Source organism: Meles meles, chromosome 13 (assembly GCF_922984935.1).
Source record: "Meles meles chromosome 13, mMelMel3.1 paternal haplotype, whole genome shotgun sequence".
In the NCBI taxonomy this organism is placed as follows: Eukaryota; Metazoa; Chordata; class Mammalia; order Carnivora; family Mustelidae; genus Meles; species Meles meles.
Window position 1 is genome coordinate 1,933,613 of NC_060078.1, and position 70,168 is coordinate 2,003,780.

General features: G+C 51.9%; 1 protein-coding gene across 2 annotated transcripts; it reads left to right on the plus strand.

Moving 5' to 3' along the window:
- The first annotated feature begins 351 nt into the window (after positions 1-351).
- Positions 352-40,571, plus strand: CAPN9 (calpain 9). 2 transcript variants are annotated; one of them, XM_046028015.1, is made up of 21 exons: positions 352-673; positions 6,324-6,393; positions 9,662-9,780; positions 12,082-12,215; positions 15,271-15,439; positions 16,419-16,502; positions 19,327-19,412; positions 21,406-21,483; positions 22,812-22,972; positions 23,957-24,114; positions 24,289-24,497; positions 26,036-26,059; positions 26,201-26,237; positions 27,263-27,343; positions 28,985-29,042; positions 30,610-30,674; positions 31,153-31,221; positions 31,528-31,606; positions 33,470-33,586; positions 35,845-35,909; positions 38,339-40,571. In XM_046028015.1, the coding sequence occupies exons 1-21, from the start codon at positions 461-463 to the stop codon at positions 38,363-38,365; spliced, it is 2,103 nt and encodes a 700-aa protein (XP_045883971.1). In that variant the 5' UTR covers positions 352-460; the 3' UTR covers positions 38,366-40,571. The 2 variants fall into 2 exon arrangements, with proteins under 2 accessions (XP_045883971.1, XP_045883973.1); XM_046028017.1 differs by lacking the exon at positions 26,036-26,059.
- Positions 40,572-70,168: the final 29,597 nt, after the last annotated feature.

The window sequence follows — 70,168 nt, forward strand, 5'->3', positions numbered from 1 at the left end:
ACCGTTCCCTAAGCTCCCTTCTGACTACAAACCCTGCAGCTCTCTGACCTCGGATGGGATTCAAGACCACACAGTACACTCTCCTCCCGCAAAGCAAACGCTGCCTTCCACCTCCCAGACCGATTTGGTTTCTCGCTCTCTTTTCCCATAAAGCAATCCTCTCTCTCCCGCGGACTCTCCCCAGTGCATTAGGAAGAGTTTGCCGCCCCTGCCTGGAATCAGCCAGGCTGACTGCTCCCTCTGGGTCTGCAGGCGCCCGGGAGGGCAGAGCTCTCTCTACGTTTGCCATCAGGGCGCGCCTCATCTCAGCCTTCACAGGGAGGTTCCCAGGCAAACAGGAAGAGGCCAAGGGCCACCGAGAGCCCTGGTTTCCCTGAGCCGGCTCCTTCCCGACTGGCACGTTCACATCTTGCTTCTTCCCACCTATTGTCGACCAGAGCCCACCAGCAGGGGAAGAGCCATGCCTTACCTCTATCGGGCCCCAGGGTCCCAGAAGCACCCAGTTCCCGAGGACGCCCGCATCACCCACTCCTCCGGCCAGAGCTTCGAGCAACTGAGGCAGGCGTGCGTGCAGAGGGGCGTCCTCTTCGAGGATGCAGACTTCCCAGCCAGCAACTCCTCTCTCTTCTACAGCGAGAGGCCCCAGATCCCCTTCGTGTGGAAACGGCCGGGGGTGAGTGCAAGAGGAAGTGGTGGGGGGGTGCCAGGCAGGGGTGTGGGCTCAGCAACATGGCAGAGGGGAGCAAGGAAAGGAGGGGCCAGGCAGGGGGCTACCACAGACACATCTGTCACGCACATCTGCCAGGTCTGTCGAGATGCTGTGCCATTTGCAGAGAGAATGGCATGCAGGGGGCATCAACCAGCAAGCCAGGGATGCTCTGGGGCCGTGCCCAGGGCGTCTGGCTACACCCCACCCACAGCTCTCTGCCTCCCTCTGACATGAGCCCAGGACTGGGGCCCAGAGCCAGAGAGGGGTTTGTCATTAAGCGGTGAGTGGGATGCAAGTCTCAGGGGACACATTCCAGGGGAACCCAAAGGCAAACACGCTGGGCGGGCGGGGAGGCAGTCCTGCCCCGTGTGCTGAGGCTGCTGGGATATACGTGGGGCGTCCCGTGGCTTCTGCCTGCAGCCCGGATGCTCGGCGAGGAGGGACAGTCATGCAGAAAATGCTCAGGACCCATGGGATGGATGGAACACTCGGGAAGCAGGGCCTCTCTCCCCAAACCACGCATCCCCCTTCCCAGAAGGGAGCCAGCGTCCAAGCTGCCCCACCCCCACCCGTCTGGAGGTGACGGTCCTCGGGCATCAGCTGGAGTCAATATTTGCTGTGCTGGATTAGTCAGGCCTTGACCTCCACCCACCCCAGGCGCCACGGGCTGTCATTCCTTCCAGGTGGGGACACCTTCTGGGCGGGCTCCTAGGGCAGGTTGCTGTGGACAAGGAGAGTACAAAGAGGGCTGGACGGAAGGTGAGACCCTGAGTGCTGTCCCACCCTGCCACTGATTTTTCCCTCGACGGTGGTCCAGGCGCTTCACTTCTCTGAGCCTCAGTCCCCTCCCCGGTGAAGCGGGAACAGGAGCGACCAGTGTAGACCCAGTGTCCAGGAGCCGTCTGCAGCAGGTGGCAGCTGATGGCATGATAGCTATGACAGGTGTCACCCCAGAACAATGCCACCAACGGCTACATGGCCTCCTCTCCGGAGCCCACACAAACAGTGCCCGGAAGGACGTGTATCCGCTCAGCACGGACGCTGTCAGCATCAACTCCTGCAGCCGGACGGGGAGCAGGAGTGGGGTGAGGAGGCTCGGGGCTGTCCTAAACGGTCCCGTAAAGCCCTCAGCCAGCTGCCCGGGTGCTCTGGAGCTGGGATGGACGCTCAGAGTCATCTCCTGTTGGGCTGACAGCAAACCTGTGTCAGTGCCCCTCACGGATGAGTCCCAGGACGCAGTACCCCTGAAGGCCACGACCTTGGGAGAGGTAGCGCTTTCAGCACCCCCAACAGAGGGAATGCGCCGAGCCCTTCCCCGCTGCTGGGGGCTCTGAGCCACGCGCCTCCCACAGCCTCACGTTCCTCTTCCACAAAACGGGGGTCATAGTGCCGCCTCCCTGCAGGGCTGTTGCAAGGATTACTGTGTTAACGTGTAGAGCAGGCAGAGAGGAGCCTGTAAGTGAGTGTCCCTGACCGTGTTGCTACTACGCTAATGGTAACCAGACACCGACCCCTCCCGGGTGGAGGAGGCGCCTGCCTTGCGGTCTGCACTGCCACCCCCTGGTTCACGCGTCACTCCGCCGCTGCGCGCCACTCCCCTTCTTGCCAAAGCTGGAATTTCTCCTACAGAAAAGCTGTGTGCACACAGGCCAGCGTGAACAATGCCGCCGTTCCCACTCGTGCAGTGGAGCGAGGGCCCCAGGGCCTCCGAGGGAGTCCAGAGTCCCAGACCTCAGCTCTAGGAGGTGGTCCTCCCCGCTACTGATCTCTCTCGGGGTCGCCCCAAAGGACGGGTGAGGCCACCATCCACTTGGGCCCCTCCACCCGCGGCCAAGGGCAAAATGGTTTCCTTATTTACCTTAACTCAGGTCTGCCGTTGCTGTCCTTCCTACGGATTCATTCTCAGAACCGTCCTGCCTGTCACTTTGTGTGCCCCTGAGACGGTCCCTTCTGTCCTCATTCCCAGAAGCACCCCTATCTGTTTGCAATCTGAGGGCTAGGCGCTCTGCAGACTTCTTACAGACATGTGCAAAATCGGGAGCGGGAGGCTGGTGGGGGTCAGGATTGAGATTCTCCTGCAGGACGGGGTCTGGGGCCCCTGGTAGGCGGGTAGGCAGGCCGCAGGAAGGAAAGGGTACAAGTTGCCAGTGTCCCTCCAGAAGGCCTCTGGGGCTTGGATGCTGTTTGCTTATCTTCTCGGCACCAGGGTTTGCCTGTTTGGGCAGCAAGTGTGGAGTTGCCCAGTGGGACCCTGGGGTGGGGTGCCCTCCCGCAGCACCACCTTCTTGTCAAACACAGCTGTCTCCCGGGCAGGGGAGTGAGCACCGGAGCAGCCGGATCAGAAAAGTCAAGGGGACAGCAGAGGGCACCGGCCGACCGGGCTCACCCTCCAGGAAGCCCAGGGCAAGGTGTGCACTGAGGGGCCTGCAGTGGGGGTGGGGCAGCAGGTTCTGCTGGGAGAGAAGGTGAACTGCCCTCCAGCAGGCCTCAGGGAAAGAGCTGTGTGTCGGAGTGGGGAGGGGCAGATCTGGGGTCCAGACAGCCACGGTGCAGTCCAGCCAGGGGCCTGGCTTCCTGGACCCACAACCTGACTTCCTCTGCTAAGAGCTTCCTTGAGCCTTCTTCTCTTCAACTCCCCGCCTGCCTTCATCCTTCTACTTTCTTCTAGGCAATTCCCTCCCTAAATTCTCAGCCTAAACCTGGGAGAGCTCCTTGCTAGCCCAGGCTGATGGCCCCCTGGCAGCCTGTGCACACAGCGGCCTGTGGCTGAGATGACCCTGCACCTCGTCTCTGTGTGAGACGACCCTGCTACTCCCCCTGTGCCTCCAGAGACACCCCTAGGTCCCCACACGCCTTCACAGCCCGCCCAGTCTCTCCCAACTTGTTAGAAAGGCCCCAAGAGGGAACATTCCAGGCCGCCTAGTCCTTGGCCTGGATTCACTCTAGGTTTGTCAAGACGCCTCTGATCTTCCCATCACAGGACCGAAGCAGGGAACCCTCATCCTCGAGCCCCCAAACAGCATTTCGTAAGAACAAACGTACCTCCGGGCCCCCCACACATGCAGGACGGCCCCGGCACCCACGCAATGCACCCAGAATCCACGCGGAACCACTCCGCGCGCAAGACGGACGTGGGGACCGTACAGGTGCTGGCCTACAGGAGTCACACGCTCCCTGGGCGGGAGACCCACGTCTGTCGGCCGGCACGGCCGCACGCGCACACGTTCACAGAACCCGGCAACCGGACGCGGGTTTGCTCACTCCCAGGCGCACCGGACAGACCCCTGTGTCCACCACGCCTCGGGCCGTTCCCCCACTGAGCCCCCATAGCCAGTTCCTGCTCACTTGATGACAGCCTCCGGGTTTTCTGCTTTTGCACTCTTCTCCATCCGTCCGCAGCCTGAGGCAATGGGAGGAAACTCTTCTGGGCCAGAGCAGCCAGCTGCCAGGCGGAGCCGAGAGGCGGTGGCAGCTGCGGGCACAGTTGGTGCCGTTGGCGGGCTGGGCCAGCTGAAGGCAGGGGAGGGATGGGGGGCAGCGGGGGGGGGTCTCCTCGCCCACAGTCCATCTGGCCTCCGGGAGGCCCGGCGTCTGTCACAGCCTGCTGGGCAGGATCTGCCAGCCTCCAGAGTCCATCTTCTGTCCGCAACAGGGATGGGGGCCATGGGGGTGGGAGTCTGGCTGGCTAGGGCCCTCTGCTGATAGGGGCTGGCTGCTGCGAGAGCTCCTGGGGGCCCTTGGGGGCAGGGGCTCCAATGCACACTGTGCACCTGGCTCTGAATGTCCAAGGCAGAGGAAGGTGGCCTGTGCCTCATGTGACAGATGGAAACCAAGCCTGGAGAAGCTAGATGGCAAGCCCAGAGCCCTCTGCGGATCAGGGAGGGCTCCTGTAGGGAGCGCATTTTCCTGGTTTGCACCTTCCCACTGGCCTGGCTCGGAGCCACCTGCAAACACCTGGGGGACGGGCCTCCAGGGACTGGGAGAGAGCCATGTGGAAGGGTCTGCGCGCGCCGGGAGCCTGGCACAGAGGAGCCGCCACGTCACCATCCACAGCCCTGCCTGCCATTCTGGAGACAAGGGTCATCCAGAGACACAGCTCCTGGACACCTGGTGCTAAGGGCAGGGTTGGAGGAACCGGCACTCAGGGTGTTGGTCGGATCTTTGTCACGTCTGGGTTTATGGGGAGCCGATGGCAGGGTCACAGATCCTCCTGGCCCAGTTTGCTGCAATACTAGAAGCACAAATAAGCCCCCGCAGTGCTCTCCGGGTAGACGATCGGGACGGCCGTCACGCCACAAGGCCGTCCCCACCCCGGGGGCTGCAGAGAGAACCCCATCATCTTACCCTGTAGCTCTACGTCTTCAGACAACATTTCTTCCTGCGAAGAAATAGCCATCCTCCTGCTGATACCTTGGGACAGAGACCAGAGGAGAAGTAGGGTCCCAGGGAGCTTGAGGAAGACCATTCAGGGCAGAGTAGTCCCCTGGGGCACCACCCAGGTGCTGGTAAGGATTTCTGCCTCCAGTCTTGTTTCTGGAAAGAGGTGGGAAAGGCCTCTCACTCAGCCTGTGTTCGGAGCCTGTTACATGACCAAGCAGCCGCTGTTTGCCAGAACTTCCCTCCATGCCTGATGGTTTGTTGTTTCCTCTCCCCGGACGCTCTCAGGACTCCCTACTCAACTGTCCACGTCCCCGAGAGGCCCTCCCTGATGGCTCCAGCTCATCCAGCCCCCGTCCCACACCGTCACTTTCCATCCTGGTACTTGCCGCTGTGGGACCCATGTCCGGACATGTGTCTATGGTCTGGTCCCCCAATCACTCGGCAGCTTGGGAGGGCAGGGACTCTCTCTCGCTCTTAGTCCCTGCCAGGAACAGAGACTCATGCCTCAGCGAAATGCAAAGAACATATGAATTTTACATAATCGCTTTCAAACGCTTTTTTGTTAATGCTTTATGCATGTCTCTCTGTAAGTATATGTAAGTAATTGTGTACACATAGTATAATTATGGGCAATATCGAATGAAATATGTATAATGCACTGAGGTTAAGTTGCACGAGACACATGCGTGTATCTCCTGCTATGTAATGTGTATGTCTATGTCTGTGTATAAACACACGTGTATGTACGTATACATACGATGCATAATTTAAAAACGAACGGAGTCGGGAGGATGACCATGAGTTTGTGTTTGGTCCCGGGCACTGCTCTGTGGTGTGTGTATTACCTCATTTTAAGATGAAGAATTTGAAGCCCACAGAGGGTACAGAGCCCGCAGTGGAAAGTCAGGATTCGAACTCACGCCCCGAACCGCCGCACCGCCCCCCGCCCCGAATGCTAGCCCAGGGCCTGAGCGGCAGTGGGAATCTTCAGTTCATGGTCCTGCTTTACAACCTGCATGGCAGGAGATGGTTGTTTGGTGTGGAGGGGCTGCCCAGGAGGCAGGATCTCTCCCTCGAGGGGGGGATCGGCCAGAGCCAGGCCCAGGTCTGGGGTACCCCCTCCATGGGAAAAGAATCAGATACAGGAAAAAGCCCTCTGCTCCCAGAACGGAGAGAGACCCTAAGCCCGCTCCAATCACATACTCCAATCACAGGAACGCCTTTGTTCTTCCAGGAAATAGTGAAAAACCCAGAATTCATTCTCGGAGGAGCCACCAGGACCGATATCTGCCAGGGGGAGCTTGGTGAGTGCAGGGGGAGGAGCACGGAGCGGGGTGGGTGGGGCAAGCACCTCTGGGGGTCAGCAGGGCAGGGTCTCAGGGTTCCCCCATGGCAAGAGCCTCATGGGACCCCCGGGAGCCCAAGGGGCACAGGGTCTGGGGGGACGTCCCCGCTACCACCTGCTGTTTCCTCCTGTCCTCCCTCCCAGTCTGCCTGTCTGCTCCCCCGGAGGGAGCCCCTGGACTCCAGGCTCCTTGCGCTCTTGGGCCCCTGGGGGCGGGCACACCTGCCGCGTGGGTCTTGGTTCACAGAGAACAGAGGGACTCCGCGGCACTGGTCCAGCTCCCCGCAGCATGACCTGGCTCATACTCGCATGTATTAACCAGGTCACCGTCCCGGTCACCCTTCCGATTTGACAGAGGAGACACCGAAGCAGAGGGAGGCTGAGTAGCGTCAGTCATGGGAGTGATAGCTTGGAGTCAGGATCTGAACCTGCTCTAAACCATTAGCCACCCTGCCCTCCAGGGGGCTCAGGCTTTGGGGGATCCCCCCCTCCGGGAGCTTCACAGTCTCCTTCCTAAAATAGGCCTTGAGAGTGTCCCCCGAATCTGTTTAAGTGGGTCTGGCATGTCAGATTTAGTCCAAAATTGGACTGAGTCTATCTTTAGTCTGTGGGAAAAAACAAACAAACCAACAAACAAACCAAAACCTAAAAACCTCCTAAAAATAAAAAACCACCAGCAGAGCGGCAAGCTTATGAGGCCCGGCCTACAGCTGAGTTTCCACTAGGGTCTAATGGTGGCAGTGGGTCCTACTGGATACCCCGAGCTCACCAACCAGCCACGCCAAACACAGAAGCCAGAGGCACTGACCAAGAGTGACGGTAGTTGATCGATCGATGGATAGATCCGTGGTACAGCTGGCCCTCAGGCAACACGGGTCCACTTATACGTGGATTTTTTTTTTTAGTTTTTGGATAACACAGCATCTGACTGTCCATGGATTTTCTCTTCTCTATGGTTGTCTCACTAACACTGTCTTTTCACTGCATGCCGATCGTAGGAATGCGGTACAGAATACAGAGAACTCACAGGATACGTGTTAATTGTATTTACGTTCTCGGTAAGGACGCTGGTCCACAGCAGGCTACTGGCTGTCGAGTTTCGGGAGAGTCAGAAGTTCTACGTGGATTTCCGACTGTGCGCTGGGTCCGGGTGTGGGCTCCGCGCCCCTCCCCCCTTGTTGCACAAGGGTCAGTTGCACAGATGATAGAATTACACATCCTAGCTATGACTTTGACCTTTTGGGAAAAAATTACATTCGGATTGGTCTTCATTTGCTGGGGGTAAGCGTGCTCTGGGAGACTCTGCCTGCCTCTTCCTCATCTCCTCTCTCATCTCTCCCTCCAGACTCCTCCTCTGCCTCCCCTCACTGCCCCCCTCCCATCCCTGTGTTGCTATTCGATAGAAAGGCGTTGTATAGGCTCTTTGCGTTTCAATGTTTTGGTTTGTGGCATGAGTGCAAATGTCCTTTTGGAATTACAACTGCATATTTTACCTGAGTTGGCATTGATTATTATTTTGTAGACAGAAGCGTGAGCAGGGGTGGGGGCAGAGGGAGAGGGAGAAGTTGACTTGCTGCTGGGCAGGGTGCCCAGTGTGGGGCTCAATCCCAGGACCCTGGGATCATGACCTGAGCCGAAGGCAGGCGCTTGACCAACTGAGCCACCCAGGGGCTCCACTTTGTAACATTTTTATTACTTCCAAATATCGTACATAACATCCATTTAAACCATGAAGGGTGACAATAAAGTGAAGGGCTGTGAGCCTGACACCCCAAGTCAGAGCTAGAACACCACCAACATGATTACCAGCCCCTCCCTGCTAGCCGTCGGCTCCCTGCACGCCCACCCAGCTGCCCACAAACTGACCTTCAGAGGGAACCCTCTTCTGGCCATAGCACTGATATGACCAAAGCCATGCACCCCACGGGCCCAGCAGAGAGATAAAGCAATACTGCTTTGTTGTTGCGTTTTTCCCCTTTGTTTTACATCGCGAGAGTAGCACCGGCTTCTGAACGCCCCCTTCAAAAGCTCAGAGCATTCCCGGCTGAATAGATCTGAGCTGCTGCACTCTAGGAAAAGAAACGCATTTTCCTACATTGGGCCAAGCTATAACTTGGAGGGCAGAGAAGACGTCAGCCCACAGCAGGCCCCCGCCCCCTGCCCAGACTCTGGCCTGCCAGGACCACCCCAGAGCTGAGAGCAGGGACCGCCCCCCCCGCCCCCCAGGAGGCACTCCGTGCAGTTTGCTGAACAAATGATCCTGGAAGGTTCTGGGTCCCTTCTCATTAGCATCTCCGTACCACTGCGCATTAGCTGAAAGCAGGGGACGCCTGAGGAACCAGTGGCATGTGTCCCGTTGCCGACACCCTAGGGAAAGCCAGAAGCAGGGTGACTGTGAGTCACTTGCCTGATGCTAGGCCCTCTGCGAGTCCCTCTTGCCTGCGCTCAACAATCAGACAGGGCTCGTGGGCTCTGTGGTATTTTCCAGAAATGGGAACCCCAAGGAAGCCTCACTGAGCGTGCCGGGTCTTGAATTCCAGTGACGGCGGGGTTATGGACTGCCAACCAAGGGATCTGGGATGAGACAGAGAGTTCCCATTGGGTAGATGGGTGCTTGCACGGGGCTCGTGGGCAGTCGTGACAAAGAGGCGCCCGTCCCAGCCTCAGGGCGGGCAAGGGGATGCGTCCCAGACGCTGGCACAGCCCAGATGAAGTGCCGTCTGATGTCTGACTTCCCTTTGGAGTTGTCCTCTCTGTGTGTCTGTGTGAGGTCACGGCTGCAGAAATCAGCAGACCTTGAAAATGAGAGGTAACCAAAGCTGCTCTCATCTCTAACCCCGCCGAGTCTGTGCTCTGGGGAGGCATCCGTCCCAGAAACGCACTCACTCCCCGACCCCACGAGGACCCCAGGTTCTCGGGCTGCAGCACCCCCGCTGATGCCAAGGTCTGCAGCCTCAGCCCTGTGACGGGGAAGCCTCTGGGACAGCACGGAGCTGATGTCGGACACCCCCGGACCACGACAGCTGTGCATGGTAAACCCGGCACGGCGAGAGCCAGCAAGGGAGGCAGAAGGGGAGGACAGACGTGTTTGCTGGTATTCCGTCCATTTTCCTAAATGTGGAAAAGATGTGGCCACCTCTGGGATGCCTCACCCCCTCCCGGCATCGAATTTTCCATTCATGGTGAATCGGCAATGAAAACCGTGACGGGTGGCTTTCCTTCTGCAGGCGACTGCTGGCTACTAGCTGCCATCGCCTCCCTGACGCTGAACGAGAAAGCTCTGGCGCGCGTCATCCCCCAGGACCAAAACTTTGGACCTGGTTACGCCGGGATATTCCACTTCCAGGTAAGAGGGAGACTCGGCCTGGGGCGTTAGCTCTCCGGGACCCAGCACGACACCAGGGCCTCTTCAGCAGCCTGGTCATCCTGGAAGGAATGACCTCTCGGTGTGAGAGCCGCACCCCAAACCAGGCTGTGTCATGGGGTCGCCTCCAAATGCATGAGAAGGATGGCCCAGATTCCTGCAGTGGCCCTGCCAGAACTGCGCAGGAAGGCCTGGAGTGCGGTGGCGGCCGGTGCCCTTGCCAAGGTGCCCTTGCCAACGGGTTTCAACTTCTGAATAGCCTGTGCTTTTAGCCTAAATGGCCTGAAACAATTCTACCTCCCTGGGGCCGGATTATTTCTCATAAACTGGGAGACCGTCCTTACAGAAGAAATACAGATTTGGAGACAGGAGTGAGTGCAAGAAGGAGAAATAGAAGCATAGAGGCGGCAGCGGCTGGGGGCCCCTGGTGGCAGGGGGGACACCCGTGGCCCCTGTGGGACCCCCGCAGAAACACCCTCAGGGCACAGCCTGGCTGGGCGCTGGTTTCTGGTTTGCTCGAGGCCCTGTTCACCATCCTGTCCTCCCCTGGAGCCCCTGCATCGGGCCTGAGCGCGCACTGACCCCAGCCCTGCCCCGTAGGTCTGCAGGTGACCTCGGGCAGATTTCACATGCTGTCTGGGAAAAGCATTCATATCTACCTTGTGGGTTCACAGACCTAAAAGGGATCCTGGGAAGGAGGCAGCGTGGGGCTGGCACGTGCTTCTGCCTCCGCACGGCCACCACGCTTGGGCCAGCCCCGTCCCCTCCGTCCCTGAGGCTGGCCGTCCGGGCGCTCACTCCAGTGCCTGTTGTGCTCCGCTGCCCTGTCCCTCCCCAGGCAGGAGCTGGCCCCATGGGGGACCCGTCAGTCACACGCTGACAACTGGGAATCGGGGCGTTGGGAGTGAGGCCCCCCTTTCCGCTTCTCTCCTGTCCTCAGCCACAGCGCAGGTGTGAGCTTGCAAGGAAGTCAGCTCAGCCGGCAGGGCCATCTCTAAGATCCCTTGAGCCGGCTCGCCCCAGAAGGCCAGCCCCAACTCTGCACCTGCTCCGGGAAGCCCTGAGGCCACGAGCGCCTGCCCCAGCAGTGTGTGTGCGGGACCCGAAGTCCCAAATGCCCCCAAGAAAGCCTGAAGTGACACTTACTGGGAGGGTGATGCTCTCACAGGGGAGCCCAGCTGGGGCCGGTGGTAGTGCCCCTTGCCGTGCGGCCTCCCAGCATAACCCTTAGGGCCCGTTGCTGGGAGCCCAAGAAATATTCCTTCAAACGCGCACAACCTAGGCCAGACGCTCGGTGGTCTGGTCTGACTGGGGCTCAGAATGTTCCCCCCAAGCTGGAAACCAGCAGCTCCCGGAACCCCTGCGTCTGGTCTCCAATTCCTACTTTCTCTTTCTCCTTACCTCAGTGCCTTACTGTCGGGCCAACTGAACGAGAAGGAACGTGCACACACACGCACACAGACACACGCACACACTCATACACACGTGCCCGCATGCATGCGAATATGTGCACATGCGTGTGTGAACACATGCACACAGGGACGTGGACACATACGCGCACACACATCTATGCACGCACACTCACCTCGTGTCTGCATGCCTGGCACAAGTGTTCTCCTGCCCGTCACAGCCTCTCTCTCTCTCTCTCTCTGTGCGAATGGCCAAAACAAGTCAGTGGTAGAGTTTCCAACCCCCGTCAAGGAGGGAACTGAAGGGGGAGCGCCTGGGTGGCTCAGTGGGTTGAGCCTCTGCCTTCGGCTCAGGTCATGATCTCAGGGTCCTGGGATCGAGTCCCGCATCGGGCTCTCTGCTCAGTGGGGAGCCTGCTTCCTCCTCTCTCTCTTCCTACTTGTGCTCTCTCTCTGTCAAATAAATAAATAAAATCTTTAAAAAAAAAAAAAAAGGAGGGAATGGAAGATGAAGGGACAGCTAAGACCCTGGCCGCTGGTTGACGGGAGGGTGTAGAGAACCACGCTGTTCCAAGCGCAGAACAAGCCCACGGCCCGCCCCTCCCTCAGGAGAGGAAAGTGCTAACGAGCCCACCCTGCAGTGTCCACGTGGGACCCTGTCCCGCCGGCCCATGGCACTGGTGGGTTGACACAGGGTCTTCAAGCCTGTGTCCGTGGCGGGCGGGAGGCTCCGCCTGTGGCTCGGTGGCCACAGTGTGGGTGACCCCATCATGGAAGCCGCATGACATTTACCTCCAGAAGAAAGGGACAAGGGACAAGCCTTTACAGGCGGGCTGGCCTCCCCTGGGACTCAGCCCCGTGATTTGGCCGACAGTTCTGGCAGCACAGCGAGTGGCTGGACGTGGTCGTCGATGACCGGCTGCCCACCTTCAGGGACCGCCTGGTCTTCCTCCACTCTGCCGACCACCGGGAGTTCTGGAGCGCCTTGCTGGAGAAAGCCTACGCCAAGTGAGTCCTCCCGCACAGGCAGGTCCTGTCCAGGAAGCAGGTCTCCACTCCCGGGGCCTTTTCAGGGAGCTGCAGGAGCGGGGACACAGTAGACAGGTGTGGCCCAGGGGGACCCGTCTGCCTGAGGCTTGGTCAGGATCGGAGGTAGAAAAGGAGCAGCCTGGACAGTTTTCTTGTCATGGCCTCGCCGGGCCCGTCTTTGGGCACAGTGGTGACACACGTCCCTCCTGTGCCTGGCCTTCCAAAGAGCTGGGAGGGTAGGCGGAGGAAAATCTGGGTGGGTTAACCGAGCTTGGCTCTCCCAGTTTCCCACCAAGCACCGTCGAAGCTCGAACATCTGGGCTGTAGTAAAAGTTACCATTTTGATCATTTGTAAGCATACAGCTCGGTGACGTTAAGTCCTGCGACCGTCACCAGCGCCCACCTCTAGAACTTGCAAAACTGAAACTCTGCACCCACCCAACTCCTGCTCTCCCTCCCCCACACCCCGCCCTTGGCAACCATCCTGCTGATCTCCGTCTCTGTGGATCTGACCAGCTGAGGAAGCTCCAGGTAAGTAGAATCCAAACAGTCATCTTCAATCACCTCCCGGATGACCTTGGATCCCTCCAGCACCCTTGATTTCCAGCCCATCAGTTTGTCAGCAGAAGGCCACAGCAGTCCCAGTTCCGAGCTCAGCTGACAGCAGAGTTCCCCTGAGAGTTCCTCTTGGGTTGATCCTGGATCTTCAGGCCATGGGAAACCTGTCTTCAGAGACAGGAACTGGAAGAGTAGTTGTACTTTGGATAAAAACTTACGTGTACACAAAAACCTGCACACGGATGTTGATTGTGTATTATTCATTATGGCCAAAAGCTGGAAACAACCCAGATGTCCTTCAAGATGAATGGATAAGCGAATAGTGGTACCTCCAGGCAATGGGACATTATTTAGTGATTTTAAAAAAATGAGCCATCAAGCCCTGAAAAGATATGGATGAATCTTAAATGTGTATTGTTAAGTGAAAGAAGCCAGTCTGGAAAGGCTATGGGGATACCATATGATACCAGTCATACGACGTTCTGGAGAAGGCAAAACTATGGAGACAGTAGAAAGATCAGTGGTTGCCAGGGGTTCAGGAGGAGAGAAGGACAGAGATAGGGGTGAAAATGTGGAGCACAAGGGATCTTTTTTAGGGTGGCAAAGCTATTCCGTACAATACTGTAATCGTGAATGCACATTCATCTATCAAACCCATGAAGCTTTTCTACCGCACAAAGAAGGAAGCTTTAATACATGAAGATTTTTTTTTTTGACAGACAGAAATCACAAGTAGGCAGAGAGGCAGGTAGAGAGAGGGGGATGCAGGCTCCCCGCTGAGCAGAGAGCCTGATGCAGGGCTCGATCCCAGGACCCCAAGACCATGAGCTGAGCTGGAGGCACAGGCTTTAACCCACTGAGCCACACAGGTGCCCCAATACATGAGGTTTTAAAGATCATCGAGGGGGCGCCTGGGTGGCTCAGTGGGTTAAAGCCTCTGCCTTCAGCTCAGGTCATGATCCCAGGGTCCTGGGATCGAGCCCCATATCGGGCTCTCTGCTCAGCAAGGAGCCTGCTTCTCCCTTTCTCTCTCTCTCTGCCTGCCTCTTTGCCTGCTTGTGATCTCAGTCTGTCAGATAAATAAATAAAATCTTTAAAAAAATAAAAAAAAATAAAAGATCATCGAGAAGGATGAGGAATCCAGGATTGGGAATGAAATGCAGACCATGCCTTTCATCTAACTGCACTGCAAATTTATGCAACCAGCTCATTGCAGGGGTAGGAGAAAAAGGAGCTGACCTGAATAACGTGGGTATGAATGGGGTCTGTAAGACTAAAAGCAAAATGAATCATACTCGAGCTTTTTACTCAGTCTGATTACGTTGCTTCTCAAAGGGGCAAGGACGACGATTCTGATACCATTATATGGATATAACAAGTAAAGAGACGGAGGGCACGTGGTGGAGCTAGGTATCTTGCTGTTGAAAAGGAAGTTACAGAGAAGCAAGGAGAGGAGGCTAGAATGAGGCCTACGGTCGTGGGTCCGGGCTGGAGACTCAGGCTGTACTCACGCTTTGTTTAATAGAGATGGTTCCAGATGGATCCGTGTATATATCCTGGGTCAGGTACACACATCATCTCCCCACTTTGTCAGCAGAGAGGCCCAGAAAGAATAGCAACCCCACAGGAACAAGCACCCCTACTTCGCAGGTCTTGGTCTCTAATACCGCTGTTCCAATAAAGGGAATTCAGTAAAGGGATCCTCGGAGATCACACACACACTGAGAGGTTATGTCAAAGGGACGCAGGAGCAAGCTGAAGGACAAAACTAGCCAAAGCTGGAACAGTAATTGGCAATAACATGAACAAAGTTTAGCACTGGATTCCAAACCGAAGTACAAAGTAGTTATCCAGGGGTCCATACTGATATAAATGACTGAATATATAAATGGCGGAAAAGAATAAACCTTCCACGTAGAAGAATTGCAAGTAATTAAATGTGGAGAAAAACCTCTTGCTCCTTAAGGGAGGACTGAACATAATGGTGTCCTGCCAAAGAGGACAGCGTGGACGGGGGAAGGAGCGTAACTACAGAGAAGCCTAATGGACATGACCTCCCCCAGGTGGTCAAGGCACCATCGACAGGATGTCATGACGACAGTATGGACCCTGGATGTGACCTGATGAGAGGCACACGCTACTCCTCTGGTCCTCCTCCCCTACACCCTTAACCCCAGTCTAACTGATAGAAAAACAGCCAACAGATTCCAGTCCAGAGACATTCTACAAAACACCCGACAGTATTCCTCAAAATTGCCGAGGTCATGGAAAAGACAAGTCTGAGTTGGGCTGTCTGCTCGGCGGGGAGCCTGCTTCCCTTCCTGCCTCTCTGCCTACTTGTGGTCTCTGTCAAATAAATAAATAAAATCTTAAAAAAAAAAAAAAAAGAAGTTAGAAAAACTCTGGCCAAGGGGCGCCACCTGGTGGCCTCCCTTGTTCCCTGCAGCACTGTCCCTGCTTCCTCGCCACCCGACAGGCTGAACGGCAGCTATGAGGCCCTGAAGGGGGGCAGCACCATCGAGGCCATGGAAGACTTCACCGGGGGTGTAGCAGAGACCTTTGCAACGAAAGAGGCTCCAGAGAACTTCTATGAGATTCTCGAGAAGGCCTTGAAGAGGGGCTCTCTGGTGGGCTGCTCCATTGACGTAAGTCCTTCCTTTGCTTCTTCCCATTGTCGGCTTGGGGTCCTCGGGCTGCGGACCAGCAGGTGCCCTCGTCCTGGCGAGAGGAGGACCATGACTTCCAGGGAGTGGGGGTGGGGATGTGTCAGTGTTCATTTATTGTCCTTAAAACGAAAGTTGTAATTTAATGTTCTCCAAATTACAAAGTTAGGGCACACTTACCGTATCAGGCAGAACAATCCTGCCCAAGTCCCAGCCCTGGAACACCCAGTGTGTGCCCGTCACACCCCACCTCCTTACTAGGACAAACAGGCATGCGCCTAACTACACAACCACAGGAGAAGTTTGAGCCGACTAAATGGACTCTTACTCTATACTCTTATGAAACTTGTTTTGTTTTTTTTAACTACTTCCTATAACATTAAATCATTCGTATCAGCAGAGAGGGATCTAACAGAATTTTCCTAATGTCTTTATGCAGGCCAACACACACACGTATAATGTCATTCTATCCAGTTTTTAGAACCCATTCGAGTTCTGTTTCCTCTTGGGTTAACTTGGGAATGTCTTCCTTGCTACTAAGTTATCTCTTTCCTCTGTGTTTCCTCTGTGTTTCCAAGTTCGTGATAGAGCTGTGTGTTTAACACTGTTAAACGGTTCTTATCCTCTCTTTGGTGTATGGGTTGTACTTCTATCTTGTGTTGGACTACATGATGGGGGGTGGGATCAAATTGTTGTGTTTGGGAGCAAAAATTGAACTTTTCCCTGGAGTCTGAGCCAAGAATGAGGGTCTTCCTCACCCTGGGAAGAGCATGGGAACTGCTATATGTCACTGCTAACCATCTTCGGAGTGTCCTGTGTACCTACCTGATACATGTCAGGCACATGGCTCTCAACTGGGGGAGGGGAAGGGGCAGAGCCAGGCACAGGGCTGGGTCTGGGCAGGTAGGGAAGGCTTGACTTACCCAAAGGGCCCAACACTGCTTTTTTTTTCACATTTTAGATCAGAAATTCTGCAGAATCTGAAGCCCGGACGCCTTTTGGCCTCATTAAGGGCCATGCGTACAGTGTGACAGGAATTGACCAGGTAGGCGATGTGAATGCCTGGGGATAGGGTACAGGAACAGACTTGGCGGTGCTGGTCCCTCATACTGACTTAGGGCATCACAGTTTACACGTTCAGACGTTTTAGAGAAGGTCTCATCTAAAGGAGGCAGGCTGGAAACCAAAAGAGCAAAATAGGAGAGAGAGAGAAGCACAGAGTACCCACATGGCTTAGCTCATGTGAAAGCCTGGGCTTTGTTTTTTCTTTTCTTTTCTTTTTTTTCTTCCCTAATTCTGTATCAGTGCTGTAGTAGTCAGAGTTCTCTAGAGAAACAGAACCAGTACCAAGATATCAATAGACGATAGATGATAGACGGTAGACGATAGATGGTAGATGATAGACGATAGATGATAGATGATAGATGATAGACAATGGACGATAGATGATAGATGATAGATGACAAAAAGGGAATGAGGAATTGGCTGCCATGATTATGGAGTCTGAGAAAGCCTACGATCTGCCATCTGGCGGGGGTCTTCCTGTCCAAGTCCAAAAGCCTGAGAACCAGGAAAGCCAATGATACAATTCCCAGTCTGAGAGAAGAAGAGGACCAAAGTCCCAGCTCAGCAGTCAGACACAGAGAATGAATTCTCCCTTTGTTCACCTTCTCTAGCCCTATTCAGGTCTTCAACTGATAAGATGAGGCCCCATAGGCCCACCTGCATGGGGGAGGGCCCTCTGCTTTACTCAGTCTCCCAATCCAAAGGCTAATCTCATCTGGAAATGCCCTCACAGACACACCCAAAATGGTGTATAACCAAATGTCTGGGCGCCAGTGGCCAAGTTAAATTAGCATAAAAATAACCATCAAGTACTCTATGTTGGCTAACTGAACATAATAAAAAAATCATAATAATAACCACCAAAAATCCCATTTTCTGCAGCTGTAGCCCAGGGTGGAACTGATTCCCAGGGGTTCCTAGACCCCGCACAGCACCCCTCTGACTTCTAGGGGGTGCTTAGTTAGGGCAAGAGCTCCTGAAGGGACATGTGGGAAAGAGAAGGGGAAGAGATGTCAAGGAAGAGAAGGATAAGAAGCCATGGGCCATGGTGTTTCGGGGTCAAGTTCAGCAAAGTCTAAAGACCTACTTCGTGCTTCTGTTGGACAAGTCTCAGACCCGGTCTGTAGAGGGCCCAGCCCCTCTGGTCTCTCCTGTTGCTGCCCACATTTTGATTCACACAGTGCAGAGGAATGGGGAGCAGGGAGTGCAGGAGGAAACCTATCCTGCCTCCCTGTCAGGAGCGTCTGAGCAGAGCCTTCAGGGCGGCAGAGGAAGTGGGATTCTCTAGAATCGAACCCTCAGCACAGGCTCCTTCCCCTCCTTCCCTGTCCATAATGCCTTGCCAACCACTTGCTTGAGTAGGCATGTGAGTTTTTCACTTTTAAAAATTTTATTTATTTATTTATTTTTCAAAGACTTATTTATTTATTTATTTATTTATTTAAGAGAGGTCGAGAGAGAGCACAAGTTGGCAGAGCAGCAGGCAGAGGGAGAGGGAGGAAACCAGACACGGGGCTCGATCCCAGGACCCTGGGATCCCGACCTCAGCCGAAGGCAGCTGCTTAACCGATTGAGTCACCCAGGTGTCCCAGCATGTGATTTTTTTAAAGTTTATTTATTTATTTATTTGAGAGAGAGTGAGCGAGCAAGAGAGAGAACATGAGCAGGAGGTGGGGGGGGGGAGGGAGAAGCAGGCTTCCTACTGAGCAGGGAGCCCGATACAGGACTCGATCCCAGGACCCCAAGATCATGACCTGAGCCAAAGGCAGATGTTTAACCGACGGAGCCACCCAAGCGCCCAGGAGGCATGTGACTTTTCCTGGCACGTCTTCCAAGTATTATTCCCAGTAGTAGAGACTTTCCATCACATCCGTGCAGTTGCTTTTCCTTGCTCTCCCCGTCTAACGCGCTGACCTTCCCCGTGCACTTCACTTAATGAACCTCTTAAACAATGGGCTACAAGCTACTTCCTAGACTCTGGAGAGGTCACACTAACTTGATTTTCACACATCAAAAATACGCTTTGTGCCCAGGGCATGAGGATAAAATGTTTTGAGCTAAAATTTCTGGTTTTGATGAGTTAAAGTCTTTTCTACTCCCCTTTCTCCACCATCTTGCTAACGTGCACTGGCCCTTTCCCCTGGTCCGGGGCAGGGCACGAAGGTCATGGCCGAGCATCTCTCTTTACTGGCTCAAGGGTGCTCCATATGGACAGAAAAAGCCTCCCCGACCTCTGAAAGGGGGGAATATTGGAGTCAGAAGACTTAGAAGTGGTTTTGTTTATCTTTGCTTAAATTCTCAGTGTGGGCCTATACGATTTTCGTTCATCTGTGAGTAAGGTATTAAGGATGAAGAAAACTCACTCTTAGGTCCCTGAGCCCTTTGGACAAACAACTCTTTACCTCTCGCCGTGCTCGATGCCGACGACGCACTGAGAAATAAGACCCCGCCCCTGCCCTTAGGGCGATTCCAGTCCAGAGAGAAAACGCATTCATTTGAAGATTCACATGGACTCTTTTCTTGTTCTTTATAATTCTACTTTACTGCCCAGGTACAGTGTATCCCTTCTGGCATAATGTAACAGAGTTGGAGAGGCTAGCGCTGTACTCACTAGGAGTTAGAAAGTTCCAAGGGCTAGTTGAGAGTTGATGAGTTCTGACGTGTGTTTGGCGTGTCAGAGTCAAGAGGCTTTGGGGAAAGCCAGCTGTGACAGAGGGGAAGTAGCCCGGAGCTCACCATTCCACATTGCCCTGATTCTTTTGGATTTTACCATTCCACGTTTCCCTGATGTTTTTCTCCTCCAGGTAAACTTCCGAGGCCAGAAAACGGAGCTCATCCGAGTCCGGAACCCGTGGGGCCAGGCTGAGTGGAATGGGTCCTGGAGTGACAGGTCAGTCCCTGCTTCCTTGCCTTCCCAGGGCACAGGGGCCTGGGGCTGTCTTCTGCAGGCAGACGAGGAAGGGCCACTGTGTCTCCAGTTCCCTCCGGGCTCTCTCTCAGGGGACTGTCCTGTGGTTGGGGTGGCCTTACTTCCTCCCTCTTCAGCCCTCTGGCCCACCATGCAGTCAAAAGGGAACACCCTTACAAGGGCTTTTTCCCCTTTCCAGTTACTGTATTTACATCAGTGGGTCTGTTTTGTCCCGTGGGGACATGACGTCATCTCCCCCTGATGTTGTGAGGGGCTTCATCTCCAGCGATGAGTGGTTCCAATATGCAGTGTGTTTGTGTGTGCGAGTGTACATGGGGGGGTCGGGTGGGGTGGCCGTGAGGGTTTGAGGTGTGAGAATCCCTGAAATATTCCCAAGCAGGTCCCCATGGGGTTCTCTCTGATTGGTCCCTGGCCATTGGCGAGAGGCTGGCCGCCCAGTAGAGAGACAGGAATTGGAACAAGAAATGCACCCCTTATATAGCATTCAACTAGCAACATTTCTTTGGCCCCCATTATAAAGAAAGTTCTCCCCTGTAGGTGTGTGTCCCCTCCTCGTCCCCTGGTAAGCGGCCCAGGTAGCTAGGATCTGGGAACATTCAGATGTGATTGGGCAGGACCCACCCTGAGCTGCCCCCGCCCTCAGCCAGGATTTTGCCATCTTGGGGTCCCGCTGTCCCACCCCGACCCGCTCACAGCTTGTGGGACTCTGGGGAGAACTCCGGCAAGTCTAGAGCCTGAGTAAAAGAACTTGAGCTGTGTTTGTCCTCAGATCACAAAGAGGCCACCATGTCACCAGCCATCACTGTGTCTGTGTCTCTGTTAACCTGACTCCAACGTGACAGCACAGCGCACACCCCTGGGGGCTGATCCCATCATGGCTCTTGTCCCACCACCTCCCGGCCCCATTTGGCTTCTGCCTTCTCAGAGCCCGCCGCCTCGGGCAGAGATGGATTCACACCAGCATCACGGGAGGGAAGAGATCAGACTCCTATCCTGGCAGAAATGGAAAGAACGGAAATATTGAAATCGAAGATAATGAGACGCTTCGTATCACACATGGACGATCACAGTGTCCTTCCATTTAGAGAACTCAGCCCGTAAAAGGGCCACGGGTGCCTTCTCTGGGAAACACACGGAGGGAGAAACAAGGGAAGCGCATTTCCTGGGGTCAAGGCTGGAAGGCGAGCCTGCCTCCCACTCCCGCTCAGCCTCCAGGTGACGGAGGGCAGGTCCCCATCCTGATCCCTGCTCCTGACCGTGCCTGTTAGGAGGGAAGTCCTAAAAGCGCTTTAGCTGGGCAGCTGGTGATGGGACGGGAGCCACTCGGAAGGTCCTGGCTCTGGGTACGGCACTCAGGACCTGGAGAGGGGCTTCTCCTGGGTCCTTCGTGGGACGAGCTCCATAGGGCGTGGACGAGGCAGCCACGTCGGCTGGGTACCACGTGCTGGTTACTCAGCAGGAACCACTCGGAGGTGGCTGTGTGGGTCACAGAGACACAGTGACCTTGGAGGTTTCCTAGCGAGCTCATCTACAGAAAGTGTTTAGTCTATGAAATGTCAAGTCCAAGCAAACATAAGATTTCTTACCACATTTCGAAACGTCACATACAAATGAAGAGGAGAGATCAGGAGATGCTCCAGGGCGCAGGTCAGACCCGTTCTGGCTTCCAGTTGGAAGTTTCTGCTGCTTTGCTGGTGTTCCACGTCCGGGGATGATCCTATGATAATCCCCTACGGAGGGGCTTCCCAGGACCCCGAGGACCTCTTACCATGGGCAGCTCTTGGACGCCCACTTCCCAACCAGCCTCTAGATCCCCGAGGGCATTTCTGGGGCCTAGGGAGTAGGCACTGACCAGAATCGGTCCCCACACAGCCCCACGCTGGCTCCTGGGGAGGGACGCTCCGGCCCCGCCCAAGTCAGTATCCTTTCCGCTGACTTTGCTTATTCCTCCCAGTTCCTCTGAGTGGCGTTCCGTGGGCCCAGCTGAGCAACAGCGCCTGTGTCCCATGGCTCTGGACGACGGGGAGTTCTGGTACGGTGCTCGTCGCTGTTCTCCTATCTGTATTAGCTACACAACGGGTATGAGCGCAGTCCCCTAGAGCCCTTGGCTCACTTGCTTGCCTTCTGTCTGTCTTTGTTCCATTTCTATGGTAAATCAAACCCATTTGTCTCAAGCCCCTTGTGCTCATCCACGATGGAAGAGAATTTGGTAGGAACATGGGGCTGAGCCTGTGTCTCCAGCCCAGCATCCCTCCTCCGAACCATCCATCATCCAAGTTTTCACGGTGTGTTTGAAGACAGACAGGCTGCCCCACTTCTCCCGGGGGCTGCTCCCTTGCCCAGCTGATGACAAGGGACCCCGATGGCAGTGACCTTGAGAGCATCCAAAAATAGAGACCTAAGTGGGCAGGAAGCGTTCCTAATCTGGACTTTCTGTGGGGTGGAATAGCTTTGCCTAACTGGGAGTTTTTAATGGGCCTTCATCTCTAGAAGCTTCTTTTGATCTTATTTCTTCCTGAGGGGTCCAGAAAAGACTTGGCTCGTCTAACCCTGCAAGACCACACAGTTCTGACGCCCAGCTTTCTTCCCGGAGGAGCAAACCAGTCAATTTTGAACGGAGCTCCCTTTTTTCTTAAAGGCCTTATTAAACACAGCAAGCAAAAGCCAGCACATACTAATAACCTAGCTTTTTCCCTCCTCTTCCCCTCGAGCACAGCCTCTGTCTTCCATATTTTTACAGTTTTAACCAACAGATTGCCATTTGTAATGTGGATATCTATTTTCCAGCTCTAACATTTCCTTGAAGCCTGTCCAAGTGCTAAGCTGGCGTCACCTAGTTTAGCATTCCATCACGGTGGCCTCCCGCTTCAAGGCACCAGGGACTTAGGGTAACACCAGCTGCTGTAACAAGTAGACTCAGAATGTATGAAGACACAAATGCAATAGAGTTTATTGCTCACTCATTGTACCCGTCCAACAGGACATCCCTGTTCTGTGGGTGGCTCTCTCCGTGCTGATTCAGGGACCCAGGCCCCTTCCTCGGTATGGCTTCACCATCCTCCGGGGTCCCCTGGCCATCTGCAGGAAGCCAGCGGAAGTGGAGAGACAGGAAAGATTGGAGGAGACCCCCCACCCCGCTCCCTAAGAGCCTCGACCCACACATCACCGCTCGCGTCCCACTCTAGCTGCAGGAGCGAGCTGCAGTCCCTGAACCCAGGTTCTCCTTAGCTTTGCTGGTGTCTTTTCTGTCTGCCACACCTGGGTTCTCCCCGTCCTCACCAGCCGGTTAGATGATTAAGCGAATGAATGGATCATGTCACCATCGCTTCCTATGCCTGGTGTCTCTCTGCCTTGTTGCAGGATGGCGTTTAGGGACTTCAAGACCCACTTTGACAAAGTGGAGATCTGCAACCTCACCCCTGACGCCCTGGAGGAGAACGCGCTTCACAAGTGGGAGGTGACGGTCCATCAAGGAAGCTGGGTGCGGGGCTCCACGGCCGGCGGCTGCCGCAATTTCCTGGGTTGGTAGTCTACCTGTCATGCTCTCTGTCATCGCCAAGGGTCCAGTCCAGCCTGGCGGACGTCAGCGGGCCAGCACCAGGTCCTTAGAGAAAGCCTGAGTGAGGAGTTAGCAGGATTTCTGGGATGGCCAGTGAGGGCTACAGAGACGTAGCAGAAAGTCAGATAAGATTGTTTAGGGGAAAATCTTATTTGGCCTCTTAGGTTATTTCCCATGACAAGTAATAAAAAACACAACTCATGCTAGTTTAGCAATAAAAAGGATTTTTTCCTTGCATGGCTGAAAAGTTCAGAGGAGAAGCAGGATGGGCTTCAGGCACAGTTCCCTCAAGCCATTGGTCTGGGGTTCTCTGCTCTGCCCTCTCTCCTCTGCTGACTTCTTCCTCCGTCTGGATTTCTCTATAGTCACAGGAGGGCTGCCAGCACCATCCAAGGCCTGTTGAGCCCTCACTTGTGCACAGGGTCAGCCAACGAAAGTCCTCAACTTGGGGACAATCCCTCTAACTGGGAATTCCTTGAACCCATATTGCCTGGGAAATGCTGCAGGCTGATTGGCTTTGTTCCAACTCTCTGCAGCAAGAGGGACTAGGATGAGCCAATCGGCGTTCACCCTTGGAGCTGGGGCTGGGGTGGGTTCTCCTCGCGTTGCACAAACACAGGGGCACAGTCCTCTCCTCTGAAATACCACATGAGAGAAATAAGATGGAGCACACCATAGACCCAGAGGAATGTCTTTAAAAAGCTACATGGGAAATGGCTCGAGAGAAGGTAGAGATGAAAGGGAAGCACTTGGCCTTCTCACCGGGGTTATGGGAAGCAAGGCACGAGGGGCATCAGAAGAGGGAGGGAAGAAATGAATGACTTTCTCAGGTTTGGGAAGATGTAGTGGGGGTGGATGGAGTGTGCGTGTGTGTGTGCGCACGAGAGCTTGTCCTTTGTGCTTTTTTTAAAGAAAGATGAAATAATTCACCTCTTTCAAATGGCAGATACCTTCTGGACCAATCCACAGATAAAACTGTCCCTGACTGAGAAAGATGAGGGGCAAGAGGACTGCACTTTCCTCATAGCCCTGATGCAGAAAGATCGAAGGAAACTCAAGAGGTTTGGAGCCGATATGCTGACCATTGGCTACGCCATTTACCAGGTGGGTAGGAAACAAGACGCTCTTCAGAGCCCCACCCCGGGTGCTGGATCCTCAGCATCTCCTTGTCCATGTGCCCCACTCAATGGCCAGTCCCCCAACTGTGTCCAAGTAGCCAAGACCAGCGGTCCTCCTCATAGAACCAACCCCTCCCAACACTCTTCATGCCCACTGCAGAGCCCCGGCAGAGACGAGCACCTGAACAAAGACTTCTTCAGGTACCACGCTTCCCAGGCCAGAAGCAAAACATTCATCAACCTGAGAGAAGTCTCTGATCGCTTCAAGCTGCCCCCAGGGGAGTACGTCCTGATTCCCAGCACTTTTGAGCCCCATCAGGAAGCCGATTTCTGCCTGAGGATCTTTTCGGAGAAGAAAGCCGTCACCCAGTGAGTAACAGGCTCGAGAATTCCTCTTCGGTTAGTGGCTCAGTCCCCGGGAAGTCACGGAGGACCGTTGGAGCCATGACCCCTTTCTTCCCTTCGGACGATCCACCTGAGAAGGCAGGCGGGAGGGTCTCCTATCCCAATTGCAAAGCAGGATAATTTGCATTTTAGTTCTGCTCCTTACGCCCCTCGAACAAGCCTCTGAGAGGTTGCTGTCTGCAAGCCCTCCCAGAACCACGCTCACCCGGCCATGAATACCACCAGAGTGATGCTCAGGTGGGCCCTCCACTTCCCAGATCCTAGTGTCAAGAAACGTCTGGAGTGAGACCCATTGAGAAGTGCTAGACTCACTTTTGAATACAGTGAAGGGGGTGACCGTTACCGGTTTCCAGAATGACCCATTCTTTCAGCTTCAGTTTAAATAAATGTTGCCAAATTGTCTGGTGTTGGTCTCGGCCCGTGGACAGCGATGCCATCAGCCAGGACAGCCTGGCGGCACTCACCTGGGCAGGTGCTGCCTGGGGTGGGCCCCCAGAGACGTTTCCCGAACCGGAGCCAACGCTGAGGCCAGATTGACCCTTGTGGGTCTTTTAATGATTGCAAGATGCACCTCAACAACCCAAGGAACTCTGGAAAGACAAGGTTTATTACGTACAGGTCCTGGAGAGCACACGGCAATCCTGAGGCCCCACCGCGATGTCCTGCGGAGAGAGAGAGAGAGAGAGAGAGCGTGCGCACACAGGCCTGGGGTTCTGCCTTTATTGGGGTCGAGGGTAGGGGCTAGGGTTTCAAAACAGGTTCACTCTTGGTGAACTTCAAACATAAAAGCAGGAATTAAAGTGCTCGAAGGAAAAGCAAGGAGTGGGCCAAATGGTCTACCAGAGCTTTCTAAAAAAAGAGAGAACTTCGTGGGTGAGGTGGCTGGGTTTTGTGTCTAGCTGTGAAGCTGGCAATGTGTTGATTGGAGATGGATATCTTTGAAACGGATGCCTGAACCGCCAAAAACTTAATGCCAGACACTTATGTTACCATCAAAAAAGCTAATTGTCAAGGGCTTATACAGCACAAATCGGCCTTCTATCTAATATACCCAACTTTCCACCACCTCCCCCTTCGCAGTGTCTTAGCAAAATTATTTTGTGTTGGACACTTCTATGAAAAGTTTCCCATTATTACCCTTTTGCCATCGGTTGCTCTGTGGCAGAGGGAGAAAATGGTTCAAGATACAAGCGTCCACTCCTTTTCCCAGTAGAGACATTCTAGAGGTGGCGGAGAAGGGCCATGTTGGCTAATGCTGCATTTGAGCTAGATGAAGCCCCAGCTAGGGACCGCCCTTAGATACCGAGATGGAGCCCGCTGTGAGTTGGTAGCCTCCCGTTCTATCTTTTGTTCAGAGGGGTAGATGGCAGGCACTGAGAATATCCCCAGCTGTCCAGTCTGGTTGGAGTTCCCAAGCTGATTACAAAAGATGTGATTCCTTCTTCTCCACTAAATAGAAGAAATTAAAGATCTTCCTTTAATTTTTGAAAATTCTGCTGGAGAGTTGTTCTCCAGTCTTCTTCCAGGTACCGGTACAAGCTGAGGATGAATTCCCCAGGATCTGTTCACACAAAAGCGCCCACACGAGAGGCATGCAGACTGGCAGCTCTTGTGGGCGTCAAGAACGAGAGAGGAAGTTAATCTACAATGTGTTTTCTCCCCTCCAGGGACATGGATGGGGATGTGGCCATTGACCTTCCGGAGGTATGGCTTCGCATGATACTCTGGAGGGTGGGAGTCAGTGACGGTCCCGAAAGTTCCCTTCGATCACAGTGTCATTCAGGGCTTTGAAGTTCAGGGAATGGTTTATCTGTGATCGGGTGAGTACCTTGATTCCAATCTCATGGAGGACAACCTTGTACCTCCTAAGTCTCTCATGTCCTACCACGACCGGGCATGGGAACGAGGTACGTGGTCTGAAGAAAGCTCCGTTTGGAGCGATGTTTCTCTGGACTACCAGCCACTCTGTTCCCTGAGAAGTGGCTGTCGCTTCCAAAGGGCATGAGATGTCTTTAAAATGCCTTCAGTTTAAGAAAAATAACGCAGAACAAAATGAGCGTGGCTAGGAGACTCCCTTGCAGAGGACTTGGAGGAACACGTGACTTCCTCCCTACGATACATGTGTTGTGGGGGCTGTAGGGGAGAGTTTTATCCTTGTCCAGGGGCTATAAGACTTTGAAGATGTGCCGAGCTATAACTGGGATAGTGTAATGTTTCCCAAATCAGCACTGATCGGCCCAAGACAAAACTAAAATACCCAACGCATTTTCTGAGCTCTTTCCATGCACCGGGCTCAGGGCTGCCTGCTAGTGACAGACTCCTGTCCTCAAAGATTTCACCACCTGTCAAGACAGATGGTGCGGCAAGTAATTACAGTCAAGAGTGGTGAGGGGTCCGTGAGAGAGGGCGCAGGGAGCCACGACCACCAGGGCTGGAACCCCAGCTCGGTCAGGACCCCAGCCTTCCTTGGCGCTCTTGTCTGCAAAAGACCCCTGATCCGTCTTTCCAGATTCTCCCTCTAAAGAGCCGTCCCTAGGGATCCGACGGCCGCTCCTAACGCTCCAGGCAGCGGCCCCTTCTGTTTCCTCCCCACAGCAGTGAGGTCCCAGCCTCTCCCAAGGGACCGCAAGGCCTCCAGGGCGCTCCTTTTTCTTGTGATTTCTTTGGGATAGCAAATGCCACATGTTCTTTCTGTAGCTCCAAAGCAAGTTCCTCTGGTTGCTTTCTAGCCTCCGAAGCCGACTCCAGCTGGCCAGGAGACGGAGGAGGAACTGCAGTTCCGGGCCCTGTTTGAACAAGTTGCCGGCGAGGTAGGGCCGCTGCGGGCTATGCTTGGCCTTGACCCCCTGGGGTGCCGAGGGGCCTGGTTTTCTCCACAGCAGTTACCAGAGGCTTGCTGGAGCTCGAGCCAACCGGAGGCCAGGCCTGATCGTCTGGGAGGGTCCAAAGCCCGCCTCCCCCACCAGACTGGGCTGCCACCATTGGTGGGACCATGGCCCCCCAAAAGCTCAGCCTGGCCCGGGGCTTTCTGTGGAAGGCTAGGGGGAGCCTTGAAGAGGAGCTTCATTGCGCTCTGCCCACAAACCGCTGCCTTTCGAACGTTCTCTCTGCTCTGGTGGAAGTTGGGGTTGTTCGGGGATGTCACCACGAAATTGCAAATGCAAACTTTGTCAGGTACCAGTAGCGGCTCGGCCAGGTTTGGCGGTTTGGGTCAGGACCAGCCACTGGGGAAGGAGGGATCTGTCCCTGGTCTCCTGCTCTCCAGCCCCTACACCATCATTGCCCCCTCGGTTGTCAGCTTGTTTGTTGGGGGTCCCGGCCTCTCTTGGGGGCCCTGGGTGTCTCTCGCCCCAGGCTCCGTTCTCCTAGAAACTGCCCCACATCGTAGCCATTAATAAAATGAGCTTGTTTGACCATTTCCTGGAGGGGCGATAATGACTACGTTCGCTTCCTTCTCCTGCCAGGGCCCCTGAATCATAAAAGAGGTATGTTTGCGGGTGGGGAGCCCCGACGGCAGGATTTCAGGCCGCGTAAGAAGCAGGAGGGCAGAGAGACTTGGGGATGGCAGTCTGGGCGGAGAGAAATGGGGACCCGTGTGGTTCTGTGTAAGGCCGCAGCAGGCCAGACGGCCACCGGGCAGGCAGAGCAGGGCCGGGGCAGGGGCGGTGGGAGGGGGTGGGGGCGCACATCAGCCATTCCTCCTCCAGGGCTGACCACCCCAAACCCCATTCCCCAGGCCCCGGGAGCTCCAGGCAGGCCCGTATGACATAATTTCACAGGTGACTATTCCGCTCCAGTAGCTCAAAACCCTGGACCAACGGAGCCTTGAGTCCACGCTGCTGCTCAGTCGCGCACGTAACACTTGCTGCGGCTTCCTGGAAAATGCAGATCCTCTCGCCTGGAGGTCTGGGGCAGGGCCTGAAACTCCACATTTCTGACAAGCTTCTAAGGGCCATGGGTGCTGAGCTCTCGTGGGCTTAGCAGACGGCCCCAGATCAGTGGCTCTGAATTCACCCTAGAGGTTTTGAAAATAACCCGTGAGACAGCCTCCCAGTCTTCTGAATTGAAATGGTCCCTGGAGGGAGCCGCCAGCGTGGGGCGAGCCCGCAGTGTGGCCATTGTCCATACTCTGCAGGGGGTTCTGCTGTGCAGGGGCTTGGGGACCCAGATGCGAGGGTCCTCGAACACAAGTGCCACGTGGGGAGCTTTGGGGGGGTGGGACGCTTGCCTCGTCTGGCTCAGCTTTTCCATCCTCTCTGGGCGGGGCATGGGCATCCCTGAGAAGTTAGGCAGGTTGCAGTCTCGGGAGACCGGCACATGGGCTCCCAGCAGGGTCCCTGAGGGCCAGCAACGTGTGACACTGTGGCTTGAGCCAGATCAAAATCAGGACTGGAAGCAAGTGACAAAGAAGGCCCTAAGGGCCATCAAAGCAGTCGCCTCTCCTCCCACAGGACCTGGAGGTAACCGCAGAGGAGCTGGAATACGTCTTAAATGCTGTGCTTCAGAAGAGTAAGTGCTCATCCCCCACCCATCGGGGGCCCCAGGGCTCCTCTGGAGGGGATGCATGACCTGTGACCTGGAGCTGCCTCTCCTCCGGCTCCCCCTGCTCTCCAGGGCTGACTCCAGCTAGACTTGCCAAATAGCTTTCATTGCTTATTTCCTGATTACAGAAATGATGCCAGTTATGGCAGAAAATTCTGTAAAAATGCAGAAAAGCCTAAAGACAGAGACGAAAGCCTCCAATGACCGAACCACCCATGGATAAGCCCCGTTAAGATGTGCGTGTGTGTCTTCGCCTGTGTGTGTGTGTATCGTGTGTCGTCAGTGTGTGTCTCTCAGTGTGTATACATTTACACACACGGAATTGTCATCAAATTATAGATACAGTTTTATTTGTTAATGCAGCAGCTTTAACATAGAATTCTCATGCTGAACAATCCAGGAGCCCCGAGTCAGGCTCTCTGCTCAGCAGGGAGCCTGCTTCCTCCTCTCTCTCCGCCTGCCTCTCTGTCTACTTGTGATCTCTGTCTGTCAAAAAATAAATAAAATCTTTAAAAAAAAAAAAAGATTTATCCTTGTTGGGATGCCTGGGTGGCTCAGTTGGCTAGGCTGCTGCCTTCAGCTCAGGTCGTGATCCCAGGGTCCTGGAATCGAGTCCCACATCGGGCTCCTTGCTCAGCGGGGAGCCTGCTTCTCTCTCTGCCTGCCTCTCTGCCTGCTTGTGCTCTTTGTCTCTCTCTCTCTCTTTCTGACAAATAAATAAATAAATAAATAAAATCTTAAAAAAAAAAAAAAGATTTATCCTTGTTGTAGTATTTGCAAAGACTTCTTCGATCCATTCTGTGGCTGGATAGTATTTCTCTGTAGGAATATACCAGGTTTCGTTCCCCTATTCCTCACAGAGGGCGGTGAGGGTTGTTGCCACTCTCTGGCTCTCGTGACGAATGTTGCTGTGAACGTTAGTGAACAAGTCATTTGTGTGGACGTTTCTCCTGGGCACAAATCTCAGGCAGCTGCTGCCTTACAGGGCAACTCTGTCCTTCCTGTTTTAAGGAACCCTCCGACCGTTTTCCAAAGCGGCTCTTAAGAACGGCGTGTGAGTGTTCAAACTTCTTCAGTAACTTCAGTCCTGCCTTTTAAACCGACTTTTTCTGAGCATTTCCCCCGGTCATTACATGTGTTCCCAAAACGTTGCTCGTAAGGACCGTGTAACAATCCATCCAATGCACGTCACCTTTTCTGCTCCGACCCTTCTGTTGGTCATTTGTGTCCTTTCTAAATTGTTGCCATTATATGTAACCAAACGATAAAGGTCTTAATTTGTCATTCTTTGCTTGGGATTCTTGAAACTGGGATAAATGAATGGAAAGATCTTCCCGTTTTTTCATATTGTGCAGTTTCGTCCCCCCCACCCACCCAAAGGCCATGTCAGTTTCTACTGTCACCAGCAGCCTGAGAGTGAGCACATGTCCCCCTCCCCAGCCCCGGATCTGGCCCCTCCCTTGCACTCCCAGCAGCCGGGGATACGCTAATCTTATCACGTGTCAGTGACTTCTGCTTTCATGTGTGATTTCAGAAAAGGACCTCCAGTTCAAGAAGCTCAGCCTGATGTCCTGTAAAAACATCATCTCTCTAATGGATGTATCCTTCCAAATCCATGGGCTGTGTTTTCCCGTTGTGCAGAACTTTCTACAATGTGGCACCCGTAGCCGATGGGATAGTCTCCTTGGAGAATACGCAAAGACCGGGCAGCACCTAGAACTGGAACAGAATCGGAGGCACAGGCCGTCCAGTAGGGGGACTGCTTCTGAAGGGACTGGGGCCTCTGGCTGCCACTTTGGGGTCCCAGCTAAAGGGATAATAAGGGAATGTTTTCATTGCACTTTCTCGAACCTGCTGGCGCAATGCCCATCTCAAGCCTGCCCATCTCACCCCTGCCACTTCCCCTCTTCAAAGAAGCGTGGTTTGCTAATTAAGCTACCTCCCTAGGAGCCCTGACTCTGTGTCACGGGCCCCCCGGGCCAGCCGGTTTCCCCTCCATCCCTGAAGTCTCACAAGGCACCTGGGGTCGAAACCCTGATCATCTTCCTTCCTTTCTTCCTTAACGCGCTCGGCACAGACCAGTGGCAACGGGAAGCTAGAGTTTGGGGAGTTCACAGTGTTCTGGGACAGGCTGAAGAAGTGGACAGTAGGTGACCCTGCCGGGCACGACCTCTGGGGATTGAGCCAGCCTGGAGCAGGAGGGCGTTTTCCGTGGCCAAGGGAGAGGGCCGGAGGGAAGGAATCCCCAGGTCCCTTCTCGTGCTTCCAGTGCTTCCAGGAGGGAAGGAAGCTCGATGGAATCCCCAGGTCCCTTCTCATGCTTCCAGTGCTTCCAGAAGGATCCATGCTTGCCCTTAGAATGAAAGTGAAAGCGAGAGGTCGAGGAGTCTCTCCTCGTGTGCAGGCCGTGGTGCCCTCCCTCTGGTTCTCAATGCCTCTGTCCTCCCCGTAGAACCTTTTCCTCCAGTTCGACGCTGACAAGTCGGGCACCATGTCCTCCTACGAGCTGCGCATGGCCCTGAAAGCCGCAGGTAAAGCGAGCCTGAAAGGTCAGGTGTGGGCTGCCCAAGGCCGGGGACTGTCTGTGGACGGCCCCTTGCTTCTCGTGCCCTAGGAGGTGGCTGGTCTTGGGCCCGAGGTCGTCCTTCTTAAGGGCACAGCTCTGGGAGTGCCAGAGCCAGGCCTCAGGCTCAGGACTCGCTCGCTCACGCCGGGGCCCGTGTTTTGAGCCACTTTGCAATATTGGCAGAAATCTTTAAAATGGGTCCACTGAGAGCGAACTTAGTGTGACCCCACCTCCGACCTCTGGCCAAGTTTTCTGGCCAAGCTGAAGTCATGTGACCCTTTGGTGGCGGGCCACACGTGGTGCCCCCAGACCTCTAACTGCTGCTTTCGGATGGTGATGGCTGGGAATGATCATGGACGGGGCAGGGCGTGCCGGGTCCCAGGATTCAGGGACAGGGAGGAGTCCTGGGGTTCCTCTGCCATGGGCAGCTCTGTCCCTGGCTTTGTCCCCAGACTCCAGACTGGGTGGTTCCATCACAGTTCACATCAGCTCTGCACACGAAGGACAGGACCCAGAAAATGCCACAGATGAGGAGGGTCTGACCCTCTTAGGGGCTGCTGACCCTGTTTCTAGGGGAGGAGGATGGAGCAGAGAGGAGAGGTGTGCCCGAGTCTTTCCGAGACTGATGTGGGGGGCAGGAGGATGCCCTCGCTCTCCCCTCCTCCAGCCCCTGGGGAGCAGACACCAGCATCTGGGGCGTCGCCAGCAACCCACAGCACTGGCAGCTCCAGAAACCTCTCTCGATGTCTGACTGGCCTTCTCCTCTGTCTGGGATTGGGACTGAGAGCAGGGAAGACCGGGTAGATTTCCAAGCAGAGTATTGAACATTCTCTGGAAATCGAGCACGTAGACTGAAGTCCGGGGGAGGGGGGAAGTCCCAGGATGTGGGTTAATACTGAAGCATTAAACGTTGGATCTAAAGTGACTTTACCTCCCTCAAGCCCTCGTTCAACCAATAAGGACATGAATCCCAGAGAAGTGAAGCAGCCGGCCCCTGGCTCAGCCTGGGTGTGTGAATGAGCCCCTGCCCCAGGGCGTCACTCACTGGGGGCTTCAGCATCCTTCTAGAAACATGATCCCTGGGATGCCTGGGTGGCTCAGTGGGTTAAGCTCCTGCCTTCGGCTCAGGTCATGATCCCAGCATCCTGGGATCAAGTCCCACATCAGTCTCCTTACTCCGCAGGGAGCCTGCTTCTCCCTCTGCCTCTGCCTGCAACTCTCTGCCTGTGCTCACTCTCTCTCTGACAAATAAGTAAGTAAAATCTTTTAAAAAAAGAAAGAAAAGAAAAGAAACATGATTCCTAGAGCCCTCAGTACCTTTGGGTTTAAAGTGCTCTCCTGGGGCACCTGGGTGGCTCAATGGGTTAAAGACTCTGCCTTCGGCTTGGGTCATGATCTCAGGGTCCTGGGCTCGAGCCCTGCATCATGCTCTCTGCTCAGCAGGGAGCCTGCTTCCCCCGCTCTCCCTCTCTGCCTGCCTCTCTGCCTACTTGTGATCTCTGTAAAATAAATGAATAAAATCTTAAAAAAAAAAAAAAAAGTGCTCTCCAGAAATGGAGGCGGGAGGGGGATGGGAGTGCGGCTCAGACACCATCCAGCTTTAAGGTCCCCCCAAGTGAGGCTTCCTGAAGAGTCCGCAAGATACAAGGGGTAAGTGAATGTTAAAGCCAGGAGCGTGAGCTCCGGAGCCCACCGGCAATCCCCCTGGCAGAGACGTGCAAGGTCACGCCGCATCCAGGCTGAGGACGGGGAGCCCACCTGCTGGCGGGGTGTGCCCCGAAGGTGCCCCCACGGGCCCAGGCAGGACACGTCTCCTCCCTCCCCACAGGCTTCCAGCTGAGCCATCATCTTCTGCAGCTGATCGTCCTCAGGTACGCGGACGAGGGCCTCCAGCTCGACTTCGACGACTTCCTCAACTGCCTGGTCCGGCTGGAGAACGCGAGCCGTGAGTGGCTGGTGGCGCCGGGCCTCCTGGGACCCGGTGGGCGAGGGGTGGGGGGTGTCCCGAGCGGGTCCAGCCAGCCAGCCAAGAGTCCTGGTGACGACAGGCTCTGCCGTGTGATCTCTGGGCAGTGTGCGTGGTCCGCTGCGGGGTGGGGTGTGGGAGTCTTCTCTGCCGGACGGTCCTTAAGAATCTTCTAGTCCACCGCCTCTGCGTAGGGCCACTCCGCTTGCCCTTGGAGTCATTCTCCACATGTACACCCTCCGTGTCCTTGTGGGAGGATGGGGGGGGGGGCTCCAGCCTCCGAAGGTCCCATCAGGGGTCAAACCCATGTCCTTTCTGTCCTCCTCCCCCCCTCCCCCCGACCTTTGTGTTTTGTAAGCTCTAGACCCTGACCTGGTTTTCCCCAACAAGACGTGTTACCCCAGGAAGACAGAGAGATTTTGTGTAGGAGGCCCTTCGACTTTGCAGTCTGTGGTCACACTGTCACCAAGCTGAAGCAGAATGAAACGCATCCAGGGCCTGGAACCCAGCACCAGGGTGGCCGCCATGACTGGGGGCGAGGGAGAGAAATGCATCGATGTCCAGGGCCCTGCACCCCCCGAGGACGCCCATGCTTGATTTCATACTTCGGTGTCACCATCTTGAATCTCCATCATGTTTTAGCAGGGGGTCCCACATTTCCAGTTTGCACTGGGTCCCACGAGTCACGGACCCATCCTGTTTGGCATTTTTCTAAAGGATGTTTGCTAGGTGGCCTCAGGGCACTTGCTAACCCAAGTCAGGGTCTGGGCTCCCCGGGTCTAGGATGCCAGAGCTCCCTCTGCTTCTGTGACACTTAGAGCCCATGGGATTACCTGCGGAAGTCTGTCCCCACTGAGCTCTAACCCCCCGGAAAGCCACACTTAGTGGACAAGTAAGGCTTACGTGTGGGCTAATCGTGATGGCGCGATGGAGACAAGCCAGTGCTGGAGGCCTTGCACGCCAAGCCAGCAGGCGGGGCTTTCCCTGGGTGGTTACCACTACCACTCCCACTAGCTGGTGAGAGGTGCATTTTAGAAAGGCCCCCCGAAAGGCAGACACTTACTAGAATTACAAGGTGGACAAAACGGACCCAAAAAGAATGATATTTGGTAACTTATCATCTCTCAGCTGCCCCAGTCCTTTCTAAATGCCCTCAGCCCGGTCCTTCCAAGCCGGGGTTCTCAGCGTGTTCTTACGAAATCGAGGAGTATTAGGGAGAAAGTACTTTGGGCTTCACACCCACCTTCTCTGGGATCCTCTAGTTAGATCCACCACCTGGAGAACTTTTTCAAAATACCGAGGCTAGGGCTTCACCCCAGGATCAGCCAAACTTTTTATCCTCAGAATTTTCACTCTTAAGTATAAGGAATACCAGTCAGTCCCCACGGGCCCCATACCAGTGCTCCCAAACTTTGCCACACATTACAACCCCCGCATTCCTGGCAGGTTTAGAAAATTTCCATGAGCTGGGCTGCACAGGAAGCCAATTAATTAGACTCTAGGGGGTGGGACACAGCATCGCTCCTTGTAACCCGCCCCGCAGATGGTTCTGGAGCCTTACACCAGTCTCAACATGATCATCCTGCTAAGCTCTCATATGTTCTTCTAACATAACACTTTTTTTCGAATTATTTGATAACAGAGCTCAGAAATGCAATCCTTCCCTCTGTAAATACGTCTAACGGGCAGGCTTGTCTTCAGCACAGGCCTCCTGCCATCTGAGCCCCCAACACACTTCTCAGGGAGCCCTCGGTGTGGGCCGGCTCCCCGTCCTCCCCTGCTCGTCCTGTGCGTGCAGGAGCCTACGGTGCTCACCTTCTCATTAGGGACTCGTAGAGACTGAACGGCTTAGCTTCACGTACCTGTGCTTTTTTTCCGGGGGGAAGGCCCGTGGATCACAAGACATCTGTAGCTCCCCAAAAAGTTCGCACAGGCGTGATGTTTGGGGCCCAGGAGCTGGCCAGCTGACTGGCGTGTTGGCGAGGACAGCACGTGCTGCCCGATGCTAAGGCCGCCAGCTCTGCCCTCCCAGGAATTCAAGAGCCCCCATCGTGCGACAGAAATCCCCCTGTAGCCGGCCTGAGTCTGGCCTGCCGTTCTAGAAGATCCCTGCTTACCACCAGATGGAGCAGCTCCTCCACGGGCTGCCCTGCAGGGCCCCAAGGTCACTAGGAAAGAAAGAAACCGTCGAAGGAACTGTCCCCACAATGATGCTTTTCTCGTGTCTCTCCCATCAGGGGTGTTCCAGGCTCTCAGTACGAAGAAAGAGGACAAGGAGTTCATCTGTCTCAACATAAACGAGGTAAGATCCAGCTGGAGCTAGTCAGAGCCTCCACCCTATAAATGTTTCTTGAATGCCTCTGAAGGTCACACTTGGCCTTGGCGAGTGTAACAGCAATGAAACTGCTAATATTTTTAGGTACTAGTCGGTTAGCAACCAATGCAATCATTACAATGGTCCTGTGAGCTAAGAATGAACAGAACCCCCATTTGGCAGAAGTGGAAACTGAGGCATAAAACGATTAATCACCTGAAACAGAGCGAGAAAGCAAACCCTGCCTTCTTCTTCTCTTCCTTCTGCCATATGGGTTCCTCAGCCTGCCTGCCTTCTAGCCTCTGATTTGCTCACTACATGTCCTGTAGGTCTCGTGATTCTCAAAAACCCTGAGAAAGACGCAACTTTTGCCAGTTACAGGGCTAACGACAGCAAAAGTGATAGAGGGAAGAGCACGGATCAGAGTTTCAGAGGCTTGAAAGAGGCATCCCAGGGCTGGACCATCCTCTCCCGCCTGCCCAGAGTGTGGTCTGCTGACCAGCGGCGTGGGCATCACCTAGGCGAGCTGTTAGAAATGCAGCGTGCCCTTAGTGATTAGTCCACAAGACTACTATAAACTTCAGAGCTGCTAAGAGAATACATCTTAATTGTTCTAGCCACGAAAAACAGAAATGATAATTGTGTGACCTGAAAGAAATGTTAGCTCATTGCATTGCAACATATACATGTATCAAGTCAACACATTATATACATTTACACACTGTCCTGTCAGTTATGTGTCAATAAAGACAATAAAAAAAAATCACACAAGAAATGCAGAACACCAAGCCCCACCCCAAACCTGCTGAACCAGATTTCGTTTTAGGAGGATCCCCAGTGATTCCTACACACACTAAAGTTGGAGAACGCTGCTTAGATATTCTTCTGTCCAAAGGCAGGGAGGAGACTACGGACCACCTCCCTTCGCCAGTTCCTGTGATTTCCGTTGCCCATTTCCCCCCTTTCTCTCCCCGTGTCTTCCGTGTTCAGCTCTGTCTTCCCTTGCACCCAACAGTCTCAGCTCGAGTCTCCGTCACATCTCTGAGCTCCTCCCCCACCCACCCTCTTCCACATCCGCACTACAGACGCTGGCTCATTTCCAAGCCCAGTAGCAATTTTGGATTTGAGTTCCGCTTTATTGACTATCAAGATGAAGTGGTGGATGACAGTGTGTATTAATGGGATGGAACTTCCCCTCTGTGCTTTGACTTTGGTCAACTCAGCTGCTCTGTGCCTCAGTTTCCCCATCTGCAGCGAGATCGGGGCCTTAATCTTACACCAAAAGTTTGGTTTCTAAAAAATCATATAATTTATTGTGTCGGCTCATTACCAATGTTCTCATGTGTGTATCTCAGATCCCTGGACATACTGTAATTTCCCTGCAGACAGAAACTGGGCATTTTCCTTTTCTAGTGTTTTCTCTAAACGTCAATGCACACTATACACTCAATAAGTGTAACTCCTCTGACAAATAACCATAGAGAACACCTGGGGGGTTCCAAAGAAAGATGTGCATCCTCAAACTGGCCCCTTCTGAAAGTAAGAGGGATCCCCAGACCCAGACTTCTCAATGACGTCAACATTTGGCCACTATTAAGCATGAAGAAAAGACCGTGACCACCTATCCAGAGTGCAGGGGCAGAGAGAGCAGGTTTGGTAGTCAACACCCTCTGACCAAAGGCTTCAAAGGACCGGAAGCACAGAGGAAGCTTTCCCTTGCCTCTGAGTCAAGGTGTCACTTCCAAACCAAGTATCCACAGGCACGGGGGCTGGGACAGGCTCTCTCTACTGTCCACCCTCACCTCAACAGAGCCAAGTCAAGGGTGTGAGCTTTCCTGCCTTCCCTGACCTGGCCTTGGCATACACTGTGTCTAGAAAGTGGGGCAGAGAGGAGAGAAGAAACCATCCCACATAATCGTGTTCTCCCATGACCATGTCGTGATAAGAAAGCAGGGGGCAGGATGTCCTCAGGATAGAGAAGGAACCACGTGCAACTTTTCCACTTGTTCACTTGTCAAGAGCCCCAGGTGCTAAGCCCGCAGCCTCTTCCTGATGGAGCCCCTCTGCCCTCCCCGTGAGGGGACCCCTCGACAAAGAGAAAAGGCGTTTCTGATCGCCCTGCTTTGGGAGCGTTAGGAAGGCTCTCTTCTTTGCCAGGGAGAAAGCACGTTTCTCTCTCTCTCTCTCTCTCACCATCTGCTCTTGACTTGAGCTAACTCAGAAAGATCTCAGGACCTCTGGAAAACTGAAAGTGCTGGGAACTCATTTTTTAAAAATATTTCATGTTGAAGAGCGAGTCCATATTCTCAGGCAGGATGATCATATGGCGGAGCGGCTGTGACATAAACAAACCAGGCTGGTAGGGGAACGGAGGGGGAACCAACGCTCACTTCCTCTCTCTGTGTTCTTGTTCCCAGTTCATCAACTTGACAATGAACATCTGAGGCTTCCCTGGCAAGGATGCGGTCTGTCCAGCTGGGTCTTTACGGACCATGAACTTCAGGAGGTTTCTTGGTATAGAGCTCGCCTCCCATTATCCAACCTTCTCCTCCCCCTGCCCTACCATCCTGGTCTTGGAAGAGTGAAATGGACTCAGCTGTGATCTCTGATTTTATGCTACTTCTTTGTAAAATCACTGCCCTAAGACGGGGTAATACCACCCCCTATGCCTTACTCTCAGATTCGGGCGTCGTTAGCAACTTCTCCCCCGACTCCTTCCCACCTCTTCCCAGTACTGATTATCCAGAGTGTAAGTCAGTGCACAGAACGCTGGCTTCAGTGGAGTGTCAATCATTATCCTCCAACATCCTAGACAGGACAAAGGACAATGTTTTTTTAGATGTGTTGGGGCCTGAGATGAGAACAGAAAGGTGTGATGTCAGGATTATGCCTTTTCTTCATCCTAGGTGTGTTTCCTTATCGGGGGGAACCCCAGGGAATTCTGGATGCTTATTTGTAAGAATAAAATGCTAACTAAGACAGTCTCTGTCCAGTCCAGACACCCTTTGTGTCTGGAGCTTTGGGTCAGAAAAGCCAGGTGCAATGTTCCTTCTTCTCCGTAGTCCAGATTCAGGTCACTGGATTGCATTCATGTCTACCATGATGGGGAAGAGCAGAGAAGCCTTGTTTTAGCTCCCTGACACTGAATAGGAAATTCCCCCCAAATTGGGATAATGGGAATAACATGATATTGCCTCGGTAAATACTAGGTCTTGTTTTCTTATTTATATACTTGTGGCAGGTGAGGTGGGATGGAGGGGTGTGCGGAGGGAGGAGGGGAGACAATGGTTGGGATGAAGATCAAGTTAGAAGTGAAACTTCATCAGATTCCTGTCCCCTGGCCGAAGATGCTAGGGCAGCATGATCTCTTCCCACTTCCCTACGCTTCCCTGAACTCACCCAGCAATAGCAGCATCATGCAATAACAATGTTTCCTAGTTCCTGTCCTTGATACTTGACATCTCGAGGTCTTGCTGACCCTGGAGGGACTGCCCTTCCCGGAGCTAGTCAATTCCAGAGACAGTGTGCCTTCCACATACAAGCTAACCAATCCAGAGTCCACAATCCAACCACCTCTTCCAGGGGACTTTCACACTCCACACCACTATCCACCTGCCCTAATCACTGCAGGGCCAGGTTCCAGAGCTGCTGAAATTCAAACTAGGCAATCCTCACCCATCCCTTCCCACGAAAACCACAATAAAGACTCTTGCCCACATTTTCCCCTTGCTCCCTCTGCTTCCTGATCAACCCTGCGGCCTCTCTGTGTGGCCCTGCTTGACACGCCCTTCCCCTCTTTTGCGATTGGTGAATATAACAAGTGACCTTTTCAATAGCAATTGTCTCCTGATCTGTTGGTCTCACCAGATAATAATTTGAATTTTCAAGAAATGAACAGCACTACAAATGGTATCTGTGAGTGAATATAAAAGACAATAAATGTTTTTTTTTCTAATTTTGTTAAAAGACATAAGATTATATAAAGCAACAATTATAACACTGTATTCTTAGTTTTGTAACATGTGTAGTGATATAATAATAGCACAAAGGAAAGGGAAGAAATTGAGATACATTGAAGCAATATTACTATATTTTACTGAAATTAAGCAAGTATTAATCTGAAGTAGACAGTATAAGTTAATATGCATATTGCAATCTGTAAAACAACCTCTAAGAAAATGACAAAAATGCAGTAAAGCAACAAAGGAATCGAAATGGTATACCTAGAAAGAGTTGTTTAGCACAAAAGCCATAAAGGGGGAACACATTTTCAAAATGAGACACAGAAAACAAAATGGTAGACCTAAATCCAACCACATCCATAATTACATTAGATATAAATGGACAAACACTATAACCAAGAGGCAGTGATTATCAGAATGGATTTAAAAAGCAAGACACAATGGCTATTATCTACATGAGACAAACTTCACATAGAAATACAAAAATAGGTGGAAAATAAAATGATGAAAATGGTATACCATGCCAATGTAGCAATAAGTGAGCCAGAGTGGTTATGTTACTATCAAAAAAGTTAACTTCCAGGAACACCTGGGTGGCTCAGTGGGTTAAGCCTCTGCCTTTGGCTCAGGTCATGGTCTCAGGATCCTGGTATCGAGCCCCGCATCAGGCTCTCTGCTTAGCAGGGAGCCTGCTTCCCCCTCTCTCTCTGCCTGCCTCTCTGCCTACTTGTGTTCTCTTTCTCTCTGTCAAATAAATAAATAAAATCTTTAAAAAAAAAAAAAGTTAACTTCCAGATAAAAAATATCGTTAAAGACAAGAAGGATCATTACAGGATGATAAAGGGTAAATACATTAGGAAGATATAACAATTATAAAATGTAATACTACCTAGTAGTAGAGACTCAAAGTTTATGAAGCAAAAATGCATGGAATTGAAAGAAGTAGTTTAACAGTGAGCTCAATACCCCACTTCAGTAACTGACAGATCAGCTAAACAGAAAATCAGCAAGGATGAGATAGGCCAATGGACCATTGTGAGGGGTGGTCACGACTCCCAGCCCTCTTCTCCCGATAACAGAGATGCCCCACCTCCCCAGTCTCTGTCCCCACAGGGCTGCCCTCACCTCACATCAACTGCAGCCCTGTGGTCACATGTAAAGAGCTTCACCCAACCCAGGGAGTGGAAATCTTTCCCTGTGGATCCTTAGACAAAGCCCTTGGGCTCTACCAGGAGGGAGCCACGGGCCATAGACACCTTTCTCTGAAATGCCCCAGGCTCTTCTCAGCCCTGCCCTCTGCACATCATGCTGTGCCCTGCGGTGCCAGGGCTTGGAAGAGCACCAGAGCAGGGGCCCCGGTTGGCGGGAGTCCTGGGATCAGAGGTGCCCGATCTGCTCAGCACTCTGGATCGTTCGTGGCAACAAAACACCACTCTCCAGAGTGCCGGACCGCCTGCCAAGTACCCGTGTGGGCTGTGTGGGCAGCACAGCTGCAGATCACAGGAGGCTGGGCTTGCTACTGAGGCTCGCCTGGGGCATTTTCCCAGCCCCACCGTGCCTTTCTGAAAGGGGGCAAGGGGCTGGGGGCCGAGGGGAGTGGGAGAGAGGCTCTTCCTTGATCCCTGAACCCCTGAACTGTGCCTCCAGGTGGAAGGACGTAGCCCAGGGGTGTTCTTGAGGAGATGTATCTGTGCATTCCCAGCCAAACTGTGCGAGGAGGAAAAGTCTCTCTCTTTCCACAGCCGGGCAGCCGAACTGCCTGGAACAAACGCAGGATCACGTGATGCAAATGGCATTGGGTTCAGAGCACAGAGACCTGGATTCTAGCCTGTAATTTACCTCCAGTGAGCTGCAGGACTTGAGCCATATCACTTAACTTCTCCGGGCTGCTTTGCACTGTGCAATTATAGGATTCCCTCTCTAATTCTGGGTCTTTGAAGGCGAGTGGAGTGGGGCTCAGTCCTGGCCCAGTGGGGCGGATGGGGAGACTGGTAGGAGGTAGAAGAGGTCGGTACCTGAGGTTTCTGAGAAGAATGAGACCGTCCAGAGGAGTCTCTCCAGGCCACCTCAGGACCTGGCTTCTAGGACATTCTCTGTCCTCCCCCTTCCTTTCAGCATCTCCCCATGCTTCTCCATCTTCTAGACTCAGCAGAAGTCAACTGTCCGTATGATTTAGCTCTCTGTTCCCTCGCAGTTGAACTTCGAGTTTCTAACAAGACAGTCATCCACCCAGATGATCTCCTCCACGGTCACTTCTCAACCCACTGCTGGAACAGACTGCCACCCCCCACCACTGTGCAGCACTGCTGGTGGGAGGAGGCCAGCTCCTGGGGAAAATGCGGAAAATGCGGACATCCTCCCGTGAGAGGTCTCTGAAACACGGGATGCTCCTGGCCATGGCCTTCTTTCTGAGCCCACTCCTTTGTGAGCCCACACCGTTACTCGCTGGTTTCCCCCTTCCTTCCTGCCAGTCCCATTCCCATGCTCCTCCCCTCTGTTTGGACTTGAATATTGGTATCTTTGGGACGTCAGGGCTTTCATCCCACTCTGCACACGTCCGTATTTTGGGTGCTTGTGGATTCAGTCACCATTTCTACACCACAGACCCCCAACCCCAGGTCTTCCTCCTGGCCCCTCCTGAGCTCCTTGACAGCCCAGTGTGGAGGAGAATCATCTCTACACGCACCTCTACCCAGCCCCGGGTGGGGGGGGACTCTGATGGGCACCTCTGTTCTGCATTCTACAAATATCAAACACTCAGCCAGCACTGCGATGGGTGCCATGTGGCCCTTTCCACTTAAGATACAGTCAGGCCTCCTCCTTGCCTCCAGGAAAATGCTCAGAAATCAGTACGGTCCCTAGTCACCAAGCATGTTCTCAGGATGCAGGCCGGAGCTGGGGCGGGTGTCCTCCCATCTGAAGCCATGCCCCGAGCCTGGCTGGATCACAGCATTGCCTCTGTGGGTGTCCCCTGTAGACCAGGGACAACTCACTGGTGGGGATGGGGGTCGAGTCATACCCATCTCTGTGCATCTCACGTGCCCAGCACAGCTTCTGGTCCACAAGAAGCTTTGGGCTCTCTGTCTCAAATGCGTGTGGACCGCAGCATGGAGGAAGGGAAATCAGACCCAGAGTATGTATTCCTCAACCCTTTTGATCCCTTTGTTCCATCACAATAGGCTTCGCTTCTGTGGCTCCGTGAAGGACGCCCACTGAGCGTCTGTTTCCTGGCGTGCAATGCTGGCTACGCTTTGCTCAAAAAGCATGCAGCATGTTCTGTTCCGGAGACGGCATTATGCCTTCCAGGATCAGACAAATTTCAAGCACACAGGGCGGTGTTCATTGAAGCAAGGAACACTCTGGTACGAACCTTGGATAAGAAACAGATGCAGGTCCCTTTTTCTAAGCAAAAGAATCACGGTGCCCTTCACAGAACACGCCTGCTGTATTCAAGAAGGACAAGTTCAAAAACAAAAAAATCGCTGTATCTGAGCAGCGTTCAGTCGGTTGAAAGTCCCTGGAAAAGTCAGAAAATGTGGGATTGAAATCCAGTATCATGTTTATCTCTATTATTGCAGTTGGTGGAAACGTAAAATTCGGGCTGTTTTGCAAAGCTGGTATTTCTTCGGCTGGTAGTTGGTCACTGTGTCTACAGAAATAGAACTTTCTTTCGCCAAAATCGCAGATATACGTGGCCGTGGGTGCATCACATCTACTGATTCTATGATCTGTGTCAGCTCGGCATCAGCGTCTACTGATTGATTTCTTTCCCTCGTTATGGGTTGACCTTTTCTGCTTCTTTGCATGATTGACAGTTTTTTTTTATTTTGATTGCCTGCGTAACGTTCTGACTTTTACCTTGGTTGCTGGGTGGTTTTATATTCCTGTAAATATTCTTGAGCTTTGACTAGGAATACAGCTAAGTTATGTAAAATTAAGTTTGATCCTTCTGAACCTTGCTTTTAAGCTTTATGTAGTAGAACCACAATAGCATTTAACTTAAGGTTTATATTCCACATTATCCACAAAATCAAGAATAAATGCCCATTTAAAGGTCTGTAACCTTAACTACATTTACAAAATCCCTTTGGCCAGGTAGTATAACATAGTCACAGTTTTCTGGGATTAGGGCATGAACATCTTTGAGGGGCCGTCATTAGGACTTACACAATTTACCCTCTAGTGCCCCTTCCCCAGATTCGTGTCTGTCCCACACACAAAATACCCAGGAGTCCACGAGCCTTCCCCTGCAGCCGCACCATCAAAGTTTCCGGTCGCAAAGATCGGAAATGCCGAACAGATGCTCCCTCCGCCGGGCCTCCCAGAGTCCAGAGCAGCCTCACCTCTGCTCCAGCTCTGACAGCTGCCAGGAAGACCACACTGCCAAAACCTGAAACAGAATTGTCTCCCTTCTGTGGTCTGGTCTCTCCCGCACCTCTTTCCTATCGGCCGTCTGAAATGGCTCAGAGTCACCGAGGCAGCCCGGCAGTCCCGTGCTCTATGAAGAGGAGTGCGGGACGAGGTGGGTCTGGCTGCACGGCTCTCCTCTTTGGTCACACGACAGCCACGGGAGCAATGCACGAAGAGCCGTAGCCGAAGAGGGAACGAGAGCCCGTTTTGGTCATCCGTGGGCAAACCCGCGCTGAGCGTGGCGATCTGAAGAGGGTGCTGTGAGGCTGGCTTTGCGAGAGTTCGAGAAACTGCACACAGGCTTCAGCAGGAAGGAAACTGGATGGCCTGCTGCTTCCGGGGTCGCGAAGCATCGCTTGGTGATACAGGAACGGCAAGCGGACAGGAAGCAGGCAGGAAGCGGGGAGTCCCCTCTTCCTCCACACACCTCGCAGGCTCCCTGTAGGTCCCCTAGGGGCAGGATCCAACGGGGAGCCGCTGGCAAAGCCGAAATGGGTTTTGCAGAGAACCAGCCTCAGTATCGCAGAGCCAGGTCTGAAAGAGTGAGTGTGCCGCCGAAAGATGAGAGCCTCGTCCCTGGCACACCTTGCACGTGGGTCCTCTTGAAAGGGCAGAGGGGATGCCCGCGACCTCTCAGTGCAGTGACGCTGCAGACACTGGCTTGTGGATGTCAGTCCCTGCACGATCCCATTGGTCGCTCTTCCGGGGAAGGGAGAGGCGGGAACGCAGGGAGAGCAGCATAGCCCTCTCCAACATGCCTCCACGTGGGGAGAGAGTGTGGAAGTCCTCTGCCATTGAGCCAGGGCTGCCACAGGAGAGGAGGAGCCAAGCCCTCCCCCGACCCCTCTCCGCCTCTCGCCAGCTCTCCGCAGCAGTACTTGGGCTCAGGCATGGTGACAGTTACCGAGCACTGTGGTTGTGTACACAAGGACCTTTCCCACCCCGAGTAAAGATGCAACTTGTGTCACGAATGTGGGCTGTCTGGAGGTAACGTGTCTAAAGGTGTCTTCGGTGAAAAATACAAAAATTGAATTTTAATTCCCCATCAGATATGTGTATATGCACACAGTTGCTCATTCTGATGATGAAATTCTTCCTGAATTTCCTATAATACAACTATTATAAGAAAGACCAGATGTAATGCAAATTTTATGCCCTACACTGCAAAGAATAAATCTTTCTAAAGAACGTGTAACTCAGAAGAGGGCGCCTGGGTTGCTCAGTCAGTTAAGCATCTGCCTTCAGCTCAGGTCATGATCGCGGAGTCCCAAGATCGAGTCCCGCATTGGGCTCTCAGCTCCATGGGGAGTCTGCTTCTCCCTCTGAACTTCTCTCTTCTCATGCTCTCTCTCTCACTTTCTCTCTCTCTCTCTCAAATAAATAAATTGGAAAAAAAAAAACCTTAAGAAAAAAAAGAACGTGTAACTCAGATGAACAGTCAATCACCTCAGGACTCAGACATTTTTTCTAAGTCTGAGGCGTTTTCTCTGAATTAATTCTTGCCTTTTTCCCACAAACATCAGAAAGTACCTATAGAATTATATACAACACCAATTATATACAACACCAAGATGTAAACTACAGACTTTAGTTCGTAATCACGTATCAACATTGATTCACCGATTATAACAAATGTATCACAATAATGTCAGTGTTAATAGTAGAGAAGGTCAGGGGGCGGACAGGATATATGCGAACTCTGTACTTTCTGCTCTACGTTTCTGTAAACCTAAAATTGCTCTAAAAATAAAGTCTATGAGGGCATCTGGGTGGCTCGGTCTGCTGGGCGTCACTTTCGGCTCGGGTTGTGGTCCCAGGGTCCTGGGATCGAGTTCTGCATCGGGCTCCCTGCTTGGTGTGGAGCCTGCTTCTCCCTCTCCCTCTGCCTGCTGCTCCCATTGCTTGTGCTCTGCCTCTCTCTCTCTCAAATAAATAAATAAAATATTTATTAAAAAATAAAATCTATTAAAACGCTCAGACTGTGGGGCGCCTGAGTGGCTCAGTTAAGCATCCAACTCTTGATTTCAGCTCAGGTCATCATCTCAGGGTCAAGGGATCTAGCTCAGTATCAGGCTCCTCACTCAGCGGGGTGTCTGCTTAAGAGTCTCTCTCTCCCCCTCTGCCCCTCCCCGCCGCTCTCACGTGCTCTCAAATAAATAAATAAATAACATCTTTTTAAAAACTTAAAATACTCAGACTATAAAAGGACACTTTAATCAGGGTCAATTCTGAAGAACACTTAGGTGGGGCTGGTGGGGCGGGGATTTTGAAAACCATCTTTCTTGGAAAGATTTAGGGCCAATTTCCAAGAAACGGAGTCAAGAGAATTTGATTGTTTAATCATTTTTTTCTCCTATTTATAAAAGCCTACATGCAACTTTTTTTTCCTACTGGGTTTAAAGTTGAAATCCATTTCCTAAAAAGTTGCCACCACTGTTTCCCGGAGTCCTTGATTTCTTATCATGGCGTTGTGATCAGGATTCTCCAGAAAGCTCTCACCTCCCTTGGTTCATGAAGGTGTGGGAGCCTCTCGCTGGGTTATTTCTGACTGGGGGTCATCTCCTCTCACATATTTTGCTTAAACACAGCTGTAGCTGTTGGCTGTTTGCACTTGAACAAGAATGGCACTACGTTTGTGAACCTTTGGTAATCAAGACTGGGTAGAGCTTTCTTCCAGACATGCTGAGGTTGAATTTTTGGACTCCTTCTGAGATTTGTCAGAATTCTTCCCCAAATCCAGGGCACCAAAGACCTCTCAGGATGCTTGGGCATCTGTCTCTGATCTTGGACTTTGGTTCCGAAAGCTTCGGCAAGCATCACTTTGTAAATATAAATAGAAAAGCTGTAGAGTGAAACTTTCCTTTTTTGACAAAGATCTATCCTTGACCAAACTCAATCAGCATCTTCAGAATCTTCCCAAGCAGGCCTCGACTTTCGGACTTCTGTGTCCATCTCTGTACTGTCCAATTTGAGTGAGAATCCTGCTCGGTCAGCTTCTCCAACATTCCCCCTCCGCACCCTGATATCTGATGGGGCTCCTCCCCACCCCGTGATATGTGACCACCTGTCCAGCCCTCAACAAGAACGCTGTTAGGTCATGTTAGCCAGAATCCTTCCCTACCTGATGTTTCCTCTTTGTTTTCCATCCACTGGCCTCCCCTCCCTGCCCTGCTCCCTGCCTGTAAGTTCCCACTTTTCTTTGTCCTGTTCAGAGTCGGGCCCCACTGCTCTCCTCACCTGCAAACCCCACTACAGCGGTGCCTACACCTATCACGCTGGGCCTGCAGGAAGTCTGCCCTACCACCTTTGCCAAGTGCCACGAATAACTTTCCGTGGACATCTTGGCCCCTCCCACCCATGTCAAGCCCCGCCTGGAGTGGGCATGCCCAACCATCTGGTGCCCAGCCCTTCCTCTCAGTCCCTGCTCCTAAGTCAACAACATTTATTTTCTAGACTACAACTTTTCCTCCAACCAGCCAAAGGACAGGCACACATGGCCCAGTGTATTTTTATTATCAGTGTATATTTATTTTATGCTGAAAGAAATACATAGAGATTTATTGAGGTCCCTATATGAATCGGAATAATGCGTATAAATCCCCAGGCCCGAGATCACTTAGAAGGAAGCTGCAGGACATTATGTGCCTATTAAATAATGGAAAACAAAATGTGCACCGTAAAAATAAGCCTTTCAGCAAGATAAATGAGATCATTTTCTTGGAAAGAACTCGGCCAGGAGTGGAAAATCTCCCACCCACCTTCACACATGCAAGGATGTCAAAAGGCCAGAGGCCAAGGCTTCCTATGTGCATTCACCGAGGCTGTGGTCTTGGTACCGCTTTTCTTGAGAAGGAAGAAAGAGAAGCATAGAGAATTCTGTCCCCCTCACCTCTTACCTCTCTGAGCGCTGCTCACAGTCTTGCTGACAAGATAGCCCAGAAAAATAAAACAAACAAACAAACTCACTTCCTCAATCCATAAATCCAGAAGTTGTAATGTTGTTTTTGGAGGGGGGTTAGAAAGTGTACCCAGGAAAGATTACTTATTAGTGTTTCCACAACCTTCTCGAGTAGAAGTGGCCTCCCATCTGACGCTCCGTGGGAGAGGGGAAGATGGAAGCAGTCATCACAGCAAGGAGGAAACCAAGACGGCTAACGAGAGACGAGTGGGCAGAGGAAGGGCGGGGAAATGGTGCAGCCTCCAGAAATGGGTACGTGGGGATGGACGGCCTATTTCCGTTCGAGATGTGGGCTCATTATGGAGTATCAGTGTGAAACCTTTCTGACAGGAAATGGGGATGAAGAAGTGGATCCTTAGTGGGATTATTGGGCCGGTCATTTGGATTTGGATGGTACTAATTCAGGTAAGGTATTGAAAAGTCAAGCTTTCACAAGAAAATGAGCATAAAAATAGAACATCTAAGGGGCTAGAACCTTAAAGGAACCTAATGTGAAGACACAGAAGGAAGGAGAAACTGAAAAAGAGAGAGAGCTATTGAGAAGGAGATGAGAAGAGAGAAATGAGAAGCAGCCTGTGGCCCAGGGTTTGGTCAGGTGAAGGAGAGAGGGATAGGAATTGAAACCTGCTCTGTTTAAATCTCAAGTCTGCTTTTCCCACCACCACTTCCAGAGCAAAAATGCAAACCCTCAACTCAACCCTTCCCTCTTCTTGGGATCCAGAATCTTCCAGAAGTGCAGAAAACTTCTGGATCTTCAGCAAAAGAGTCTGGCTGACTGAATGGCCCCCGTGAGGGGCGGGAGTGAGCCGGCGGTTCAAGCTCTGAGGAAAGCAGGCTCGGCATCCTTCCTCATCAAGAGTCACAGACCCAGAAGGCAGTAAGCTGGGATTCAAGATGGTTCTCTCCGAGGCCAAAGGCCAGGCTCTGTCCACAGTTCTAGGCCGACAGAAGGAGAACCTTTTGAAGAGGAGACGACCACTCATTACTAACAAGTGAGAGAGCCATCGAGATGCTGTTGTTTGTGGTAAAAAGGCACCCGTGACTTTTAAAAGTCCAGTCATGGGGCACCTGGGTGGCTCAGTGGGTTAAGGCCTCTGCCTTCGGCAGGTCATGATCCCACTGTCCTGGGATCGAGCCCCACATCAGGCTCTCTGGGTCAGCAGGGAGCCTGCTTCCTCCTCTCTCTCTGCCTGCCTCTCTGTCTACTTGTGATCTCTGTCTGTCAAATAAATAATTTTTTTTAAATCCTTAAAAAAAAAAAATTCCAGTCACATGTGGGCATGTGGGCAAGAGGGTGTGGAGGAAAGGTAGTCCCAGACCACACAGTCAAGCGATTTGACCATGAGGACGAGATGTTAGTCAGCGAGGAGCTCAGAGGGACATCAGGGGCAAGGGAAGGTGTTCGGCCACAGATGAGAGGGCATATCTGTTTAAAAGCAGAGTATAATGAGCTCTTTGAGACCAAGAGTGAGATGGAGAGAACAAATTCAGTCCAGTCAGCCACAGTGAGGACTCTGGGGTCTGGGAGTGACGACATGATGGTGTAAGTGTCCCCAGAGGAGCCGGAGCCCTAGGGCATGGGAGAAAGGCAGATGTGAGAACAGACCACTGAAATAGGAGAGAAGAATGCGTTCCCTGCCACGTGCAAAACTGCAGGACATGCTGTCTGGGGATGGCTGGTGGCCTCATGGCCCCACGCTAACCCCTCCTCACCCTGTCACCTGGAATGCCTCCCCGTAGACTCCGGGACCAGTCATCGGACCCGGTCTGTGTTGGCCAACAGGACACGTCCAGAGGGTTGAGAAGGCTCACACCCTTGGGCTTATTCTCGGCTCCCACCAAAAGAATGTTCCGGACTAGCCTGGGGGTAGAGGAGAGACACGTGGCTGGTCACCCTGATGTCCCAAGGCCACCCAAGACGTGAGGAGGTCCAAGATGAGATCTGCCTGCTGAGACCCCTCAAACCTTAACCCCCCAGACTATCAGCTGAACGAATGCCATTGTCCTACATCCCCACATTGTGGTCTTTTCTGTAGTGTTTCATGGTCGCAGATAACAGACACGCATTGCATGTAGAAGAAGGGGGCATTGTTTTGGTTTACTTTGGGGTGGCAAGAATGATTTAGGAAAAAAAAAGAGTAAGAAAGGGGAAAAGACATAAAGCCTCTCAAGGAAAATCATAAGGAGACAAAATGCCTGGAGTGGAAGCTGGGGCAGCTGCCCGGGGGCACAGAGCTCCGGCCCGGGGCAGGGAAACTTGCCTGCCCTGGAGGGGCCCGAAGCCCCTCTCCAGAAGCTTGGATTCAGTCGCGTGGAGACGGGGAGAAGCCTGTTCTCCTGGGTGGGAGAGACGAGCTCAGAGGCTTTGTGGCCGATGAGCTTTGAACAGACAACATCGTCCCTGAAGGGGCCAGAAAAAAGCAGCTCCGCACACACAGCCACGAGGGACCTTCCCTGCTACCTGCTGTTCGGTCCTCACAGGAGGCTCAGAGAGGAGGATGGCATGTCGTGAAGGAGGTGGACGACTTGGCCACCCCAAACCGCAGGTGGCCGTGAGAGCCTGGGGAGGAGAGCTGAGGCCAGGGAGCGGCCTCCCCTTCCAGAAACGCCAGAGGAAGGTCCTGGGGCCAGACGGCCGCAGGGGGACAGAGGACGGAGGAAGGGACTCTGAAGAGACCCAGCTGAAACAGGAAGGGAGGCGAGGCTTCCCGGAGAAGAGAAGACAGGGAGGGACAAGGGCCCACTCTGCCCAGCAGCCCAGAGGCAGGAGCAAGGAGGTCATGGGGAAGACGTGGGACCCGTAGCTTCATCTGGACATCCCACAGCCAAGGAACGGAAAGTGGGGGAAATACATATGTGGGACGTGGGAAGAAGCCAGGAAATCCAGAAGAGGGCTGAGGACCCAGAAATTGGAAGAAGACAAAACGAGAAGGTGCCCCTCAGAGCCAAGCATGTGTGGGGGAGGCAGGAGGAGCCCCGGTAGAGGGGGGGAGGCAAAAGATGGGGGGCGTCTGCACCATGGAGCAGGTGGAAGGCGCTGTCCACCCTCAGCTCTGTCCAGGTCACAAGAAACACTGTCCTGGCGGGCTGTAGGGTCCTGGAGAAAGCTCAGGGACGATGGCTCCCCTGGGTCAGGTGACCTCAGGCCTCTGGACACTAGTGATTCGTCTCTTCAAGAATGTTACAAGATCCTTCGCAACGAGGGAGACAAGAAAACCCACCCAAGATCTAATGATGTCCATGTGGGGCACAATCCATCCAGTGTCTTCACCCCCGAGGCCTGGCTCCTCCTCGTCCCCCTGCAACAGGGGCAGACCTGGTCTGGGCTGCCGGAGAGGCCCGTGTCCGTGATGCGGGGGCGGTTTACGGCGCAGCGCTTGGGAGCTGAGGCTTTGCTGGGAAGGACTTTCTGGCTCATCTTGTCCAGGGAAAATATTGCCTCCATCCTCCTGGAGAGCTGGGTTCCGGCTGGCTGGTGAGGCCGCCCAGTGTCTGGCAGGGAACTAGCCATGAGGCCTTTGGGGGGAAAAATAAAATTCTCCACCTCTCCTGCCAAAGAGACTCAAACTGGCAGGCCTGTTCTAAATGCGGGCCAAGCGTTGTCCGGGGGAAAACAAAACGTCTACAAGCAGTGAGCTGCCCAGGAGCGTGAATGCGGGAACAGCAGGGCGAGGGGAGGGATGGCTCAGCGGTCTTGTGGCCCGCGGGCTGGTTCGGCCTGGATTTCCAGAAACAGCCTGTGGTGATGCCTGCACGTGGGACCTTTTCTCCTCAAAAGACTAGAGAACGCAGCTGAGGTCATTTGCCTTTGGAGGTTCAGGTGTTTCTCTTTTCGGCCTTCACATCCCGGTGACTGACCTGGAACTCGGGCCTGGCCAAGGGTCCTACCCCCAAAAGGCTGGAGCTGTGGGAAGAGAATAACGCAGTAAATGTGACATCGCAGAGACTGGCTGTTCCCTTCCTCCAGTTGGTGAGGCTGAAGCCCCAGGCCTCAAACTATCCCTGTTTATGAATTTCTGCCCTGTCCTGAAGACAGCAGGGAAAATAAGGTTTTGCAGAGAAAATCGACAAAACTATTTCTGTGCATCTAGAAGCTAGGGTGGCTGAGGGGGCTGTGAGCCACCAAGGGCAGCATTTCCTTCTCTAGCGAACGGGCCCTGGGACTCGGGGGCCCTCCACCCCTTGATGTGGTGCATGAACGACTCCGGATCACAGCCCGCAAACAGGACGGTGGAGACGAGAGCGGGGCCCCGCTGCTGCCCAGGGAGACGCCCAGAGCCTGTGGCCAGGGAACAAAAGGAAATGGCTCTAGCAGAAGCATCTGTGTCCAATTACTCCGGAAGAGCACAGAACTCTGGAGAGTGCATTTTCTTCCACAACGCGAGGAAGAAACACAAGTTAACCCAACAGACCCTCCCATCCAGCTTCTTCTCGGAGTCAAATGTATCACACAGGTCCCCAAGACTCACACCCCCAGAGCCCCCAAGACTCACACCCCCAGAGCCCCTCAGATTCACACCCCCCAGGGCCCCTTGAGAGTCATAGTCCCTGGGGCCCAATTCGGACAATGCCTCTATCAAGGTTAGAAACCTGTGGACAGGACCAAGCGTCTACAACTCAGAAATCTAGAATGTATGTGATGGAAAGAACCTCAGTGATCACACTGTACAGTGGTTCTTATTTTGGGGGGATCAAGGCCCCCTTTGAGAATCTGAAAAGGATAACATAGGCCTCCAAATAAGACCTATCCTTTTAGAGTTCACGGGGTCCCCGAAGCCTCACCATGGAATGTGCTGAAGCCCTCCAGGCCTCTGTTCTCCTTGAGTTGTGGATGCAGCTTGACGTATGGCTGATTACCTGCAGGACGGGACGCAGCAGCCCACCCAGAGCCTTCTTTCCTCTCCCCCCGCATCTGTCTGCCTAATGGATTTCAGAGCCTCTGGAGGTCCAGTACCTTTCCTTGGAGGACTCGAGCCTCCCTGACCCCATGCTCACCTTGGCCTTATCCCCAGCTGTCTCGAGAACTCCTGTCGGGCCCTGCCCTCCCCACCTTTACATCTTTCATGAATGGTTGAGGTCCCGAGTCCCTAGATAGGCAGTTTGGGGTCAGCGGGGGGCTCGGGTGTCAGCAAGCTCTCTGGGAAGAAGGAACTGGGCTCGGCGTGCAGCTGGTCTCCCCTGTGAGGCCTCATTTCGAGCTGGCCATAAGGGACCCAAGGAAGTCACAAGCAAACAGTATACCACCTACGTCCAATCGCTCTTCCCTTCCAGGGACAATTTCTCTCCAACACAGCCGAAGGCCTGATTTGGGACGGTGAGTCACTCTGTGGCACTAATGTCCAGCTCAAACGGAGCTCCTGTCTGAGCGCTCGCGTGGCCAGGGAACCCCCGTGGCACTCCAGGTCATGGGAGCTCAGTCTGTTCCTGCTGCTGCTGCCTTCTGTTCCGCCTCGGAGCCCGGGCCAGCAGCCGGCCGCTGGTCTGGGGACTGATGGGTGAGCCAGGGTAGGGGGAGGAAGCGAGGAACTGGAGCAGCCTGTTGCCGGAGAGGCAGGCACGCCAGACACCAGCCCCACGCAGACACAGCCCTGGAGGCCACAAATTCTGCAGGACAGACAGAGTTCCCGCCTCTAAGGAGCTTAGAGTCTAGGGGACACCCCAGTGAAGTACGTAACTGGTAGCGGGAAGGGGACTTTCGTTTGTGATATGACACGATTATTAAGACCAGAGAGAGCAGAGACTCCCAGCCCTGCCAAGATGGCCTAAAGTTGAATCCAGGCAATGCGAGGCGTCACCTATGAGAACTGTGTTTCAGGGAAGATGACAGGCGACTGAGGGAAGAGAGGGACCCCTCACGAGCCTAGCACCCGAAGGGTGGATTGGGTTTGCATTTGCTGTATACAACCACTCCAGACGCAGTGAGACCGTGAGCAGCGGTCTAACCCGTGGAGGATACGTGTCACGGAGCGAGTGGCAGGGGGACCAAAGTGTCCGGGAGCTCGGTCTCAGGCTGCTTCCACACGAGCTCGCTCACAACAGCAACAGAGTCAGGTGGTTGCTGCGTGCCAAGCCCTGCCAGTTTCCCATTGTCACTCAGTCCTTCCAGACCCGTTATTTTACTCATACTCTACGTGAGGGACCTGGAGAAGCAAAAAGTTAAGTAATGTGTCCCATGTCATTTACTAGTAAGGAGGCACTTAGAAACCCGAATTCGTTCCTGTAGGTCATGGAAGCAATTCACAACTGCGTCTCTGACAGGGGAAGTAAGAGAAGGCATGAAGGGCTTTTGGTGAGTGGTCCAGTTCTAGAAAGCAGGTCATTTGTGGAATAGCACCATCTCCTAAATGGCACCGCAGGGCCGAGGGTCCCATGGGACTTGGGGTGCTGACTGCGAGAGAAGCCGTGCAGAAGTGCAGGCCTGCAGAGCCCCCAGCCTGGTCTGGGGGGCAGAGTGTGCAAGGCCAGTGATTCCACAACAATGGCTGTGTGGCTGGCTGCCCGGGGAGGTGCACCATCTGCCTCAGGGTGTGACCAAAGCAGACCCCAAGCTGGAAGACAGCTAAGGCTTGGGGTGAATGGAGCTGGCTGGCCAGAGCTAAAAGGCAGAAACCAGAGTCTCTGGGTCCAGCCCCCTGGGACAGCGCTTCACCCTGCCCCCAGCTCCGGTCCCCACCAGGCACAGAACGCACCCGGGGGAGGAGCTGAGCCCACAGGGGGCTGGAGGGTGGGAGCTGGCACACCTCGGAGCACTCAGCATGGCCCCGAACAGGCACCTGACACCCCCTCCAGAGAGGCGGCCCTTGGGAGGTGGGAAAGTGGCAGGGCAGGTCGCCAGTCCCACTGCACAGAGCCTGCCCAGCAAGGTGGCGTGCAGGACAAAGCCGAGGTGAGTGCCCACATAGAGCAGCCTGCACACGGGAACCGAGTCTCAAAATGATGTCATGTCCTCTAGAGGGGATGGGCGTTGCCTTGGAGATGGTGGCCAGGCAAGGGACAGAAACATGGCTAGCTGTGCAGAATTCTTTCCCAGCAGGGCAGAGCGTTGACTACGTGCCTGGCGTCCCATGAACAACACTCCTCCTCCATCCTCTCAGGTCCTTAGAGCGACCTTCGTACAAGACAGGAACCCACCAGGTCAGGCTGCTGGCAAGCAGTCTAGTCTGGGTGCCTCTCCCCCACCCAACCCTGAGCCCTCAGGCGTGCTCTTGTAGCTGCATTTTAGAGGAAGGGTCTCCTCCCTGGATGGCGGTACCCACAGAAGACTCCAGTGATGCTGTCTGGGATGGACCCTCTGGGCCCCGACATTGGCACTCCCATTAGACGTGGGGGAAGGCTGAGCAGAGCACCGCGGCCCGAGGCCATCTCACCCAAGAGAAGGACCGCTGACTCTTCTCTAGAACGGAGAATGTGTCCAACCCATGTGTGTTTAAGAGCCCACTCAATCCTGGAGTGTGACTGTCATGGCCGCTTCTCCATGCAACGGCCAACCCTTGCTACCTCCTTCCCAGGCTGCCCATGGCCCCCTGCTCTGCCTCCGCCTCACACCTACAGGCCTCCTTCTCGCCTCACCTCCTTGCTCCCCCAGCCCCTGCACACTGCTTTAGGCTCTGCCATTGTTTGGTTGGATGCTTTAAAACAGAACACTCAATCTCTGTGTTCAACGGGAAAACAGAATGAGGGACGCCATCTTCCTCGGGACGGTGAAAGGGTCATTGTACAGAATGGCCTGGTAGAGATTCAAAATCCACTGGCTATTTGCAAGAAAAGCTGCTGTAGAAAGCTGCTTGACCCAGGGCCCATTTTGTGCAGTTCTGGGAGGTCAGTTCTGTTTAATCTCCTGGCTCGAAATCCCAAAATGTTGGGATGGGCGAAAAGGCAAGGCTGCCCTTTGCCGGGGCCCTCTCCTCTCAATCTAATCTGACGACTCACTGGAGCATCCGGTTGGGAGGGAGCAGATGGACAACCTTGACATTGGTGGTGGACACCCCACAGGAGGAGGAAGGAGCGTCGGCCCAGGGGAGGGGGTAGTCCATTTTGCTTCTCCAGCCCAGGCCTTCCCATCCTCACGATAAGGATAACGATGCTCACCCTACACTTGAGCGTCCTGCAGCTTGTCTGGTCGGAGCTTCCCAAGAGCTCTTGTGTGGCTACCAGCAACCGCAGAGAAGGAGACAGACTTGGTCAAAGTCACGGGGATCATGAGCGGGACAAAATCTCAGCTTTCTGTCCACTTGACTCTTGGACATCTAGGACACATCAGCTTTAGCACCACGCTGTTGTATAAGGCACTCGGAAGGGGAGGAATCGCTCTAATGTGCTGCCCCATAAAAATACCACGGGAGCCACAGATGTAAAATTTTTAAAATCATACAACTAGAAGTTTATAACTTTTGACTACCTTCACCCATTTTTCCCTCCACCACCTCTGGTAACTACCCATCTGTTCTTTATATGGTGAGTTCAGTATCTGTTAGATTCTACATTATCAGTGAGATCAGATAGTATTTGTCCCTTAACCATTGGGCTTACTTCACCGAGCATAATCCCTTCATGTTTCAACCATGTTGTTCTGAATGGCAGGATTTCCTTATTTTGTGTCTCTGAATAATACCCCATTGTACGTGTTTGCCCCATTTTCTTTATCCACTCATCAGTCAACGGACACGTAGGTTGTTTCTATGGCTTGACTGTTATAAACACCACCACCACAATGAACATGAGGGTTCGGGTATCTCTCTGAGACAGGGATTTTGGTTCCTTTGGGTAAATACCGAAGAGTGGAATGACTGGAACACATGGTGGTTCTTTTTTAATTCCCTGAAGAACTCCATGCCGGTTTTCACCCTTCCTGTACCAATTTACATTCCCAGCAACAACGCAGGAAGGTCCTTCTCTCTCCAGATCCTCGCCAACACCTGTTGTTTCTTGTCTTCTTGATTTTAGCCGTTCTGACAGGCATCGGGTGCCATATCAACGTGGTTTTGATTTGCATTTCTCCAATAATTAGGGAGACTGAGCACCTTTTCGTGGACCTGTCAGCCTGTTTGTCCTGGAAAATTTTTTAATTTTCTGGTAACTACATTTGAAAATGTAAAAAGAAACAGATGAAAGTGATTTAAATGTTGTATTTTGTCGATCTTATAGATCCAAAAGATTGTGTCAACATGTCATCACTAGAACAAGATCATCGATGAAGTAGTTTACCTTCTTTTTTTGTGCAGAGCCTTCCAGATACAGTGTGTATCCTGTACTTCGAGCACATCGCAACTAGCATGGGCCCATCGCGAGCGCTCGTAGCCACGTGGGGCCCCTGGCTAATCCATGAGGCCCAGCTCTACCCAGCAGCAGCCGAGTACCTGCTGTAGGGCCGGGTCTAGCCCAGGGCAGCCATGAGCTCACACAGGAGGAGCTGGAGAATGAGAAGCCAAAGCAGCCCGGACGCTTACACTACCCAGTGGTCTCCAACCCTGATTCTTTTCACTGGAACCTTTTCCACAACAAAGATCTGATGCAAAGCTTCAGTGTAACAGAGAGATCAAATCCGAGCCCCCTAGCTGAAGGAGTCAGACTAACCACCAAGCCTCTTCCGCATGTTATCAGAGGCACACCTTTGGAGGTGTAAGAATTCAAGTATCAGAGATTACAAACTGCCGAAGGAGGCCAGCCTCCCACCCCACCCCACACGTGGCCACCACTCAGTGGCACGACTGTGTCGCCATCCAACCTCTCCTCTACCATCTCAAGGGCCAGGCGGCAAGAGCTCATACCCACCGAGGGTCTGGGGTTTGCAAACCTGCACTTAACAAAGCCTCGTTACACAATGGTTTGGACTCATTTTCCAGAGGAGGAAGCTGAGGTGGAGAGGTGCACGCATCCACCTGTCTGCCTCGGGAGCCCAGGAGCCTCCCAGGGGATCAGCACGCCAGCCTCAGACAGCTCTCACAGGTAGGAGTCTAAGTCCGGGCCAGGCCAAGGCAGCCCGCAGGGTGTTCAGATTTCTGAACTCTGAAGAAGTACAAGTTTCTGACACGCTTCCTAGACTGGGAAATCCAGGCTTTGAAATAAATACATTTGCTCTGTAGTGTCTAAAGCCCTAGACAACTTATTATATGTACAATTTAAAAAAGATTTTATTCATGTATTTGTGATAGAGAGAGCACAAACAGAGGAACAGCAGGCAGAGGGAAAAGCAGAACCCCCGCCGAGCAAGGAGCCCGATGCGGGACTCAATCCCGGGATCCCGGGATCATGACCCCAGCCAAAGGCAGACGCTTAACCGACTGAGCCACCCAGGCATCCCAAAATGTCTCATAGATATATTTTGTGAGGGGCATATTTAAATGAACCTACAGGCCTGAAACCATGCTATCAAGGAGTGTGGATTCATCTAACAATTACTGGGTCACTCTTCTGTGCCAGAAAGTTCAAAAATGTCACAACATGCGACAAGGGAAGGGTAAGGAAGCTCAGAGAGGGGAGATGATCAGACAAAGTTCTAAAAGCCAGGACAAGGGGGGGGTCCAGGCCGGTCCACTCCTGCTGCTGCGTGTTCTGGTGACTGTCCTCCTGAGCTGGGCTGCTCGCCCCCAAGGGGAGACGGGGTTTCTCCTCCCAGAGATGGCATTCTGGAGATACAGGTCCCCTCTCCCTCTGACAAGCCCTGTGGGCCCTCATGGCCATGGGGTGCACGAGAGAACAACAGCTTTTATTTAAAGGGAAAAAAAAGATCAACAACATTAGATAAATAACTTGGGTGTTAAAGTGATCGAGTTGGTTTTTCACTTTATGATAAATAAGCCTATGAAGACTGGGACCAAGGTCATGCTCAGAAAAATGAAGTCTCTGTCACTTTCGTGCTCCACGAAGGGGAAGGACATAAGAGCTCTGTGAACCACAGATCAGCACAGCTGATATTATAAAACAGGAAACATAAAGATGCTTCAAAGTCAGTTATTTCTGTTTTAGGAAATGACTTTCATGTGGCTTTTGCCAAATGGTTGTGCCAGTGATTGGAAGTCAGACGAATGGGGGCTTGGTCACTCACTAGCAGTGACCTTGGAGAAGTTACTGGGCCAAGAAGTCACTTAACCCATCTGAGCCTTGGTTTCGTGACCTGTTAAATGAGATGAATAACAAGACCTACCTCTTAGGTGGTATTGTGAGGGTTAATTGACACAGAATCAAACATCGGCTATGCCAGTCGGCATGGGTCAGATGTTTAATAAGTGATGATCCTTGTTATCATAATTCAGATCTCTCAGAGAGCGCCTGCTGTCTCAGCCACAAATAAGAGACAGACACACCACCCTACAGCCATGGGGACCGTGCCAACTTGCTTACCTAGGCAGTTCTGTCTGAGAGATGACAGGTCAAACAACATAGAAAACTATATCTTCTGTTTCTTCTGTGGAGCCTCCGCCCAACACACACCCCTGTTCTCGTTCCCGTGACTTCCCTAGATCTCAAGTTCTGCGAGGTGTGAGTTTGGCAACTTGGAGCAACTTACAGTCAAACAGAGATGAACAGTAAACACTTTTTGACAGTAGCTCACTTTGTCTCTTCAACTAGACTTTCCTTGAGCAGTAAGAATGCGTTCACGCGTCTTTATATGCCATCAGGTCCCAGCGCTGGGGGCGGGGGGATGGTGCACCTGCTGGTCCGCTAACCACCTTAGTAGGGAGGATGGGGGGGTCTTAGCAGGGCACAGGGGGGTCTCCCCTCAGTTCGTGTCCTCCGTGCTCTCTTGCCAGCCCGCAGCAACTCCATCAGGGTCTTCCTCATCATCCCAGGGCTCCTCTTCTGCTCATAGCCCAGGTGGGCGCCATCTGTCTTCTCAGTAATGGAGAGAGAATGAAAGCAAGGGAGAGTGCCTTGTCAATGGCCAAGGCCCTCCAAAGGTAAGGCGGGCGGTGCATCTACCATGAAATGAAGCAAAGAGCGCAAATAATCATTGCATGCTTCTACTGCCCAAGGCATTTATCTGGCCAGACAAGTTTCCTTTTGCTCTTTGCTCTTTATTCATTTGGGCACTCTGTTCTTTTCATAACAGAAATCCCTTGTAGGCTTTTGGTGAGGGGGAGCAGTGGGAAAGGCTAACGAGTTATCTCGCTGTCCATCAAACCACACCACAACCCAGTGGCTTATAATAGCCACCATTTATTTGCTCCTGACTCTGTGGGTTGGTGTTTGGGCAGGGGTCAGCTCCTTGTGTGGTCCGCTGGGCTGCTTCACCTGTTTGCACTCAGTTGGTGTTATGGACAGTATGTCTGTATCCTCCCCAAATTCATGCATTGAAACTTAACTCCCAATAGGATGGTTATAAGAGAGGAGCTCCTGTGATGGCTTGGTGTCCTTACAAGAACAGGAAGAGAGCTAGCCCTCTTTCTTCCCATGGTGGGAAGACAACCTTCCCCAGAATTAAACCATACTGGTAACCTTAACCTTGAACCTCCAGGCTCTGGGACTTCAAGAAATAAAAGCCCGTGGTTCCTGCCACCCCAGTCAATGGTAATGGATTATGGCAGCCTGCACTAAGACAACAAGCAGGAGACTGGCTGGCCCCAATGTCTTTGCTCACACGTCTGGCAGTTGGCTTGGTCCACTGACTCAGCTCTCTTCCAAAGCCACCCATCCACCAGATGGCCAGACCACCACTGTGCACAGAGATGGAAGCATTTCAAGAGAGCTAGAGTGTTGGTAGTCCAGCTTCTGGAGATTGAAGCTTGGACGTCACACAACACAACTTCCACCACTTTCTTTTAGCCAAGGCAAGTCTGGAGCCAGCCCAGATCCAAAGGGAAGGGACATGGACTCTGCCTCTTGCTGGGAGGAGTGATGCTTGTGATCGGGGATGGAAGGAATTGTTGGAGGCCATCTTTGCAAACAATCTGTCAAGTACATTTGTTTAAGAGGTAAATAATATATAGGATTAAACCTGACAGTGACACTCAGTCTTGGCTTAGGAAGAGCCTATTGCAGATGAAATGGTTCTATTTCTTGTCTGGCCTAGACTCTGGGGGATCAGGTCTGCTTTAATCCAGACACTATCTCTTCCCAACAAAAACACAGGTCTCGTGCGTGCTTGTGTCTGGATGATAATAGAGTCCATTGCTCAGGAGTGGCGACCTCCTCTGTGAATCTGCTTCCCAAATGTCTCCTAAATCCGTTTTTCCGCATTTCTACTGCTGCCCATGTGGGCCACGTCATCATTACTTCTTGCTTGGACTATTCATTGCAATAGTTTTCCAACTACTCCCCCGGTTTAAATGTCCCTTCCTTGGGGACATTCTGGTGATCTTACCAGGTAATTAAAAACATGTCCTGTGGTAGGCAGACTAATGCTTCCCCAACATATCATATCCCAGTCCCTGGAATCTGTGACTGTTACATGGCAAAAGGGAAGGATCTTGCAGATGGAATTAAGGCTGCTGATTGACTGACCTTAAGATAGGGAGACTCATCCCGAATTTTCCAAGTGGGCCTCCTGTAACCAAAAGAGTCCTTAGAAGTAGAAGAAGGAAGCAGAAGAGGAGAGCCAGAGAGACTGAAATATGGAAGAACAGCCAGAGAAATGCAATGCTGCCTACCTTGCTCTTTATCAATTTTGTTAATTTTCCCCAAAGATCCAGCTTTTGAAATATCAACCATTTTACTGTTGCTGGACTGTTTTCTGTTTAAGTGTTTTCTACTCTTCATCATTTCCTTCCTTTGCTTAGTTGTTCTTCAGTTTCTTATAGTAAAATTAGATAATCAACTTTTTAGGTCTTTCTTCCTTTCTAATATAAGCATTTAAGCTATCATTTTCCCTCAAAGCACTGCTTTGGTTGCATATTACTAATCTTGACATGCTGCGTTTTCAATTCAAATGTTTTTTGAGTTTTCTTTGTGATTTCTTCTTTGACCCATGAGTTATTTTAAAATGTAATGTTTAATATCTATAAATGTTAGGATTTTCCAGATACCTTCCAGTTCTAAATCTATAAAGTACTGCATTTCAATCAGAGACTGTGTTCTGGATCATTTCAATCCCAATTTTATTGAGACTTCTACGACCCAGCACAAATTGTATCTCAGTGAATTTTTCACATACACTTGGGAAAAAATTGTATTCTGTGGTTGTTGGGTAGAGTGTTCTACAAATGTCAATGATGTCAAGCTAATGGTAGTGATATTGTTTTATAGCCCCACTGGTTTTCCACCTACTTGTTCTATCAATCATGGAAAGTGTTGTCATCTCAAACCACATGCGTTAATTTGTCTATTTCTCTTTTCAGCTTTCCTTCATGTATTTTGAAGCTCTGTTGTTAGCCGTGTGCCAATTGGGATTGATACCCTTTTAATTATAAAATGCACTTTTTACCCTGACAATATTCATTTACACAAAGTCTAATTTGTCTGATAAAAATATATTCGCTTCAACTTTCTTTCGATTAGTAGCTGCAATGGTATATTCTTTCCTGTCCTTTTACTTTTAACTTGTCTGTGCCTTTGTATTAAAGTGCATTTCTTGGGGCGCCTGGGTGGCTCAGTGGGTTAAAGCCTCTGCCTTCAGCTCAGGTCATGATCCCAGGGTCCTGGGATCGAGCCCCGCATCGGACTCTCTGCTTGGCAGGGAGCCTGCTTCCTCCTCTCTCTCTCTCTCTGCCTGCCTCTCTCCCTACTTGTAATCTCTATCTGTCAAATAAATAAATAAAAATCTAAAAAAAAAATAAATAAATAAAGTGCATTTCTTGTAGATACCATTTAGTTGGGCTTGGTTTTTCACCCAGTCTAACAATTTTGGCTTTTTAATTGGAGTTCTTAGGGCATTTGCATTTAACATAATTATCAATATAGTTGTGTGTAAACCTGCCATTTTGCTATTTTATATTTGTCCCATTTGTTCTTTGTTTCTGTTTTTCCTCTTTTCTTGCTGTCTCATAAACTTTAGCATTTCATTTTATTTCCAGAGCTAACTTATTATCTACACATCTTTCCTTTAATTTTTAGCAGTTTCTTTTTTTAAATTTAAATTCAATTAGCCAATCTATAGTACAGCATTAGTTTCAGATGTAGAGTTCAATAATCCATCAGCTGCATATAACACCCAGTAGTTTTTAGCAGTTTCTATGCAGTTGACAGTTTGTATGTTTACCTTACCAGTCTGACTCTAAATAATATCCCATCACTTTATATTTTTTTATAAGGTGGTTATGAATATTCTAATATAGATTCTCTGACCAACTTTTTTTTTTTAAGATTTTATCCATTTATTTGACAGAGATCACAGTAGGCAGAGAGGCAGGCAGAGAGAGAGAGGGAGAAGCAGGCTCCCCGCCGAGCAGAGAGCCTGATACGGGGCTCGATCCCAGGACCCTGAGATCATGACCCGAGCTGAAGGCAGAGGCCCTAACCCACTGAGCCACCCAGGCGCCCCCCATCACTTTATATATTATGTCAGATCCTTACAGTAGCATACTTCCATTTCTCCCTCCTGTCTTTTCAATTACTGTCATACATTTTACTTCACCATGTTATAGATGCCACAATACATTGTTATTATTTTTGCTTCAAACAATTATCTTCCCAAACATTTTGAAATCTGAAAAAAAGGCTGTTATATTTACTCACATATTTACCATTTTCTGCACTCTCATTCCTTTGTGCAGATTCAAGTTTCTGCCTCGTACCGTTTTCCTTTTGCCTAAAGAACTTTGTTTAATATTTCTTGTAATTCAGGCCAGCTGGTGATATATTTTCTCAGCTTGCATGTGTGTGTGTGTGCGTGTGTGTGTGTGTGTGTGTATGTGTATTTTGCCTTTAGTTTTAAAGGACTTTTTTGCTAGTTGATAGCTCTATTCTTTTTATCACTTTTTAAAAAAAACATTTTTATTTATTTGTCAGAGAGAGAGAGAAGCAGGCCCCCTGCCGAGCAAGGAGCCTGATGTGGGACTTGATCCCAGGTCTCCCAGGACCATGACCCATGCCGAAGGCAGTCATTCAACCAACTGAGCCACCCAGGCATCCCATCTTTTCAGTACTTTAAGAATGGGGGCGCCTGGGTGGCTCAGTGCGTTAAGCCGCTGCCTTCGGCTCAGGTCATGATCTCAGCAGGGTCCTGGGATCGAGTCCCGCATCGGGCCCTCTGCTCAGCGGCGAGCCTGCTTCCCTCTCTCCCTCTCTCTCTGCCTGCCTCTCTGTCTACTTGTGATCTCTCTCTGTCAAATAAATAAATTAAAAAAAAAAAAAAAGAATGTTGTTCCATTTACTTCAAGTTTGCATATTTTGGGATGAGAAGTCATTTTTGTTCTTCTGGCTGTTTTTACAAATTTTCTCAATTTTCTCCTTCTTACTAATTTTCAGCTATTTGTGGCGTGTGTGTGTGTGTGTGTGTGTATCCTCCTTGGGGTTTGTTAAACTTCTTAAATCTGGTTTGGGGGTTATAGGTTTTATCAAATTGGGGGAATTTGGGCCATTATTTCTTCAAATATTTTTTCCATCCCTCTCTTCCCCTTTTGGGATTTGATTACTTGTCATTGGAACACTTAATATTTCCCCACATGACACTGAGGCTCTGCAGTTCATTTTTTCCCCGATTTTTTTGCTTCATTTTGGATAGATTCTACTGCTATCTTCCCATTCATGCATTTCTGGAGTGTATCATTTAATTTTGCCCTACTCCAGTAACATTTTCATTCCAGAGAGTTTTATCTCTAAGTTCTATTTCTCTCCTTCACAGTCTTGAGTACATAGATCATATTTATAAGAGCTGTTTTAAAATCCTGTCTGCTAATTCTATCACCCCTGTCATTTCTGGCTTGGTCTATTGAGTGATTTTTCTTCTGTGGATGAATCACATTTCCTTGCTTATTTGTTGTCTAATAATTTTTGATTTCTTGCTGACCACTGTGAATTTTGTGTTTAGTGCTAGATTTGGTAAGCTTCCTATAAAGGGTGTTGGACATATTCTGGTGGGCAGCTGAGTTGTGAGTTGCTTTGATCCTTTCATGTCTGTTTCAGAACTCCTTCAGGGCAGATCTTGACTAGCATTTTTTTCAGAGGCTAATATAACCCTTTCTCTAGTGCATACTTCCAGGATCTCTGCTGAGGGCCCCAAATGTCCAGGGTGGCCTGCACTCTGCCTGGAGGGAACATGGTTAATTCCTGGCTTTGTGTGAACTCTGGGATTTGTTTATCTTATCAATAACTACTCTTTCCCTGGAGGTTGTTCTTACCCAGCTTTCACTCTACACACATAGAGGTTGGCTTTAGCAAAGACCTAAGGGAACCCCAATGCAGATCTCTGAAGATCTTCCTCTCTGAAACTCTGCCCTTTCAATTCTAGCTCCCTTGGCCTCCCCGACTTCATTCTCTTCACTTCAGCAAGATTCCCAGGCTCTGTCTGGATTCCCGCTCCCTGTGCTGCAGCCCAGAAACTGTCTCCAACATACTTCAGGGGAATCCTAGGCATGTTTCTGGAGCTTTTTCTCTGCACAGTTCCCTCCTACAAATTCCAACCATCTATTCCTCCCCAAACTCTCTCTAGACTTCAGCTCGGTGATACTTCCTGTAGCGTGCTCTAGAAAAGGCCTCAGGTTAGAAAACCAGGGCAATCATAAGACTTGCTTCACTTGTTTCTCTACTTTAGGAAACATAATCTTGCAATGTCTGCTGCCTGAAGTCTATATATTGCTGTTTCACATATCTTCTCCAATTTTCTAGTCGTTTAAAACAAGAGGGTTAAGTCTAATCCAGATGACTGTATCATGGCTACAAGCGGAAATACATTTGTTTTTTTGTTTTTTGGGTTTTTTTTTTTTTTTTTTTTTTTTTTTTAGCAATTTTCAACTATAAAATTGTTTGTGTGGTCATCTGTTTAGTCTGAATCCTCCCCTAGAATGCAAGTCCCAGGAGGGTAGCAACTGTGTGCCTGAATGCCTAGTGTCTGGCACCAGACTGCAACATAGTAAGAACTATGAAAAGATATTATTGTAGCCCTAGGGCTGGGTGTCAGACTGCATCAGTGGAGAGAGACAAAAAGAGGTGGTGGAGGGAGAGAAATGGAGCACAGGGCACAAAGAGAACTGCCAGGACCCATGTGGTGACCAGACTTACATTTGGATCTCATTTCCAGGCAGGACTGTCCCCGTGACACATGCTTTCCACTTGGACCTGGACATTTCACCATAAAAGACTGGCAGTAAATGTTTCAAAATGCGTGTTTTGTGTTAAGGCAGTAGATTGCGTTCTCTGCACATTCTCTGCAGTTATACAATTTTAAATAATTTTTAAAGATCCTCACCCACATTATTGTCCATGATCTCACTGACTGACAAATCTTTAGTTGGGCAAATTTCAGATGGCTGTGGTAAAGGCAGCCAGTGATAAGAATCCTCTTCTCCACAGGGTCCCCTCCCAGTGTCACACAGCCTGTGTGATTTCTGTCCCCCGAGATGTCACTAACTCCTACCCTCACTCTCCTCCCAATCTGCGCAGTCCCCAGCTGCTGTTACGGAAGGGCCTGGATTGATCCAAAAGACTTTACAAACGTTGGCGGATGAGCAACCGTAGTCAGACAAATTGCACCTGAACAGAGACAAGCCACATGCGTTCTAACCAACGCTGGCCAAGGGCCACCTCTGACCTGACATGCCAGCCCAAGAAATGAGCCTCCCATCTGAAGTGAGAGGTCAGAACAGACCTAGATTACGAGAGATATCAAATTCCCGGCAAGTAGGCACCTCGGTCACCATGGGTGCATTCCAGATCCGTTGGACTTCTTTCCACCACCCTTATTTCCACCTCTTGTCCTCTCGTAGGCATTCCGTTGTTAAATAGGTCTTGTTTTATGTGCATATGTTTTCAATTTACACTAATGGTATTCCACTTAGTTTCTTGCTTTCTTCCACTAATACATTTGCTCAGCTCCAACCCCGTTGCCTTGTGTGCATTTAATTTGCTACTTTTTTTTATTATAAAGATTTCACTTATTTGAGAGAGGGTGTGCATGTGCACAGAAGCGGGGGTGGGCAGTTAAGGGAGGCAGGGGAGGGGCAGAGGGAGAGGGGGAGCGGCAGACTCCGTGTGCTCAGCAGGGGCTGGATCCCAGGACCCTGAGATCATGACTTGAGCCAAACTGAGTCACCCAGGTGCCCCTGCTGCTTTTTTGTAAAGGTGGGGGGAGGCGCAGAGGGTGGGGGAGAGAGAGAATCTTAAGTAGGCTCCACACGCAGCATGAAACCAGACTTGGGGCCCGATCTCACAATCCTGAGATCATGACGTGAGCCAGAAATTAAGTTGGACGCTTCACCGACTGAGCCACCCAGGGGCCCCCTAATTCGATTTTAAGCGCCCCATCACCTTTTATCTAGCCATCTTCCAAATGACAGACATCCAGCTTGCCTCCAACACCACAGACACCACCGCAACAGCCCTGGACATGTTCCCTTAAGGGCCTGTGTGCGAATTTCCCGAGACATGCATCCTGGAGGGGAACCATGGGCTCACACCATGTGCATGCAGGTGGCAGAGGAGGGCCAGCTTACTCTGCACACAAGGGCTGTACAGCTCCCCTAACCCAGGGAAAACCTGGCACCACGGGCATTTTGAGCCCAATGCTTCTTTGTTGTGAGGGGCTGTCCTGTGCCTACAGGAGGTTTGGCAGCACCACTGGCCTCTCCCCGCTAGAGGCCAACGGTACACCCTTCCTCAGTCGGGCTGGTAACAAATGTCTCCCAACACTACCAACTGCCCCCAGGGGCGCAAAGTCAGCCCCAGCTGAGAACCGCTGCTCTACCTCATTTCTGCCAACACTTGGCAGTAGCCAGCTGATTTTTTTCCCTGATTACCTTTCCATGTTTGATAGTTTGTAAAGATTCTCTCTCATGTTCATTCTCCGTTGAGGTTGCTGGCCTCTTGGTCTGCAGGAATGCCCTGTATCTCCTGGATACTTCTTTATTGGAACTGACATAACAGTGATCTCCTCCCATCCTCTCAGCTCATTAACTCTCTCCGTGGCGTGCTTTCCCGACAGAAATCCTTAATTTTCGTGTATGAGATCCATCAATATTTTGCTTTATGATTTAGACTTCTGAACTTTTACTCAAGAAGTCCTTCGTCAGTCTGGGTCACGAGCTATTTCCCTCTATTACTTTACACTTTTATCTTTTATCATTTGGTCTTGAATCCAAACGGAGCCCATCTTCTGTGTAGCGTTGGGCAGGAACCCGTTCTTACATCTCCCCATGGGGTGCACCTCTGTCCCCACTGCCAGTGTGCGGTGCCACTCTGACTATACCCTGAGTCCTCATGTGCTCGTGGGTTTGTCCCTGAGCCCCCCACCCTATTTCACTGATCTGATCATCCATCCCCACACCAACACCAACAAACTGCATTTCTACAGCCTTCTAACATGTTTGTTCTGGTGACTGACAGAGCGATCCCCCTTATATTTCGGTGAACTTTACTTCCCCACCTACAATTCAATGTAAATTTGTCAATTTCCCAAAATACCCACTGCAATTTTTGTTAACATTGCACCAACTTCATAAAATGATTTGGGGGAAATTAGCATCTTCACAATACTATGTTATTCCAGCCGGGATTATTCACATCTTCTTCTACATCTTCTATTTCCTTTTCACAGGTAATTTTTTTTTTTTTTTTTTTTTTTTTAGGATTTTATTTGTTAGAGAAACAGAGAGCACGAGCGGTGGGAGCGGCAGGCAGAGGGAGAAGCAGACTCCCCACTGAGTGGGGAGCCTGACTCAGGGCTCCATCCCTGGACCCCAGGGATCATGACCTGAGCCAAACATAGATGCTTTCCTGACTGAGCCACCTGGGCGTCCCTAATTTTTCTTTAAAGAAGTTTTGGTATACCTGTAGAAGTTGATTCCTTGATACTTTTTTTTAAAGATTTTATTTATGTATTTATTTGACAGACAGAGATCACAAGCAGGCAGAGAGACAGGCAGAGAGAGAGGAGGAAGCAGGCTCCCCGCTGAGCAGAGAGCCCGATGCGGGGCTCAATCCCAGGACCCTGAGATCATGACCTGAGCCGAAGGCAGAGGCTTAACCCACTGAGCCACCCAGGCGCCCCGATTCCTTGATCCTTTATTACCATTAGGAGTTGGCTTCTTTTAACCTATCCGTGTCTTTGTATTAAAGTGCATTTCTTGTCAACACCATCTAATCAGTACTTTTTTAAAGATTTTATTTATTTGACAGAGAAAGAGCACGCCCACAAGCAGGGGAGCAGAAGAAGGAGAAGCAGGCTCCCCACTGAGCAGGGAGCCCGATGCAGGGCTCGATCCCAGAACCCTGGGATCGTGACCTGAGCTGAAGGCAGACACTTCACTGAGCCACCCAGGCATCCCCTAGTCGGTATTTTTCTATTTAAGTTTCTAGTTAGTACTGCTGCTCTAGATGCTTAAAACTGATCATATAAAAATGAAAATCAATCAATCAATAAAATAAAATTGATCGTATATCCAGAACTCACTTGCTCTCCGCCTGACTTCAGGTGAGATTCCAAATCACAATACCCTCCTGAGGGTATTTCCCTGTTGGTATCAAGGTACCCTGGAGGCTGGTAAGTGTATTAGAAAATTGCTTATGACTGGAAGAAATTATGCTGAGCGAAATAAGTCAAGCAGAGAGAGTCAAGTATCATACGGTCTCACTTATTTGTGGAGCATAACAAAGAACATGGAGGACATGGGGAGATGGAGAGGAGAGGGAGTTGAGGGAAACTGGAAGGGGAGATGAACCATGAGAGACTATGGACTCTGAAAAACAACCAGAGGGTTTTGAAGGGGCGGGGCGGGGGGGGTGGGAGGTTGGGGAACCAGGTGGTGGCTAATAGGGAGGGCACGTACTGCATGGAGCACTGGGAGTGGTGCAAAAACAATGAATACTGTTATGCTGTAAATAAACAAATA

Bases quoted from the DNA above. Each gene is read 5' to 3' on its own strand.
- CAPN9 (XM_046028015.1), top strand. From the start codon at position 461: ATGCCTTACCTCTATCGGGCCCCAGGGTCCCAGAAGCACCCAGTTCCC. The intron at 19,413-21,405 runs GTCAGTCCCTGC...TATTCCTCCCAG, and splicing joins AATGGGTCCTGGAGTGACAG to TTCCTCTGAGTGGCGTTCCG. The intron at 22,973-23,956 runs GTTGGTAGTCTA...TTCAAATGGCAG, and splicing joins CGGCTGCCGCAATTTCCTGG to ATACCTTCTGGACCAATCCA.